The sequence below is a fragment of the Anolis carolinensis genome, chromosome 4 (genome assembly GCF_035594765.1).
Source record: "Anolis carolinensis isolate JA03-04 chromosome 4, rAnoCar3.1.pri, whole genome shotgun sequence".
NCBI lineage: Eukaryota > Metazoa > Chordata > Lepidosauria > Squamata > Dactyloidae > Anolis > Anolis carolinensis.
This window is the reverse complement of record NC_085844.1, coordinates 178,342,459-178,414,547: the sequence shown is the minus strand read 5'-3', so window position 1 is coordinate 178,414,547 and position 72,089 is coordinate 178,342,459.

The following is a 72,089-nucleotide window of genomic DNA, read 5'->3' as shown; positions in this document are numbered from 1 at the left end:
CTTCTAATAACTGTTGACACCTTGAAGTTGCAAGTCCAATTTTGCACAAATCTGTTCTCTTTTGTCCCCGTCCCCCCCCCCCCCACTTAGTAATGACACACAACAGGGTATCCTGTCCTGTCCTTATGATACACAGCATCTTCCATATCACATGAATGCAGCAACCATGTGACACGCACAGCTTTGTCCTCCAAAGCTACAATGCCACTCACACAAACCATGGACACTGTATAATTAAAGCAGTCTGACATCACTTTAAGTGCCATGGCTCCATCCTATGGAATCTTGGGATTCGTAGTTTGCCATGGCACCACAGCTCTCTGACAGAGAAGGTTACATATCTCACAAAACTACACAACTCAGAATTCCATAGCATTGAGTTGTGGCAGTTAAAGTGGTATCAAACTGCTGTAAATCTGAAATGTTTCAGGCAGGTTTTCTCCTGGTCTTATCTAGGGCCTTTTTACATCACATAATGATATCACCATAATTCCACATTAACTATCATGACTACATCCTATGGATTCCTGGGAGTTATATTTTGGAGAGTCTAATTTTAAATACCGTAAATTGCAAATGCTAGAGTTTGGGAATCATAGCACTGCAATTGTGTAGTGTGAAAGGACCCTTGGAGATCACTCATGATCTACTTTCCAAGCATTAAGTAACTGTCAGCTTAGTGACTAAAATCCAGCAAGATCAAAAGTATTCAAAGTGGCTCTACAAGGGCATCCTGGTCCTGTTTGTTTTTCTCTCTAACATATTTTTCCTTGATCCTTTGGCTAAGCTTTTATCACTGAAGATAACACACAGTCCTATTTATTTTCTGTTCAGTATTCTAAAGAGAATTAAACCTCTTGGTGACCCTTAGGGAAACTGCATGATAAACATTATACCTGGGCTGAGGTGAAGGGGGTAAAAAAATATCCTCATTAGCAAATTAAATACTGATCTCTTCAGTATTTCTTTGCTCAATCCCACAAGATGAAATTTCTTTCGATTACTAGTAAGTATTTCAGAAGCTGCAGGCTTTATTTTAGAGGTAGGAACTGGCAAAACCACCTCTGAGTATTTCTTGTGTAAAAAAAACCTAATGAAATTCATGAGGTTGCCAAAAGTTGACAGCCAACTTGACGGCACACATCTAAAAATAGCCACAGCCCTTTGATTCATTTTTAAAAATCTTGTCCTCAGACTTCCATTTTCAGATTCCTTGGTCTTCCCACATGTGGAAAGTTTAGTTAATGTCTATATTGCACATTGAATTTGAAACCGAAAACCTTTTACAAAATCCTGGTATTATATATCAAGATGGTTCAGAGATGCAAAGTGAAAGCCAATAGCTGTCTTTGTTGTTGTTGTTGTTGTTGTTGTTTTAAAATGTTATTTTACTTCAGGAATTAAATGTGAGTTGAGGAAAGTTGGGCTGTAGAAACAAGGCTGTAACGTGAAAGCGAGACTTTTATTGTTTCTCATTCAGGCTCATGACTTTGGTGCTAATAGTATACACTGCTTCCATCTGCAATAGTCAACTATGTTGCTGATTCAGAACTTCTGACATGCAAAAGTGTTAAATCCACACTCAAAACAGAATGCAGATCAGAAGATAAGCCATGATGGCTAGTGGAGTCCAAACCATCAATTCCTGTACATTGATCCACTATATTGGGGCGGAGAACTTTCTAATGTTGAACAGCCACTGCTCACCAACTCAGCAATACTTTCCCATCAATAAAACTCAGTAACCACTGCCATCACCAACACTCCCTTGCCGCATAATACCACATCCTTTGTACCACATAATAGGATGCCAAAGCATCCATCCTTTGCAGAAGAACCAATGTGGGATTGGACTAGGATTTTGGGATTCCAGAGTTTGAATCCCTACTCAGCCTTTGAAACCCACTGGATGGAATTGAAGAAGCCCCCCCCCCCCCTTTCTCTTTCTCTTTCTCTTTCTCTCTCAGCAGGAGACAAGGGAAAACCTCCTCTGAATAAATCTTGTCAGGAAAAACCTAAGATAAGATAGTTCAGTTGGTCAGGAGGAAATCACAATGGAAGCAGAGGTCTCTCCCTTTCTTTTGGCCATGTGGGCATTCAGACAAAGAACATTAAAATTTAAACTCCATTAGCAGCACTCAAACGAACTGAAAAAAGCAGATACAACATCTGATACAAAATGTAGATCCATGGCTCCAACGCCTTTTCTTTTCTTTTCCTTTCCTTTCCTTTTCATTTCTTTCTTTCTTTCTTTCTTTCTTTCTTTCTTTCTTTCTTTCTTTCTTTCTTTCTTTCTTTCTTTCTATTTCACCAGTAACCTTTGCCTGATGAAAACAACAGTGGTGCTTTGAAAACTTGCATTATGTGTTTTATGTATTGGCTGGCTAAAAAAAGTATCATTTTTTTGGATTGTGGTTTTTTGTCTTATTTTGCTACTAGCTTGAGTACCCGACAATGCCCGGGTTATTAAAAGAAGTTATTTTTTTATTTTACAAGATACATAAGGTTGTGGGTGTACTACAACTCACATCATGCCAGATTAACCCCCTGAAACTCTAGTAATACTTAAAGATAGTCATGTTGGGCAAATGTACTCTAGAGTCATCATCGGTGGGGTTCAGTATGCTCTCCAGCTGTAAGATGAATTACAACTTCCGCCATGGTGGGTCAGCCCCATCAAATCCCTCCAGTACATTCAGTTGGTTGTGGGGTTCAGTCTGCCAAGTTAGGTCCAGGTCTATCTTCGGTGGGGTTTGGAGTGTTCTTTGATTGCAGGTGAACTATAATCACAGTACCTACAACTCCCAAACGTCAAGGCCAATTCCCTCCAAAACCCACCAGTATTCAAAATTGGGCATATCAGGTATGTGTGCTAAATTTGGTCCAGATCCATCGTTGTTTGGGTTCACAATGCTCTCTGGATGTAGGCGAACTACAATTCCTATAAATCAAAGTGTATTCTCCCCAACGCCCTCCAGTATGTTTTGTTGGTCATGAGGGTTCTGTGTGCCATGTTAGGTCCAGGTCCATCATTGGTGGGGATCAGAGTGCTCTTTGATTGCAGGTGAACTATAAATCCTAGTACCTACAACTCCCAAATGTCAAGGGCAATTTCTCTCAAATGCCTCCAGTATGTTCTGTTGGTCATGGGGGTTCTGTGTGACAAATGTGGTCCAGGTCCATTGTCAGTGGGGGTCACAGTGCTGTGTCTTGATGCAGGGTGTGGTGGAGGCTCCTTCTTCAGAATCTTTTAAATAGAGGCTGGATGGCCATCTGTTGGCAGTGCTTTGGATGGCCCACGAGGTCTCTTCCAATTCTATGTTTCTATTATTCTAGGGTGATCTACAACTTCCATACTGTTGAGTATGTCCCCCAACCCCCTCCAGTATGTTTGGTTGCTGATTAATTTCCTCTGTTTGCTGTGCGCCATAGGAAAGGGTAGGAAAAGGTTAAAGGAGCAGCAGTGGGCAGGGTTATGCAAATTCTACACCAATGGAGAGAGCAAGGAACACTGGGAGGTGTCTTTGGTAGAGGGAAAACAGAAAATCTAGGATGAAATTGTCCTCTATGAAAGCCTTCACTTGGATGGTGAGCAGTATGATGTTTGTGGAAGACATTGGCAGGGCTCTTGGACATGTTCACGGCGCTCAGTATAACCTGCAATGTTATTGAAGGGAGGGCCATTGGTGGATCCTGCATAGTGGGAGCTGTCGCTATTTGTGGAGGTGGGAGCCTATCTATGAAAATTGGCATCCCAGCCACATATACACATACAGATTTTCACCTTTTTTGTGTATAGATATTGCCAACATTGCCCTGCGTATTTGCCCTGGGTCCTTTGTTCCTCTACCCACCTCTCTCTGCCCCAGCAAAAACTGCTGGAGACATCCATGTTCTCTCATTTCAGCAGTTTTTTTTTAAAAAAAGAGGCAGTATAACCCTTCACAACATTACAAGAGGATTGTAGGAGATATTAAAATAGCCTTTAAAAATCAATGTGATGTTTGGTAGCTAAAACAGTGAGGTTTTGAAGTGGTGGAGTGTGGAATTGTGGTACAGTGGCAACATCATGCAAAGGCCTCCATCAGCTTCTGAACGCATGAGTTCAGATTTAAAACCCGATATGGTATTGATGAAAGCAGGCATGATGAGTAATATTTACTATGAAATTCACACCTATGAATTGGCCTGCATATGGAAAATGCTCAGACTCTTTTGGCGATCTTTATGAAAGAAGCTCAGTCTGGTTCTAAAAAAGACATTAATGATACAGACGAATGCATTATACCAACACTAATATAAATCTCAATGTCAGAAAAACACACACATACAAACCTATCCTTTGGAGAGTAAAAGCAGCCACTCAGAGGGAAATAAAAGTTCTTCGCAACAACAAATGAAGTAACATTCCCCCCCCCTGCCCCCCCCTGCCCCCGGCTTTCACTTGTTTTCAGCAAATGAAAACATAATATGCTATTTGTATTTTAAAAGCAAATGAAGATCTTTGTGTATATGGTTGCTGTGGGAGATCTATTTATGGATTTCATTCTTGCATCTTTTGATCTTCACCCTAGTTATAATAAAGAATAATATATTCATTTGTTTAATATAAACAACTCTCTAGCTTTTACCACATTAAGTACCCTGATTAATCTATAAAGGATGGTCTTATTTCCATATTAATAGACCAATTACATCTGATAATGGGGAAATAAATTGTAACCACTTTGACTGTTCCATCTAGAGATATTCCATTCTTATGCAGAAAAGGGACATAGAGGTTTTGCCATGGCTGTGTGTCCTATGTTGCTTTATGCCCAAGTAGATAGCATCTTCATGGCTCAACTTGCAAAAGTAGCATATTAAAGTTGCCCAATAACTTTGAGAATGCTGAATCCAGTAGCACTGCATCTCCATAAAGAGAAGGGATGGATATGAATCAAACTTCATTGGCTACATGATTTACGGTGGTAGATCTGGGAACAAATTGCTTTGGATCTAAAGTGTGGAGTACTATCCCAACTATGGGAGCACAGACTGCTCAAAGAGAACTCAAAAATTATAGTGTATCACAGATGCATGAGCACCAGGAAATTCAACTGTCTTAACAAACAACAATTACAAATTAAGAGTGAGGAGACATGCTAAGTAAGCCATATTGAACTTGTATTCAGGTAGAATGTATGCAGAAAGTGAGCAGATTCTGAGAGATTCTTTCATTTCTTGTGTTGCCACACAAGATTGCCATTTTAAGTTATTTAACTGGGTTTATTTCAACTTATATTTAACAATAAAGGTGCAGGGTTGGTGTAGAGTAAATAAAAAACATTGCTGGGTTCAGTGTTCTCAAATACAGGTGAACTATAACTCTCTGACGCCAAGGTCAATCACCCACAAAGCCTGCCAGTATTCAGAGTTGGCCATGTTGGGTCTATGTGCCAAGCTTGGTCAAGATCTGTCACTTTTCTTCTTATCCCAGATTATATGCCAATATGGACTCATATAATCCAGTTTAAATCAAATAATCTGGAATGAGATCCTGGGATATATGGCAGTGTAGATTCACCATGAGGCCCCTTCCATACTGACCCTATATCCCAGGATGTGATTCCCTACACTGCCAGATAATCTGTGATAAAAAGATAATCTGTGATCAGATCCTGGGATATAGGGCAGTGTAGATTAAGACTGGTTCCTCTTCTACACTGCTCCTGTATCCCAGGATCTGATCCCAGATTATCTGCTTTGAACTGGATCATATGAGTCCACACTGCCAGATAATCTAGGATAAGAAAATAATCTGGGATCAGATCCTGGAAATTAGGGCAGTGTAGATCCAGCCTGTGTTCCCGTCCACACTGCTGCTATATCCCAATGGGTTTAACATGGGGGGGGGGGGGGACAACCCTCAATTAAGGTATCAGTTTTTAAGTGTGTATAACTTTTTGGGACACCCTGTTTAAAGCAAGTTCAGATGGAAAGTGGGGCTCTTAATATAGGGGTATTAAAGGCATAATAATCTTTCCACACTGACATTTCTATGCAGTTTCAAACCAGTATTGTAGGAGGGAAAATGCAGAAAATCCTGGAGCAAATTGGAAACCTGGAAGAGGAGGGAATTGCACCAATTGCGGAACCTTGTTCTGTGTTAAGGAGTTTGCTGGAGTTCTCAGGCATTTGTAGGAAGCTGCATGTAAAGGATCAGCTTAGATTGGGAGGAAGGGAGAGGACTTGATCTCTCCTCCATGCAATCGGGATAGAGGGGTCCCCGTTTGCATTGATCAACTAACCTGGATTCCTGGCTGTATGGCCATGTTCCAGAGGCATTCTCTCCTGACATTTCACCCACACCTATGGCAGGCATCCTCACAGATTGAGATCTGTTGGATACTGGAGAAGAACCTAAAGCCCGAAAAACCTACATCAATCCAAAAACTACACTGCTTTCTCAAAATGTTAATTGCCCCCCCCCCCCTCCCATTAGTGTTTCTTTTTATTGACTCTTATTTTCCAAAGTTTTAATTTGTATTTACAGTAGAGTCTCACTTATCCAACATAAAAGGGCCGGCAGAATGTTGGATAAGCGAATATGTTGGATAATAAGGAGAGATTAAGAAAAAGCCTATTAAACATCAAAATAGGTTATGATTTTACAAATTAAGCACCAAAACATCATGTTATACAACAAATTTGACAGAAAAAGTAGTTCAATACGCAGTAATGTTATGTTGTAATTACTGTATTTACGAATTTAGCACCAAAATATCATGATATATTGAAAACATTGACTACAAAAATGTGTTGGATAATCCAGAACGTTGGATAAGCGAGTGTTGGATAAGTGAGACTCTACTGTATTTTACTCTTGGTAACTGAGGGTTGATATACACATCTTAGGACCTGATTGGTTTTTTTTTTGGGGGGGGGGGAATACTGTTTGCTTAACTCAACCCAGCCACCACCACTACCACCCCCACCCTCCAGCTACAGGCCATAACTTCTTCATACAAGGATAACATGTCAAGCAGATGTTTCATTTGTGTTAATCATACATGTACTGTCCTCAAGTTTGAGGACACTGTTCTATTATTAGAACCTAGTATTTTACACTAGAATTGTCTCAGTAGTTGCTATCTTGAAACTAAAATTCCAAAGTACACCTTTCCATTTATCTGCTGTTGTGACTGTTCCTATCGATTACTCTGTGCTGCCCATTGATATATGAAAACCAAATTACATGATCTACCATTCCACATATGTGTTGGTCTTGCCAGGACTGATGCGTCCACATCAAAGTCCTGCATCCCAGCTGTAAATGGACTTCTCCTAAGATAAAAACAATAGCATTCATTATGGTCATTCCAATGAATTTAGCTGGCCACTATTTCTTTATGTTGTGGCCTTTGGATCTGTTTTGAAAGTAGACTTAACACTTGGTCATATCCATTATGGCATTGTTATAGTAATCCAATCAATCCTGTGATTTATTGTTCAGCCAAGTTACCATCAATTCATTTCTTGGAACATCCCTCTTAAAGTATTTTTCCCTCTTGCTCTAATTTTATATTTCTCTATAATTGTGTCATTTTAATAGCAATTGTCATTAAGTGATTTTTCCATTATACATCAATCGAAAATTACTGATTTCCTGCTCCAAACAGCAATTAACATCAATTATTCTATGCAGTACCATGCAGTGCTGCAGATTTTCAATTTTCCTCTTAACTTCCATATATATATATATATATATATATATATATATATATATATAGTCACATTTGACATTTTTCAAGTCTTTAAAAGAAGTTACAGTGTAGACTGGGGTGGTAAAATCTCTGAGCAATGAAATTTGTGAAGGTAATCCAGTTAGAAGAAAACATATGTTGAAAAAGAGCAATCAGAACTTAAAGGAGAATTATAGGATCACTGAGCTGGAAAGGACTGAAAAACCATCTAGTACCACCCCAACCATGTAAGAAATACAACTAAAGCACTCCTAAGACATGACCAACCAATCTCCATTTCAGTACCTTCAAAGAAGTGGGTCCACCACATTCTAAGACAATCTATTCCATTGCTAAACAGTTCTTACAATAAATAAATATTCCTAATGTTTATGTTTTCATTTTTATTTATTTAATTCAATTTCTACACTGCTTTATCTTGCCATGGGATCCAAGGCTGTGTCTACACTGGCTGGTAAATCCAGGGCCAGTCCAGAGCAGAAATCCTCCAAACTAGTCCTGGTGGTGGCCATATGTACTTTCTCAAACCCAGTGCCATGACGTCTATACTATTCAACTGAGCCAAGATTATATCAGCCCCTCTGGATTGTCGCCTCACATTCTGTGACGCTGTCAGCTATCCCAGCTGGGTGGACAGCTCTGTGTGAGCTCCTGGCCATTGCAGACATCCTGTTGCTGATATCTGACACATGACCACGAAGAAGGAGGTGGTCGATCTCCCCACGTTTTTCCTGGTCACACAGGTGCTTCTGCTGATGTCTGCATTAGATCACCTCAATGGCCAGGAGTTCACACGAAGCTCTGCAGCCAGCAAGGGGCAACAATGACAGTGACATGGGAACACTCAATCCACTTTTTCCTTCAAAGATGGGAGGACGGAGGACTGGTCCAAATAAAATCCAATCCTACTGTCAATCCTTCAGAGCATTCCTTGATCTTTACTAGAGTGGGGCAAAACTTTAACCCATGTGAGTGAAGCAACATCGTGAAGGCAGCCAGGAGCCAACTTGGGGTGAGTTCAGGTTTTATTGCCTTTGTAGACAAGCCCCAAAATGGTTTACAATAATTTAACTAAAGATATAATTTAACTAAAATGTTATATTACAAAAGTTAACAACAATACAATACTATTAAAAACAAATACTTAAAAACAGTTTTTAAAACATTGAAACATTCTTCCAAGGTGGATTTTCTTTCCTTCCATTTTAAATCCATTGGTTCTGGAGCAGTAAAAAAACAAACTTAAGCTATAGCAAAGACTTACAATGATTACCATTGGGGGGGGGGGGGATAAATTGAAACTGAAAAGTTCATACTTTAACATTTAAAAAAAACCCAAATTTGATTTACATAAACCACTGAGCTGCAGAACTTGCTGACCGAAAGTTTGACAGTTCGAATCCAGGGACCAGATTAGGCCCAGCTTCTGCCAACCTAGCAGTTTGAAACATGCAAATGTGAGTAGATCAATAGGTACCGCTTCAGCAGGAAGGTAACAACGCTCCATGTTCTGGATTTTATTCTGAATGTCAAAGGCTCTATTCAAGATGCTGAAAACTAGTTCCAAACACAACCAGCACCTAGCTCCTTAAAAGTTCAGATTCACTGTTGCCCTGAGACCCATATTTAGTAAAAAAAAAAAAAAAAAAAAAAGTATCTCCAGAGCATTGAAAAGATACCCTGTTGAATCATCCAGAGAATGAGACTGTAAGAATAGGTTCCAAATCTCATCACCTAAAGTACCAGCAATCACAAAAAAGCTTTCAAGTCAATATATATCATGTTTGTGCATACTTTTCTTACTAAACCCCATTCCTATTAACATTATTAAGAGAATTAGTTTATCCATTTCTCCCTCTTAATCAAGCAAAGCCCTTCTAATCAACAAAAACAGAAGTCTGTAGTAACAGTAGATGGCTGCAGTAGAATTCAGTCCAACATTACTTTTAAAAAATAACATGGTCATATTTATCCCTTTAGGGTTCATTGGTTTCATATAGATACTATCCTTTACCTAAAGAAAGGTACTGTGTTAAATCTTTTATAATTTTTTTTGTACTGTGTTAAATCTTTTATATATTGTATTTTACTATGTTATTTAACCTATTTTAACTGTTTTATTCTTATTTTATTGTATTATGATGTACTGGTAGTGATCCTGCCAGTTGTGTAAGCTACCCTGAGTCCCCTCGGGGAGAAGGGCAGGGTAGAAATATCAGAAAGAAATAAGTAAGAAAGAAAGAAAGAAAGAAAGAAAGAAAGAAAGAAAGAAAGAAAGAAAGAAAGAAAGAAAGAAAGAAAGAAAGAAAGAAAATGTAAATAAATGAAAAGTATATCTCATAATTGTAGCCTAGCTTTACAGAGACTCACTAATCTGCTTATGTTTCATGCTGTACTCTTCCTTTCCCTTCCACTTAAAGCACTATTCTTTCAAAGATGAAGGCTCCCAGTTAATCTCAGATTTGGAAAATTACAGTATGGACTACAACACCCAGAGTTCCCAACCAACATGGATAATGGCTATATTGACTAGTAGAGTCTGGGAGCTGTAGTAACTTTTCAAGGCTTTGCTATTGACTATATCATACTCGTTCAGTTTCAGTAGAACTGCTGTAACTTGTGCTTCTAGGCCAATTGTTTAACTGCAGCAAAGATATACTTACTACTGGTGTCTTGTATTTTGGCATAGGAGTCTCAGGGTTCACCCTGAGTTGATTCTTGGCTGACTTCATGATACCCCTGTACTTCTAGTGAGTATCACATGTTACCCTGTGATACACACTTTACCCCATTTTAGGCAAAGTCAGGGGATGCTCTGGAGTTTGTGGCTTTGGGGCAGTATGGACAGTTAGATCAGGTCCGATTTGGACCAGTCCATTGTCCACATGGAACACTGCTATCCTTTCCATGTCCTCATCAACACAACAAAAAGGGAACCGACCATGCCCTCACAGTCTCTGCTCCCAGCCATGTCCAGAGATCCACCTAAGCTCCTGGTCAGTGCAGGTATCCCATTTTCAGTAGAAGTACAGTAGAGTCTCACTTATCCAAGCCTCGCTTATCCAAGCCATTTTTGTAGCCAATGTTTTCAATATATCATGATATTTTGGTACTAAATTTGTAAATACAGTAATTACAATATAACATTGCTGCGTATTGAACTACGTTTTCTGTCAAATGTGTTGTATAACATGATGTTTTGGTGTTTAATTTGTAAAATAAAAACCTAATTTGATGTTTAATAGGCTTTTCCTTAATCCCTCCTTATTATCCAAGATATTCGCTTATCCAAGCTTCTGCTGGCCCGTTTAGCTTGGATAAGTGAGACTCTACTGTACTTGTATGGCCAAGAAGAAGAAAGAGAGATCTGCTAATGTCAAAACAGAATGCCCATGATGGCCAGAGGCTCACATGGAGCTTTGTGGCAAACTGGGAGCAGCAATGGTGACACAGAAAGTGAAGAGATGGTCCACCAGAGCTGATGAAATCTTAGCCTGACTGAAGAGTGTGGACACCACCGCACCACCACACCACCTCACCAGGTTCAAGAGACTGCATGTGGCCACCTCCAGGACCAGTCTGGAACATTTCTGTTCTGGACTAGACACTAAAGTACTGACCACTGTAGACTCATGCTTGGATTCTGCTGCCATAGTGGATACCAACAAAGGCAGAGAATTATAAACAAATCCCCCTCCCTCAACAGTTCCTCTGTCATTCTGTAGAAGTTGCTTCAGTCTCATTGCTTTTCACTTGCAATCTATGGACTCAGTTCTACTGGATAAATGTCACTACTACTGAGTTAAACAGTGTAAACATCTTACTGGAAACATTCTTACTGAACTGACAAAGCCTCAGAATCATTCTCTCATGGCTAAAATCCAAGACCATAATCCATGAATGGTATTGAAACTTAGTCTTTACTTTTTGTGATAAAGCTTTCTGAGCTGCTATACAAATAAACACATACAGCTTTAAATGAATAAATCATGCAAATTCATGCTAATGTATACATAAATTAACAGAACATAATAAGGAGAATGAAGAAAGCAGATTACAATTTTTTCTGCACTTCCAAAATATGTGAGCGATATTTGCTTTCGAAAGAACAAACTCATTTAGACGGCAAGTTTATACAGAGCCAAACAAACACGAATCAGCAGTGAAAGCTAATTTTATGTTCAGCAAAGAAGGAAGATGTGCTTCCTGCCTCAATAGGCAAAAACCAATTAAATTAGGCAAACTTGAAAACATAGAAACAAAAAAAATCTGTTCTAGAACATAAAAGAAGTTTAGGGAGCACTAAACTTGAGCATGGTGTGCTAGAAAGGCTCTTCTGAGAATGAATTAGGTAATATCATCAGGGAACTAAAAGAATAGCAGAGTGTAATGTGTTGTACCCTTCCAGAAGTAAAATTAAGGCTGCCATCTGATACACACATACCTAGGAATAGGTCCCATTGAATTAAATAGAGCTTAGTTGTCAGCCGTTTTGCATAGGATTGCTCTGCATGAGGTTTATGTCTTTTGGAGTCATTTAACACCAACTGTGATGGAAAACTAAAGATATTCTCTTGGCAGATCTGGAACACAGCTGTTGAAACTTCAAATAACTTGGTTGTGGTAGTGGGTGGGAACAGACTACTGAATGTATTCACAATTGCCTGAACTAGTAGAGATGACTTCAGAGGAAGGGGTGATATGCTAGTGTTGACTCCACTTACCTGCTGCATATCCCAGCCAATATCACCACATAGTATCAGAAATCAATATAGCCATGATACACATTGGAAGGTATCTCGAGTCCTGTTTTAAAGAATTATTACACTCAGAATACTTTCAAAATTAAATAGAAATAAATTTTGCTTTAAAATTGCATACATCACAATTTAATTTTTGCGGTATTATGGAAAATCCAAAATATTCGGATAATCAGAACGTAATATACTCGAGTTTCCAAACTGTGACATCTCATATTTTTCTGATACACAAAACACTGTACCTATGAAACCCTATCATGATGCAAATTTCACAAACATTTGGTTAACCCCAGTTTTTGAAAGACCATGTTCTAGAACTGTGAGAGTCACTGAAACAACAAGCTATTAGGAAATAATCACTTTTTGGCTGGCATAAAAAATGACCTATAATATCATTTTTCTCCCCCAAACCATCCAGTCATGAACCATGACTCCTGCATAACTTTATTTTTCTTCAGACCTATTAAAATATGTATATAATTCAAACGACTGAGATCCTTTTGACAAATTCAAAAGATGAACTGTCATCAAATACATCACTATGACAATGTTACAAACCTAACAGTCCATTTTGTGATCTCTGGAGATGTCAGCAGTTATTATAAATGACTTTCCAGTTAATTACCTGTTTGGGAAATTGAGGAGAGTGGGGGACCACAGCTGCTCCAGTAAGAAGCTTCAGTTCCCGCCTCATTCCACTGAGTATGATAAATAATATATTGTCTACCACCCAGGTTGCCAGACAGTAGCTCAGCCAAACCCCTTGGAGATCCTGCTGTATTTGCCATGTGTTATCGACAATACTGAGAACAGAAATAGAAATTGGATGGTATTTATCTTGATTGCTTTAGTCCCACATGGAGGACAACCATGGTTTGCTGAAGAGCTTCCTAAGTGCTTGCCAAAAATAACAGCCTTAGAAAGTGCAAAATATTGGGGGTAGTTCAGTCTAAACCTTTCTAATAATTTAATGACAAGAAAAAGTATACTTTAAAAATTCCTCAAAAGTATGTAGTTGTGATCATTGGGGATAAGGTGAAGTGTTCAACTGTCTATGCTTCTTAAAACAGTGTTATACACCAATTGAACAGGTGTGCCATTTAACATCTAGTCCGCAATACTTTTTCCTAGCAAATAAGTTTTATTTTGTTTGCAAAAAAAGAGGAATCAGATTACTCAAATACACAGTAAAAAGGGGGAAAAGAAGGGAAAGATGAGGAACATGAAAGGCTATAGTATGTAAGTTACAGAGCTGTGTTAGTTAAATAGTTTTACACTTGAGTCTATTGTGTCGTCGAAGAGCGGGTGGGAATATCATTATACATATTATTTAGTATAGGAAGAATGTGAAGTAAAAGAAAAAAGCCCCCGCCCCCCAAAAAAAGCCCCAAAGCTCCCCAACTAGCAAAGGGGAGTAGGGGTACTCCTCTTTGTACACACACACCCTTTTTTGCAAAATCTAAGTGGGAAACAAAACAGGTGTAACTGGCTCTGGTTGTTCCCTATGTTCCCCTTGTGATGACCACATTCTCTGCCCTATAATCCATGTGTGCATTATCCTCCACTGTAGTTCTTTGCATATTTACTCAGAAATCATTTTGGCAAGCTCAAATTGTCAGTGACATTCTGGCTTCCTTCTCACTGGACAGAGAAATAATCCTTCTACAAATTGTGGGTTATTTTTCTAGCTTGTCAGGGAAGAGACAAGCCAGAATGTCAGGCCATACTTGGTTTTGACATTACAGTAAACAAACCACAGACAGAAACTCTTTGATTGATTAAGTCACTCCTTCCATTCATAAACACTTTGCCATTTTTACAACATACCAGCAATTTTCAACATATCAACTGGATTCAACAGGGTTTGCTTACTTGTATCTATGTATTATTCTGTAGCAAGTGTCAAGCTGCGAACAAGATATCACATCCTATTGAAGAAGTGACCCCTGTATTTCATTCCTTTCTAACTGAAACTTTAAGAAGATTCTGAAGTTAAAATACATTCTGTTTTGATATTATTCTAGGGCAGAGCTATGCTAGTCTAAGAGAGGAAAGGGACACAAAATAATCAGATACAGCCTTCCCCATACAGTTCCTGTCACAGAAGTCTCAAGAGGAGAGAATGAGGACCACAAGAGAAGTGGTGCTGGGTCCTCCTGGAGCCCTTGAATGCTGCAGAGAGAGAAGGAAGGATGGATATCATATAGTCTTGGCAGAGACACTATAGAAAGGAGGACTGAGGAAACCGATGGCATTAAAAAGAACAGGTTCTGTGTTCTCCTCACTTCCTTGTCTCCACAATGCAAGCCGTTCCTCTAGAATTGCCAGCATTCTATGGCTGGAAGGGTAAATGAGGACTCGTGATGAGGTAGGTGAATAGGTTGCCAGTGGGTACACCATCACTGAACAGTGAATCCAATGGCACCTCTTTTAAAAAGTGTGGCCTTCTTGGGAAAACAGCAGCAAGGTACATTGGGGCCCCCATTTCCATCGTTTGCCCCTGATCATTTAGCTCCTGAACTGGTGCTATTTGAGCAGATGCTTAATTTGCAATCATAATTCCCTTGCTATTATGAAGTCTTTATCTGAGCTTCCACAATGACTGATAGCAGAAAGATACCCACTAACACAACAATAACTCAGAAGTACTATGCTAAGCTGAACTGATAATTATACATATACCAGTAGATGGGCAGTGCTTTGTCAAGCTTAGCAGAACTGTGCTGTGCATTCAGATAGGGAGTCTTGGGTCTAAGCCTGTTTTCCCAGAATGGATTTCTTCCCTATCTTCCCTGTTATTCTAATTATGCCTGGCATCACAATAAAATACTGACTTCAGTGAAGAGAGGGAGGCCAAGATCCTGCATTGACAGGCATAACTACAAAGCTCTGCCATCATCACCATTGTTGACAATAATGACAAAGAGATCCAACAGTTAATTGATAACAAAAGGAAAGCCTTCCAAACATGGCAGAGAGACACCAACTGTGCTGCTAAGAAAAAGATCTATGCTAATGCAAAAGCTGAGGTCCAAAGAAGGATCAGAGAACTCAAGAACATCTGGTGGACAAAGAAGGCTGAAAAAATCCAACACTTTGCAGATACCCATGATGCTCAGAGATTCTTCAAAGCCACAAAGATCATTTACGGACCAAGAAACCATGGCATACAGCCTCTATGCTTATCAGATGGAACCAAATTTCTGAAGGACAAAACATCAATTGCATTATGTTGGAAAGAGCACTACCAGAACCTTCTGAATCGCAGCTCCAATGTGGCCGAAGAGACCCTCTCACAAATCCCGCAACAACAAACCAGGGATGAGCTTGCAGCACTGCCTAGTTTGTAAGAAATCAGCAATGCCGTCAGCCAACAAAAAAACAACAAAGCCAGCGGACCTGATGGGATCCCTGCTGAAATCTTCAAAGAGGGTGGACCTGAGCTAATACAAAAACTCCACCAGCTCATTGAAAAAGTGTGGGTGACCGAGAAAATCCCAGCAGACTTCAAGGATGCCACCATCATCACCCTTTTCAAGAAAAGGGATAGAACAGACTGCGGAAACTATCATGGTATCTCCCTTCTAACCTCCACTGGGAAAATTCTCGCAAGAATCCTTGCAAACCACCTTCTTCCTGTCTCAGAAGACACCCTCCCAGAATTCCAGAATGGCTTCCACCCCTCCAGAGGAACAGTGGACATGATCTTCACTGCACGACAGCTCCAAGAAAAATAAGGGAACAAAATCAACCTCTGTACATGGCATTCATTGGCCTTGCAAAGGCATTCGACACAGTAAATCGCAGTGCTCTCTGGACCAGCCTCCAAAACATTAGGTGCCCTGACACATTTGTGAACATGTCACAGCTCCTCCATGATGACATGATGGCAACAGTCTTGGACAGTCATGGAGTTCGAAGAGGCACGAATGGAGGGCTTAAGGGAGAAACGTGCCAAGAGGAAGGCCCGTCAAGCCAACCCTGACCTGGACTGCCTTCCACCTGGAAATCGATGTCCTCACTGCAAGAGAACATGCAGATCAAGAATAGGTCTCTTCAGCCACCTACAGACACACCTCCAAGACACCAGAAACAGAGGACCATCATACTCGGCCTACAAGGGATCGCCTAAGTAAGTAAAGTAAATAAGTATTTCTGTTATTGCGTACCTTCAATTCATTCCATAGATTGCTGTGAAATTGGGGTGGGGGAAGATGTTATATTTTAGATATTAATAGTCTAGCATATAAAGTACCATATTTCACCACATAATAGTCACACTTCCTCCAAAAAAGGGATATGATTATTATGTGCTGGTGACTATTATACCATGAAAAATGCGGTAAAATGTGGCTTCCATTGGCTACCAGTTAGTGAGACTTCATCTGTCCACATGCCTCTCCCCTCTGAGCTATGGGACTTCCCGCAGCTACCAGCTGGTAGCCATGGGAAGCCCTGTGGCTGCATTTTTCACCATGTAATAGTCACCACATAATAGTCACATGCCCCTTTGCAGCTCAAGGGGAACAATGTGGGTGAATAAATTAAGGGTATGGCTATTATGTTGGGAAGAGAAAAATACCAATTTTGTCTTTCCCAAAATGAGGGTGCGACTTGTATGTGGTGGCGACTAATATGTGATGAAAAATGGTATGTTGAGTTGTAACTGAAAAGAGCTAAAAGCAAAAATACTGGATCAGCCGAGCAGAGAGTTTCTCAGACTGAGATACCTGAGCCCTGTGAAAATGCAGGAAGGTACATGACAACGAGATCATTTCAAGATCTCGTTATGATAAGAGCAATGCTGGCAAGACAAGGGGATGTTTTTCTTTCTTTCAAATAGCTGTAGAAAGTGAATTCTAAAAATACTAATTCCAAAATACAACACAAATCTTTTATTTGATAAAAAAAAAAGCTTTGAGTTAAGTTGCTTTGCTTAAACACAATCAGTGTGTAAATCTGTTTGGAAAGTTTATGATGTATTTTATTTGGAGCCAAGACTATAGGGTTGTAAGTGTATGAATTATGCTCTGCCTGCTACTGTGAAATTTGCAGATAAATTCTTATTAGTTGACTCATCTCTGCTCCTTTTGGGTACAGAAGCCAAAAATAGCTTATTTATGTATTTCACTTTAATGGCAAATGTAGGATTTTTAGCTAGGTTGACAACACTGCCCTCCATGTTCATAAATATTTGTCTGTTCAACAGCATCATTTATCTCACAAAGGCACACAGACCAGTTTTGCTTCTGACAAGTTTCTTGTTTATTTACTACCATAATAACAAATAGACTGTCAAGTTTTCAGGGACTCAAAGATGAGCTAAATCTGCTGACACAACTGATTGGGGGAGGCTGCAAATTTTATTTTAAAACTGTGCAATATACCTAGATGGGAGGAAATGTGGAAATCATAATTCTGCTACCAAGCCTCGTATTCCAAAGCAACCATGCATAAAAGATCTGCAAATGCTTCCCTTCACACAGGAGAACACCCAGGTGCAATCTGACAATCCTAATCCATCTCAGTTTTTATGGGAAACTCAGTGGATGGGTTTGAACTAAATGTATATTTGCTGTGTGTCCATGTTCCATTCTCCTTTCAGTTCACTAGTAAACTAGTTGTGTGTATTACTAAGGTTTTCATATGATCGGCTTAAATAGACTGGTTAATTCATAAGATTTGTTAAGAAAAGGAAAAATGCAGAGAGAGAAAAAATGTCCAGGCTAAGTATTGTTCTGTTAAAACCATTTTAGAAGACGGAAAAACTGTGTTTGATAGCCTAAAATATATTGTAGTCCAAACTAAACCATGGAATCAGATAGATTTATATATAAATTGACTCACTATTCAACAATTGAATCAATGGATCTACTCTAATTAGGATTAACCAACAGGATTCCACTCTATGGGCTTCTCTACACAGACCGAATAGCCCACACTTACCACGAAGCCTCTCCTAGCTGTCTTTGTGATGTCCAGGAACTCCTACTCCTTATCACAGTATAAACTGAATTAAACTGGTTTAGCTCCATTATAATGAATACTCCAGCATTTGATGAAACTTTAAAGCAACACCGTAGTTAGGGCAGAGTGTAGATAAGCAGGCCCAGGCCCAATGTGGACTGCTCCATTGTCTTTTCTCTGTGCTGTTCAGTGCATGGCAAAGGGGGGCATTGCTAACATCAGCAGAGGTGCCCGTGCAACCAGGGAAAAGGAGGGAGTATTGTATGTTGATCAAGAATCTTCAATATCTTAAAAATATTGCCAACTCAGAAACCTCTGCATTAGCACATGTGCATTTGACTACACAGTGTGGCAGCCAATGGCTCCCATGGGAGTGAGGTGGTAAATCAGCTCTAAATCTGAACTTGAAATCCTATTTTAGCATTAAAGATTCAGCATCTTCCTTTAAAGTTTGATCAAACCACATAGTGAATTTGCCCAACATGAAAACTTCCAGCTATCTATATTTATCAGCAGGGTATGTATGCATTCCAAATACATGTGAAATGTTACATGTGAATCACCATGACAGTATACAGACCAACAATTTTAGTATGTATGTATTGTATATATGTCTGCAGAATATATCCATGTTAAATGTGATATGTGAACATCCCTATCTAGAGTTTGTAATGGCTGATAAATTGGTCTTACTTAGAAATAGGAAGAATCCTGCATTAATCTTGAATTTGTACTATTCCATATTTTGCTATGTGTACTTTTCCCCTTCAATGGATTGTCACTTTGTTGTGGTAAGGGGGCTTGTGTATTACAGTGAACCTGCGGGTGAAGGCATCAGAGTCATGAGCTCCCAAGCGGGTCTCCCAGGTCAGCAAGGTCACACAAGGGGTGGAACCAAACCAAGCACAATCTGAAGACCTCAACGGCGAAGCAGGCAGATGATAACATGGTACATGTTACAACAGCTGTGAAGGTGGAAGAAGGCTGCAACAGATGAGAGGCCACCAGACATTGGATTAACCATGCCACTGGATTTAAACCTCTTTCTGTGAAGACTGTGTATTGATTGAGTGTGCATTAATCTCCACACATAAAAGAAATTCACACACAGGCGTCTTCCAAGAAAAAGAAACGAAAACCAACAAAAATCTCAACAGGGGCAAGACTGTGAAATCTGGAAGTCCCTAACCACAGACTGGCACATGGGCGGTGGATATGGATTCAGTTGTTCTACCTCAAGGTCTAAGGCAGTTGAGCAGTCCAGCAGCTATATCTATGCATGAGCAGCCCTATTTAGGATCCACTCTGCTCACCCCATAGGTAAAGGTAAAGGTTTCCCCTGAAATTAAGTCCAGTTGTGTCCTACTCTGGGGGTTGATGCTCATCTCCATTTCTAAGCCAAAGAGCCGGCGTTGTCCGTAGATGATTCTATGACACCTCCAAGGTCATGTGGCCGGCATGACTGCATGGAGCACCGTTACCTTCCTGCCAGAGCGGTACCTATTTTTTTTTCAATATATTTTATTGATATTATCTCATATTTCATGTTGTGAGTATATTGCACATTTAATACAAACATTCATACTTACACATCATTTATCTCTTATCACATTTCTCAATCATCTTCCCATCTATATTGTCTACTCACATATCTAATATATCATCATTCTATTCATTCTTTTTTCCCCTCCCCTCCCCCTCCCCTCTCCCACCCCACTCCCTTCCCCCCACCCCTACCCCATACCACAATTCCATTAGAAATTTAACCATGAGCACAACTTTTCCCATTTCTGTACAATATTTACATTGGCTTCGCCTCTTTTTATCCAATCTGAATATATTGTCCATTTCTCTTTAACTTTCCTCATTTTATCTTCCTTCTTATCCTCAGAGGTTACATTTGCAATAATTTCTGATTGAACCTGGTCAAACAAATAATTATTCCAATTCACCATATTCCACTTTTTTTCATCTCTCCAGCCCCATGCTATTACTGCCTTCCCTGCAAGAATCATAGCTTTGAATAGATCTTGGTGTTTTACATTAATCTTATTGTTCCCTAATATCCCCATCAACATTAATTCCATGTTTACTTGGAGTGATATTCTGAATAATTCTTCTATTTTCCCCGTTATTTTTTCCCAAAATGATTTTACCCTTGGACATTCCCACCACATGTGGGCATACCATCCCTTGCTTACTCCACAATGCCAACATGTTGAATTTTTGTCCCTGATCATATTTGCTAATTGTGCTGGGGTGCGGTACCATTTCCATATGAATTTCCTTTCCATTTCTTTGTACTTCTTGATTTTAATTTTTGTGGCCTCTCTTTTTAAGTTCTCTATTGTTTGTCTTGTAAGTACCTCCTCTTTTTGCCATCGGTCTTGTAATGTTCTTATGATATATTCCTCATCTTTGGTCATCGCTTTGTATATTACTCCCACCAGCCCTTTCTCTGAAGTCTGTGCTTTCTTAATTATGTGTTCCATCATACTCTCCTTAACTATACATTCTCCATATTTCCCTTGTTTCAGTTTATTATATAGTCCCAATATCTTAATCCAATTTTTATCTCCCATCTTATCTATTATTCTGTTTATGGGGATAAGATGGCCGTTCATATCGTATAAATCTTTAATCCTATAGTATCCTTTGGCCTTCATTTCTCTCCACCAGCCGGAATCAAACTCCTTCTCGTAAAGGCTTTCAATTGGGGTCCATTTTGATATTCCTGGCATCCATTTAAATTTCCATTTTTTCCAAATTTTTAATGACAATTTTCTGGGGCCTCTTGTTCTTTTAATACTTGTTTCCAAGTTCCTTGTAAAAATTCCAAAACTTGCCTCTCTCTTATTAACTCCTTCCTCTATCTTAAACCATTTATCTCTTTTCTCTCTCATATTTTCGAATAATGGTTTTATTTGGAACGCTTCATAATATAGTTCTAAATTTGGGATGCCCCACCCCAGATCTTCCTGGTGTGTAAAGTATATTTTATTTGGTAGTCTTGATTTCTTTTCTCCTAAGATCCATTTCTTGATAGTCCTATTCCAAATATTTAATTGTCCTTGTTTAATTTCCAATGGAAGAAATTGGAATAAGTATAATAATTTAGGTATCAGAAACATTTTAGTTGCTTTTATTTTCCCTAAGGTGCTCAGATTTTTGTTTTTCCAATTTTCCATATTGTTAGAAATTTTCTTCCATGCCTGTTTATAATTAATCTCCACCATCTTTCCCATATTCTTATGTATAATCACTCCCAAATATTTTATTTTCTTCTTACCCATACCCATTTCTGTTATATTATCTATTTCTCTTTTTTCTTTTTTGTTTACATCAAAATACATATTTTCTGATTTCTTTATGTTTACCCCCAATCCTGTATTTTTTTCAAAATCTGTTAATATAATTTTTAATTCTCTAATTCCTATTAAAGGATAGGATAATATTATCATAATGTCATCAGCATAAGTATTCAGCCTAATTTCCCCGCCATCAAATTTAAAGCCTTCTATCCTTACGCTGTTCCTTATTCTGTCTGCCAAGATCTCAATACCCATTATAAATAGATGTGGCGATAGCGGGCAGCCTTGCCTGACTCCTCTTTGAATGGGGAACTCATTTGACAAGCCCTCATTGATTCTAACCACAGCCTCACTTTCCCTATATAGTTCTCTGATTGCATTTATAAATGCATTTCCTATTCCAAATTTAATCATTGTCTCCCATAGAAATTCATGATTTATTGTATCAAATGCTTTGTATATGTCCAATTTTAAAAATGCTAATTTCTTTCCTTGTCTGTGCTCCATTATGTTTATTATATTTCTGATTGGGTGTCCAATTTGCCTCCCTTTCACAACTCCATATTGATCCTCTTTTATCATTTTAGGTAATACTTTTTCCAATCTATTTGCTAAAATTTTTGCGAATATTTTATAGTCTTGGTTTAATAAACTAATTGGTCTATATGAGCCCGTATCTTTTGGGTCTCTCTGTGGTTTCAATATGACTCTTATTTCTGCTTTCCTCCAAGTATTAGGGGCCTTTTCTCCCCTCATTATGTTGTTAAATAATCTTTGTATTTCTGGGCCTAATATTTCTATAAATTCCTTATAAAATTCGGCTGTGAAACCGTCCAGTCCTGGGGATTTAGAATTTTTCAATTTCTTAACCACTTCCTTTATTTCCTGTTCTGTGATTTCCGAATTTAATCTTTGTGTTTCCTCCTCTCCTAACCTTATATTTAAATTTTCCTCCATATGTCCTTTATTATCTTCCTTATATAATCCTTGATAAAATGAGGCAAATGCTTCTCTTATTTTAGCAGAGTTACGAGTAATTTTGTTCTCCTGAGTCTTAATAGCCTTAATCTTCTGTTTTTCCTTTCTATTTTTCAGATATTTTGCCAATCTCTTCATAGAATTAATATTAGATCTATGAATTTCATTTTTAACTAAGTTTTGTCTTTCCCAAATTGAAAAAAAGTCCAATTCATCTAGTTCCTTTCTTAGCATTTCAATCTGGCTCTGTGTTTGAGCCTTAAACTTAATCTGTTGTTGTCCTTGGAGGTTTTTTATCTTCTGAATTTTGTTTTGTCTATCTGCATACCATTTCTTTTTTATTAATCTCTCTTTGAGGATGCAATGTCCTCTGATCACAGCTTTTGCTGCATCCCATATTATGCTTTCTGAGGAAGAACCCCTATTTTCTTGAAAATAATACCCAATTTGCTTGATCATATACTCTCTATCTTCCTTTCTCCCTGTAATTATATTATTATATTTCCATATCTTATTTCTATGTTCTATATTAAACTCTAATTCCATTATTATTGGAGCATGATCTGAGAGCCAAATTCCTTGTGTGTATATATTTCTTATTTCCATCTCATTAGATTCTCTGACCATTATATAATCTATGCGAGTATATTTTTTATACCTATTGGAATAGAATGTAGGATTAGCTTTCTTGTTGGCTATCTCAAATGCGTCTTTTAGTCCCCAGTTTCCTAATTTGTAAAAGTTCTGTTGGCTTATATCTAAATTGAAATCCCCTGTTAGAATAATTTCTCCCTCATAGAAATTCTGAAGTTTCTTCAGGATTTTTCTCAAAAAACGTTGCTGACCTTTATTGGGGGAGTATATATTAGCTATGGTAAATTTTTTATTGTCTATTTTAAATTTCAGCATTACATATCTTCCATCTGTATCTATCAGTTGATCCAATATCTCAAAATTAATATTGTTATTCATAAGAATTGCTGTTCCTCTAGCTCTTTTGGTACCTCTAGCTTCAATAACTGTTTGCCAAGTACTAGAATTCAATAATGGGCATTGATCCCGTTTATCTTTGTGCGATTCTTGCAAACAAATTATGCTAGCTCCTTCTGCCTTGGCTAATTTAATTAATCTATACTTTTTTAGATTTGACGACAAGCCATTCACATTCAAAGATATCAACTTGATAATCTTACCCATCACCTTTTACAACGAATTTATTTGTATGCTCATGTGGATTATACTTTATTATGTCTATGTGGTTCCCTCCCCTCCTAGAAAGCGACCTTGTTTTAGGGAGGAATTTCCCTCCCTGTCCCTTCCCATACATTTGACTTGCTGCGTTCCTCTTTCCCCCCTCCCCTCCTTAACATGATTTGTTCTCATTTACAGATTCATTGTAGCCCAACATTTGTACATCTTTTTAACATCTACCATTTACTTTTTACACCCCATCTTTTTCAACTTTTGATAGTCTTAAATTTAAAGGCTCTCCCCTGATCGGTCCATGCGAGGCTTTTTTCTCTGAAGTGCAGTTCCTTCTTCAGGGCTAGATAAGACTTCCTCTGGATCGTGGCTGCTTTGAGTTTCTCCCTCTCGATCTCCCTGCAGCGTGGTGAGTCCAAGGTCATCCAGCATTCTGTCAGCCTCCTCTGCATTCCTTGCCATGAATCTCTTTCCATCCCGAAAGACGATAATGGTAGCTGGATATGCCCACAAAAATCTAATTCCATTCTCAAACAATGTTTTAGCCAATGGATTCATTTCTTTCCTCTGCTGAAGGGTTCCTGCTGAGAAGTCCTGCTTAACCCAGATCTTGCTGCCCCTGAATTGCAAGCCAGAGCGATACCTATTGATCTACTCACATTTGCATGTTTTCGAACTGCTAGGTTGGCAGAAGCTGGGGCTAACAGTGGGCGCTCATTCCGCTCCCTGGATTTGAAGCTGTGGGCTTTTGGTCTGCAAGTTCAGCAGCTCAGCGCTTTAACACACTATGCCACCCCATATAGGAAGGAAATTAGAAAAGGTGCCCTAAACATAGTCTACGTCTCGTATTCCTGACTGGACTGCCATGTCCAAAGGGTTCACCATCTTGCAGTCAAAAAAGACAAATGAAATTTGAAACGTGAAACATACAGACACGGCTGGATAACACAGATAATGAATGCCCTGAATGGAAGACAGCTATAATTGCAAGGGAGCTGAGGCACTTTAACATCAACATAGGAGCTCCGCAAAAGACCCAGAGAGCAGGAAAGGGACAGCTGAAGGAAGAAAAAAGAGCTACACCTTCTTCTGGAAGGGACTGCCTGAACAAGCACAAAGCATACACAGAGTCCGTTTTACTATCAGAAACAACCTGGTGAAGCTTCTATCTGAAGCACCCATCAGCATTAACAAACGACTCTCAACCCTCTGAAAAACCAGCAGGCAACTATCATAAGTGCCTATACACCAACCCTAGATCTCGATGAAGACATCAAAGAAACATTTTACTGTTAGCTGGACACCATTCTATCAGTGATACCAAATGAGGATAAAATCATCCTCCTGAGCAATTTTAATGCAAGAGTTGGACAAGATTTCGACCTATGTCCAGGGACTACAGGGAAAGACAGGATTGGAAACAGCAACGAAAACTGTATCCTACTTCTCACCAAATGTGCAGAACACAACCCTGTCATCACCAACATGCCCTTCCACCAGAAAAACAATCATGGAAGCACCCCTGATCAAAGCATTTGCACCTCTTCGACTATTATAGAATCATAGAATCATAGAATAGTAGAGTTGGAAGAGACCACATGGGCCATCCAGTCCAACCCCCTGCTAAGAAGCAGGAAATCGAATTCAAAGCACCCCCGACAGATGGCCATCCAGCCTCTGCTTAAAAGCCTCCAAAGAAGGAGCCTCCACCACGGCCCCGGGGAGAGAGTTCCACTGTCGAACAGCTCTCACAGTGAGGAAGTTCTTCCTGATGTTCAGGTGGAATCTCCTTTCCTGTAGTTTGAAGCCATTGTTCCGTGTCCTAGTCTGCAGGGCAGCAGAAAACAAGCTTGCTCCCTCCTCCCTATGACTTCCCTTCACGTATTTGTACATGGCTATCATGTCTCCTCTCAGCCTTCTCTTCTGCAGGCTAAACATGCCCAGCTCTTTAAGCCGCTCCTCATAGGGCTTGTTCTCCAGACCCTTAATCATTTTAGTCGCCCTCCTCTGGACGCTTTTCAGCTTGTCAACATCTCCCTTCAACTGTGGTGCCCAAAATTGTACACAGTATTCCAGGTGTGGTCTGACCAAGGCAGAATAGAGGGGTACCATGACTTCCCTGGATCTAGATGCTATTCCCCTATTGATGCAGGCCAGAATCCCATTGGCTTTTTTAGCAGCCGCATCACATTGTTGGCTCATGTTTAACTTGTTGTCCACAAGGACTCTAAGGTCTTTTTCGCACACACTGCTGTCAAGCCAGGCGTCCCCCATTCTGTATCTTTGATTTCCATTTTTTCTGCCGAAGTGGAGTATCTTGCATTTGTCCCTGTTGAACTTCATTTTGTTAGTTTCGGCCCATCTCTCTAGTCTGTCAAGATCGTTTTGAATTCTGCTCCTGTCTTCTGGAGTGTTAGCTATCCCTCCCAGTTTTGTGCCGTCTGCAAACTTGATGATCGTGCCTTCTAACCCTTCGTCTAAGTCGTTAATAAAGATGTTGAACAGAACCGGGCCCAGGACAGAGCCTTGCGGCACTCCACTTGTCACTTCTTTCCATGATGAAGACGACGCATTGGTGAGCACCCTTTGGGTTTGTTCGCTTAGCCAATTGCAGATCCACCTAACCGTAGTTTTGTCTAGCCCACATTTTACTAGTTTGTTTGCCAGAAGGTCATGGGGGACTTTGTCGAAGGCCTTACTGAAATCCAGGTACGCTACATCCACAGCATTCCCTGTATCGACCCAACTCGTAACTCTATCAAAAAAAGAGATCAGATTAGTCTGGCATGACTTGTTTTTGGTAAATCCGTGTTGACTATTAGCAATGACCGCATTTGTTTCTAAGTGTTTGCAGACCACTTCCTTAATGATCTTTTCCAGAATTTTGCCTGGTATTGATGTGAGGCTGACCGGACGGTAATTGTTTGGGTCGTTCTTTTTTCCCTTCTTGAAGATAGGGACCACATTCTCCCTCCTCCAATCTGCTGAGACTTCTCTCGTTCTCCAAGAACTCTTGAAGATAATTGCCAGTGGTTCTGAAATAACTTCCCCTAGTTCCTTCAGTACTCTTGGATGTAGCTGATCTGGCCCTGGGGACTTGAATTCGTTTAGAGTGGCCAGGTGTTCCTGGACAACTTGTTTCCCTATTTGGGGTTGGATTTCCCCCAATCCTTCGTCCATTCCATGTTGCTGAGGTTGAAGATGGCTTTCTTTTTGTGAGAAGACCGAGGCAAAGAAGGCATTAAGTAGTTCTGCCTTTTCCCTGTCCCCTGTCGCCATCACCCCATCTTCTCCTTGCAATGGCCCTATCGCCTCCTTTTTCTTCCTTTTTCTACCAACGTAAGCAGAAAAGCCTTTTTTGTTGTTTTTTATGTCCCTGGCAAGCCTGAGCTCATTTTGCGCTTTAGCCTTGCGAACCTTTTCCCTACAGGTGTTGGCTATACGTTTGAATTCTTCTTTGGTGATTTCTCCCATTTTCCACTTCTTGTGCATGTCACTTTTGAGCTTTAGCTCAGTTAGAAGTTCTTTGGACATCCATTCTGGCTTCTTTGCACTTGTCTTATTTTTCTTCTTTGTTGGCACTGTTTGCATTTGCGCCTTGAGTATTTCACTTTTGAAAAACTCCCATCCATCCCTTGTTTTTTAATATCGGCGTCCATGGAATGCCGCTCAGTAATTCCTTCATTTTTTGGAAGTCAGCTCTCTTAAAGTCCAGAATGCGTGTTTGACTTGTCTTAGTTTCAGCATTCCTTTGTATTGCAAACTGCAGGAGCACATGGTCACTTGCCCCTAAGGATCCAACCACTTCAACTGTATTGATCAGGTCTTCCACATTTGTTAAGATTAGATCAAGAGTTGCTGATCCCCTTGTTGCCTCTTCTACCTTCTGGACCATAAAATTATCTGCAAGGCAAGTGAGGAATTTGTTGGACTTTGTACTCTTGGCCGAGTTTGTTTTCCAGCAGATATCGGGATAATTGAAATCGCCCATGACTACTATATCTCTTCTTTGTGCCTGTTTGGTCAGCTGTTGAAAGAAGGCTTCATCAAGTCCTTCATCCTGACTCGGAGGTCTGTAGTAGACACCCACGACAAGATCTTTTTGAGTCCCGGTTCCCTTGATTCTTATCCAGATGCTTTCAAGCTGGTTTCCCGGATTACAGTCTTGCATTTCTTCTGCAACGTAACTGTTTTTGACATATAAAGCTACTCCCCCTCCTCTCCCCTTTGTTCTATTTCTGTGAAAGAGGTTATAGCCCTCAATGGTTAAATTCCAGTGATGGGAGTCATCCCACCAGGTTTCAGTGATGCCTATGACATCGTATGTGTGGTGCTGTGCTAGGAGTTGGAGTTCGTCTTGCTTATTTCCCATGCTCTGAGCATTAGTGTAAAGAAATGTAAGCCCCTGTGACCTCCCCTTGAGCTGTTTATTTGGTATGTGATATGTGCCAGCTTGCCCCCAAACACAGACACAAAGGAAGAAAGATAAGACATAAAATGGACATCCAAGTCCTTCAAAAGCCCTCTAAATGAGCCCTTCTCTAAACAACACTCAAAGATCATCTACCTATAGAACACCCTGAAATGTTGAGGAACATTGGAATAAACTAAAGACCTCCCTCCATCATCAATCATCACAGACTGTGAAGAAATCATTGGATAACAAACTAAGAAACATCAAGACTGGTTTGATGAAATGATATCGAGATCCAACAGTTAATTGATAAGAAAAGTCTTCCAAATTTGGCAGGGAGACACCAATTGTGCTGCTAAAAAAAATCTACGTCAGTGCAAAAGCTGATGTCCAAAGAAGGACCAGAGAACTCAAGAACATCTGATGGACAAAAAAGGCTCAAGAAATCCAACACTTTGCAGATGCCCATGATGCACTGTGATTATTTAATGCAACAAAGGTCATCTACGGACCAACAAGTCATGGCATACACTCTCTACATTCATCAGATGGAACCAAACTTCTGAAGGATAAAAAAATCAATTGCTCTACTTTGAAAAGTGCTATCTCCACGAAAACTCAACATTGCCACTGAACTATATCTGAGCTCTGTGAGGACAGCATTTTCCCAAATAAATCAGAGCGTTTAAGGATTGAGACACTCATAGTGATTCCAAGATGCTTGTTTATAAAGCCATTGTCCTCCCAACTCTGTTATATGCCTGCAAAACATGAACTGTCTACAGATGTCACTCTCAACTTCTGGAATGATTCCATCGTTGTTGCCTCTGAAAAATCCTGCAATTCTCTTGAGAAGACAGGCAGACAAATGTCAGTGTTCTAGAAAAAGCAAAGACCACAACATTGAAGTGATGATCCTCTGCCATCAACTTTGCTGGATTGGTTATGTTGTCCAAATGCCTGCTCACCTTATCCCAAAACAGTTACTTTGTTTATATTGTTTATATTGGGCTTGGTCCCCATGTAAGCCACCCCAAGGCCCTTGAGGGAGATGGAGGCGGGATATAACAAGTTGTTGTTGTTGTTGTTGTTGTCGTTGTTGTCGTTGTTGTTACTCTACTTTCAACTCAAGAATAGAAAATGTAATGTTGGTGGATAGCAAAAGAGATTTTAAAATGGGCTTAAAACTAACCTTTAAAACTGTGGTGAAGATACCAAGAACTGGGAAGCCCTGGCCCTAGAGCGTTCTAATTGAAAGTCAGCTGTTACCAAAAGTACTGTGGAATTCGAAGAGGCATTAATTGGGGGCAAAAGGGGAAAAGATGTCAAGAAGAAGGCGTGTCAAGCCAACCCTTGTCAGGACCACCTTCCATCTGGAAATGTATGCCCCCACTGCGATAGAGTATGTGAATCCAGAACAGTTCTCTACAGTCACCTATGGACCCACCATCAAGACTCTACACTTGGAAGGTGATCATACCCAGCTACATGTGATAGCCTATGATGATATGTTGTGTATTTTTGAACAGTTGATTTTTAAACACCTGACATGTTGATTTTACACAAGGTGTTTATCTATCTGTCTTTGAATGTATGAGATAAAATTCAATAATGTTACACACACACACAGCCAGCTGTGGCATAGATCAGTGAATGGGATTTCTTCTAATTCTGTGTCATTTCTTTAGGAGTTGTGAAACACATGGATTTTATGTTTTTATTGGACACTCTCAGAACTCTTTCTTGTCCCCAGCTGCTGCCAGAAAATTCATAATGTCAAAACTGGTAAAATCAGCATTTTGTTGTTCTTTGTGTCAATCTTCAGAAAGCTTACATGACATAAAATTCATTGTCACAATGGTGAGAAAATCCCTCTGGGTACTTTTTCTTCTTCTGGAAAATTTCAGAAATGTTTATTCTCTTTTTAAAAAAATATTCTATTGTTATGTGCCTTATTCGTATCTAAATTAAAGTGCTGTTTCATTTAAAGCTTCTTTAGATTCCTCCTTTTAAAATAAGATGTACAGCACCCATTTACAGAACATATTCACCTGAAAAAGTTAAGATTTCATTACCACTCGGGGGCAGAGGTCCAATGGAACTTGCTCTCATGCTTTAGCCAAACAGACCAGTGTCTTACAGGGTTGTTTTTTTCCCATCAAGCCAAGAGCAAATGCTAGTCTTAGCATCAGCTCAGGAACAGGAAACAGAGAAGGATGCTTAATAACATGAATGGAGGCTTTTAAACAGAGGCTGAATGGCCATCTGTCGGGGGTGCTTTGAATGCGATTTCCTGCTTCTTGGCAGGGGGTTGGACTGGATGGCCCATGAGATCTCTTCCAACTCTACTATTCTATGATTCTATGATTCTATGATTCTAAATTGATTTAATTCAGTTCTTCTTATTCTTGAACCTGGCATTCCCAATGCCAAAATCTAAAATGGGTTGTAAACCTGCACAAACTCCACTCCAGAACTATCTAGAAAGTACACTGCAGCAGAGATGTCACAAGATCACAGTAACAGGCTACCTAACTATTGGTTTAAGTCAAACCTTGGGGTTGTGTTTGTGTTTTGATTTGGAATAGTTCCAGAAGAAATGTAATTCCTCTTCTGGTAAATTTCTCTGTCTCCTTCATTTTTAAAAAAAAACCAAACCATACTAATTCAGTAACTGAGTGCTCCTTATCGTATTGTTGACAGCTGTTTCCAAATTATATCATGCAAAGTTGCAGCCCTCTTATCTGATGTGCTGAAGTGTTTTAGGGGGCCGGGCTGTGGCGCAGCTGTTGAGCAGCTGCCTTAAATCACTCTGACCATGAGGTCATGAGTTCGAGGCCAGCCCGTGGCGGGGTGAGCACCCGTCAATTAAAAATAAAAAATAGCCCCTGCTCGTTGCTGACCTAGCAACCCGAAAGATAGTTGCATCTATCAAGTAGGAGATAAGGTACCACTTATAAAGTGGGGAGGCAAGATTAACTAATTTACGACCTGGAATGAGGAAGTGCCGTCAGTGTGGATGATGAAGCAGCTGCTCCCCCCTGTGGCCAGAATCAAACATCCCCTCAGAAGAAGGTTAACTTGCCTCTGCGTGTCTCTCTCTGTCTCTGTTTGATGTGTTTATGGGCATTGAATGTTTGCCCTATGTGTGTTATAATGTGATCCGCCCTGAGTCCCCTTCGGGGTGAGAAGGGCGGAATATAAATACTGTAAATAAATAAATAAATAAATAATTAGAGACTTTTAGCATTAATGGAGACAAGAGACCTTTAGCATTAATGGAGCTGAACTATCACAATCTTCCTTCACCTCTGTACATAGAGGATAAGCAATGGAACTAATACTTGCACATTCCTTGTCTATGTCATATTTAGATAGAGGATATCTTGAAGTGCATGCAACATTTTTGGGTTATATGTTGATGTACTTATACACAACTATTATAGTATACTAATATACTAAATATTCTAAGTAATAGAAAGAAAGGAGGCTTCATTCCTCTTCTCTGCTTGCATGAGTAACCATGCTAGGACCACAGTCTTCCCTCCTTTTTTGGCCAACATTGGTTCTTGTGGTTCTTGTGGTTCTAATCATTGTCAGGTGCAAAGCATTCCATACGTCCCTGTGTACAGGATAATAAAGAGATAAAGTTGCTCTCACCAATTCAGCCAAAGATATTTCATGGTGTATTTGCCATCTGAAGAATTTTTCATCATATAATAATTCTTTAAAGAAACAGACTCAGACCATGAAGAGAGAAATCACAGCTGTTTCTAACAACTTATGCCAGAATAAATTCATATGTGCTTATATCTAATAGTGATGGATTATGTCTATCAGCCAAACAGGAAACGAGGTGATCTTTGGCCCATGGCACCTACATTGCAATTTCTGCTCCGGAATTTCTCAGTTCTCCAGAACAATTTGTGGTTCCAGAGAGCTATAAGGAGGAGTCACTGAAAATTGCTCCATTCAAATTCCATGACAGACATCTACCAGCAAAGTGACTGTATTAAATACAACTTTAAGTGCCACAAGAGTCTTATATACCACAACTATCTTTAAGACATCAGGAGGGGGAATGACCAATTTCTATTATTTGCTTTATTCAAGATCAGTCACCGATTGGACCAAAATGCTTGCCACTATCTCAACTAAGCTCAATGTTCTGCTGGAGAAGAGAGCAGGACTTTCTCCCTCCTCCTACCATGCAATCCTCTGTGGATGAACAAAGGTTAACCCTGACCATGCCTATTCTTGTGCCTGTCTTTGGCCATTCAGTGGCTATGGGATAACAGAAGGAGGTCAGACTATGCTTTATTCCCATATTCCCATAATGCCCCAGGGATATCAAGGAGGCCTTCTGGGTTGTCTCTACAACTGACCACAGAAACACAGCCACCTGCTCTCAGGCCATCCCTGGTTATTCCCTTGCCACAAAATGACCACAGGGAAGTTCCTTGGCACCAAAAGAGAAAATGTACCAGGAGGTCAGAGTGGACAGTGAAATTTAATTCCACCATCTTCACAAGACATTAAAAAACATAGACTAGACATATGTTGGGTTCAGCCCTGTTTGTGTTACCAATAGGATGATGGACCTGAAAACAATCTCCAGAGAATTTTCCAGATGTCTAGAGCAATACCCAGGGTTTGGGAAGCTGAAATAGGGAAAGGGTTCACTCCCTTCCAGTTACACTAGTTCCTACTATTTGCTAGCAGAATATTGCTGTTGTATACTTCCTCATTGATGGCTGGCAGTTGTATTAAGTGACCAGCAGGCTGCATCTTTTCCTCAAAAAGAAAGCAATTGTAACAGGGATACAACAAAAATAATTCACAACTCACACACAGTTTCTCAGCAGTCATTTCTTCTTACCTGCTGGAGACCAGCTCAGAATTGAGACCATAAGCACTGGGTGGGGTTTACTAGTTCTAATTATTTGTTGTTGTGCACCTGTTGTGCACATGATTTCTGACTTATGTGTGACTTGCCCAACATCACCCAGTAGGTTTTCATGGCTGAGCAGGGATCCACATCCAGTTCTCCAGAGTCATAGTCCAATGTTCAAACTATTACACTATGCTGGCTTCTTGGTTCTAGTCATTTGTACCCATTTGGCCATTAATTTGAAGCCGTTTAAAATAAACACTTTGATAATAGCATGTGAAGAAATGCAAGGGGTTTTTTTAGCTTATAAAAACTGTTCTAACCACTTTATATCACAATTTATTCTGAAATATGATTACGTGTTGGCACCATCTCTGATTAGGAATTTAAACAGGATCTAGCAGCAGTTATGTTGAATGTGGTTTTCACTGGATGAAGCACAATACAATTGATTGGATGGCGATTATATTCAGCATTAACTCCAGCTCTTTCAAAATATCACAAAGGAAGTGGGTCTGGTGGCATCAGATATTTTTTTAATTGCATGGATGAACAGCACATGTTGTGACTTTTGATTTTAACAAACTGAACAGACAAAAGATGCCGTAGGTTGGAGCAAAATGATTAATTTCAGTGGTTATTAAACATTTTTCTAAATGATAGCAATGACCTGTTTTTGACCTTGCATTGTTCAGCAGGATTTAAAAAACAGAAAGCTAAGTCAAATATTTGTGATGACCAATGAATTTCAGAGGTCCATTCAATTCATTTCAGAGGCACACTTGCTCCTTTTTCACAGAGGTGTTTGTGACTCCTTAATTCAGCCTTGAGTAAACTTCACATCCACAATATGATTAGTAGGTTGTCATTTGACATTCATAATTGTAGGATTATGCATCTTGTTTGTATAACATATTGTTGGTTGGCTGTAGGCGTCCACTAATGATGCATACATGATACACAAAGCATTCATAAGGGTTTTCATAGCACATAAACAGTTTTGAACAGGATCCAGTGCCAACCTGGCTGGTTATCTGTTATTCTTACTGAGGCCTTTTCCTATTTATACAGCTTTGGCCTCTCCTACCTGCTATTCATTATGCCTCTCTTTAGTTCATGTTTGTAGATGTACTTCTGTGATGGGTATTTATATTTGGTTGCATGAGGACCCAAATATTAATAATACAGGGTCAAGGTCTAACATAGCTCCCTTCAAAGCCTGACTGTCAAGGACAGAACGCCACAAGATTCAAAGTAACAGAGTTTATTAGATTACAGAACTCAAAAATGCCCGTAAAACACAAGGGCCAGGCAGTTTTTGCCTTTAGGAGCAAAAAGGGGCAAAAGTAAATGTTCAAAAGATAAACCGGATTAAACCGGAGTTTAATCCGGGTAAAAACAAACTGCTTGCTTCAGCCTGGGTATAAACGAAACGAAAGCCAAGGAACAAAAGATACAAAGAATGCAACTAATTGGCAGCAGATTCCTCTCTGCTGCCAACACTGTGCTTAGAGTAACTTGCGTCGCTCCCCCACACACACAGCAGACAGGATCTCCAACACGAGTAAATCAGCCAAGGATTGTAGCAGTTGAGTAGACCAGTTCCGTTCCGTAGATCAAAGCCAGAAGCAGACGTTTGTAGTTTTTCCAAGTCCAAGAAGGGGGGAAGACAAGCCGTGGTCAGTTCAGTCCGAGTTCTCAAAGCAGGAGATGGCGTCCGTCAAGAAGACGACGGAGGGTCAAGCTAATAAGAGTAAGCACAGGTTTGCACAAACAAATGCCCACACAATCCCTCCCGCCGTCTGACCCTGGATTCCAATCAACTTACGTCACAGCACAGGAAAGCACACAAGTCTTCAGGGAAGCGTCCCACACACACACGGATCCCAAGCGTTTGCCCAGATTACCTTGCCCAACGCAATTTGCAATTGCTCTCAAGCCCCATTTTATGCCAGTTACAAATCTTCATCACTGTCAGCTGTCCTCCTTAACCCGGGCGTTTCCTCATCACTTTCCTCGTCAGAGCTGGAACACCTCTGACTACGCCCAACAGCATCTCCAGCTGTGGATCCCGTCCCATCCCTCCAGCTAAACCATGGGTCTAATCCTGAAGGTCCCCATTCATCTTCTGTCCCATCATGGCCAGTGGCACCCACTTCCTCCCTTACCCGAGTCCAATCCATCTCATCCTCCTCTGAGCTAACCAGCCCCTCCTCCATTCTCTCCGTAAACCCTTCGAAAGACTCCTCGTCAGATGGTGCTGCAAATATGTCTCGCAGTCTTTTTCTCTCTCGCTCCTCGAGAGTATCTGACTCTCGAGGAGTCTTACGCCCACGTCTGTCAGTAACAGAGCCATGAGGCTCAATCATAACACTGACCATCACTATACGCATGCAATATGATATCACTTTATAACACTGCCACTTGTTCCAGTAATTGGTTTTATCAAGCCTTGTGCCAGTGTGCTCACTATTCACCTGCATATTCTCCTCTCCATTTGAGCCTTGAGTGCTCAGATGTTCTCATTCTTTGCCTGCTTGCCGGCTTCTTTGCATCTAGTGATGATCACAGCTAGAGATTTTGAATAGTCTTGAGCAAACAAGATCAGAACATTCTGAATTTGGAGCAAATAGCTTTGTTGTCTTGAAGATTTGCTAATAATTAAAACTAAGCAGCACCTCTAGATACCCTTAGTCATTATAGTTACATTAGGTAAGCATATGCAAGAATCTTGCAAGGACATGGCAGCAATGTAGTACACTATCTCAAAAGCATTGTGTCCTTGTCATATGCATCATTGTTCTATTAGACTTTCATTATACATTGAAGTTTCTTCCATTGTTCATCCTCCAAAGCCTCCGTCTTGCTTGAAAGCCTGCTTCTCATCCCTCTGAATGTGAATTTGAGACCATATGTGGGGTTCCCTGAGAACAGTTACTGGAAATCTTTTAATACCTACTAAACAAATCTGTTGTTTGCAACTTTAGGCACTCAGGTGACCAAAAGGGTGAAATGTAAGGAACTATGATTAGACACACGAACAAGCATAAGGCAAAAGAAGCCTTGATTCTTCTACAAAGAGATAGAGGCAGGGTAATCAAGTCTGTTTTAATAAAAGCCAATAAAACGTATCAGTAGCAATAACAATTGGTCACTGCGGAAAAGACTCAATTAAAATATATCTTCAAAAATGTTAGGAATCACATGATTGATGATAGTTGGGGTATGGCTAAAGGAAGAGCATTTGTGATAACATTTTCGCAATAATTTGAATAGGAAATGTAGTGCTTATGAATATTTAACAGGAGGCCTAACTGATTTTGCCCTGGCATACACTTCATTCAACAGTTGCCTTGGTTTCAGGATTATAATTTTGTTCATTTAAAAAATATAGACTACTCTTGTTCCTCTGTATTTGAGTAACTACTGGAATTCCTGCTGGAAGTGAAGAAATACTGTACTTTGTGTGCTGTGCAATCTAGTTTCTCAGCAGCAACTTAGTGAATTCACAAATAACAGGGTAGCAGAACTGTTCCCAGGTGTGATTAAAAATGCCAATTCTAAGGGACTGTCTAAATTGCTGTTATAGCTTACTTTTGAACAGAGTTCATGCATTAAATTTTAAATATTTACTCTAAGGTTAATAAAGGATAAAATACACTTCAATACATAAGAGACTTAATTCCACACTGCATGTTGCTGCCCAGCCTTGCAAAATACTGTGCTGCTGGAATGCAACATTGAAAGGAGAATATTTCTTTATGTGGCACACATTTAAACTAGGAAATTGACTACTATAAGAAATAATGGCCAAAAATTGCTTTAAAGGGGACTATTTAGGTTCATGGAAAATAATGTTATAGAATCACAGAGTTAGAAGAGACCAAAGGCCATCCAGTTCCAACCACAGTCCATCATACAGGAATATAAAATTAAACTATTCTCAACAGATGAGTATCCAAAACCAAAATTCAGCTACCATGTTTCCCCGAAAATAAGACAGTGTCTTACATTAATTTTTGCTCCCAAAGATGAACTAGGTCTTATTTTCAGGGGATGTCTTATTTTTCCATGAAGAAGAATTCATATTTATGGTTGAACAAAAAAATCAATTTATTATATACTGTACAGTAGTACAGCATAACCAGACAAACTGTGGATCCTATCAAGAATTTCTTGTTACTACCATTATTTCCATGTACAACAATCTATGGTACGTACATTTACCAAACCTGCATGCTCTGGTGTTCTGTTTGGCGGGCATGCTTCCAAACACAAACTTTGCTAGGTCTTACTTTCAGGGGAGGCCTTATATTTAGCAATTCAGCAAAACCTCTACTAGGTCTTATTTTCAGGGGATGTCTTATTTTCGGGGAAACAGGGTAGCTATTTAAAGAGCTGTATAGATCCGCTGTCAAAGGGGGGGGGAGAGAAATCAGAGTGCATAGGTTGCTGTGTGTTTTCCAGGCTATATGGCCATGTTCCAGAAGCATTCTCTACTGACGTTTCACCCACATCCTCAGAGGTTGTGAGGTCTGTTGGAAACTAGGTAAGTGGGGTTTATATATCTGCAAAGTCCATGTTGGGAGAAATAATTCTCTGTTTGAGGCAAGTGTGAATGTTGCAATTAATCGCCTTGATTAGCACTTAAAAGCCTTGCAGCTTCAAACCCTAGCTGCTTCCTGCCTGGGGAAATCCTTTGTTGGGACGTGTTAACTGGCCCTGATTGCTTCTTGTCTGGAATTCCTCTGTTTTCTGAGTGTTGTTCTTTATTTACTGTCGTGATTTTAGAGGTTTTTAATACCGGTAGCCAGATTTTGGTTTCCTCCTATCTGTTGAAATTGTCCATATGCTTGTGAATTTCAATCTGTGAAGTCTGACATGGTGGCTGTTAGAGTGGTCCAGCATTTCTGTGTTCTCAAATAATATGTTGTGTCCAGGTTGGTTCATCAAGTGCTTTGCTATGGCTGACTTCTTTGGTCGAATTAGTCTGCAGAAGGCATAGTTAGGGTGAAACTCTTTGGGTGAGGGGGTTTAGTATTAACCTATTGTCTAGGAACATTTCCTTTCCACCTCCCCAGGGCTTTTGGGTTTGGTAAATGATTCATTTAATCCTCCCAGGAATATCTGGGCTCCAGACAGTTGCAGACATGAACCATTTCGAAAGACAGACCCAGAAAGCTTTCACAACTGCTGAACTTCTATTAATTTTTTTTAAAAAAAAATAGGAATTATATGCTTAATTCATTATTTTAGGGAGTCAATTTTTTGACAACACATCCAGTCTCTGATTAGAAACCTCTAAAGAAGGAGACTCCACCATTTTCCGAGACAGTGAATTCTACACTGACCACCAGGTAGTTCTTCCTAATGTTTTAAAGGGAATCTCTTTTCCTACACTTTGAATCTACTGCTCTGTGTCACAGGACCTCATCACACTAGAGTTTGGATCCACTTTAAATCCACTTTAGAGAGGGGCCTTTAAACAGTTCAGCCAGATAGGTCTTGGGCCTCACCAAACTACAAACCCCTGAGTTCTGCAGAAGGCAGAAACCAGATTTAAAGTGGATACATGCTCTGGTATGATGAGGCAGTTAATCTTTAGTATAACAGAAAAAACCTTGCTCTGTCTTCAGTATGAAATCTTTTCAAATATTTAAACATAGCATTCCTTTATAAGTATTTAAAGACTGTCTATGTAATAATCACTTCTAAAATATTTCTTGATATTGATGCTAGGTGACATACGACCTCATGAGATGGGCTGCCGGAATCGCCATGTATCATCACCCCATGCCCCGTATCGTCCAACTCACTTGTTGCCCCATCCCATGGGGGGAGCATTGGCTGCCCACCTAACGCTCTGTTGCCATTGAACACGGGGGTCCTCCCATGTTGCAGCAGTATGTGCTGCTTCCTCTACAGTTTTATGATGGAACCCCGCCAAAAGTAGTACAACATCATAGGATAGGAGTCAGCTGGCTCCATTGTAAAATTGTAGAGGAAGGAGCACATGCCATCAAAAGTCACACCGTCTGATGAGGTCATGGGTGATCATTATTTGGGTCTTTTTTCCCCTTTTGAAAAGGGAGCTACTACTACTCTATAACTCCTTCAGGCCTAGCCTCCATTGCCAATTCTGAAGGATGGAAGTAGTTGCAGTCCCACATGATCTGCTTGACCACATTGCCAGTCTCTGGGATAAGCTTCTCATCTGAATCAATATATATCTCTTCTTGGCATTGGTCAAGAAGTCTTCACATAGAAGCTGTCCAGTATCAGGCTAGACCATTGGTTCATTTTCCCAGTACAGTCTATTTTGAATGGCAGAAGCTCAAAATATTCAGAGGGGATTTTCCTAGTTTTACCTTATGATAATAAAGACTGATTCTGAGATGCTTGGCATGCAAAGGATATATTCTATCAGCATATCACACTAAAAGCATTGGTGAAACTAATCACCAGAAATCATCATTTGTTCTGTAGTTGTGAACATTTTACCTTGTTGCACACAGAAGAGGCTTTCATCTCATTGTTTACCTGTAGATTTAAACATGAAATGCTAGGAACTAAATCTGAGAAACCTCTGCACAGAAGGCATGTGTTTTCCCATTGAAAACTAATCCCTCCTGGCTTCTTTAATACATTAACAATATTCTGGGGCTGTGATAGAATTGCTTACTATATTAGGCAATTAAGATGTGTTGCTGAGCATTAGGGTGCATCTACACTGTAGAATTAATGCAGTTTGACACCACTGAGCCTTGGCTCAGTGCTATGATATCCCAGGAGTTATAGTTTTACAGGTCCTTTAGCCTTCTCTGACAAAGAGTGCTGGTGCCTCACCAAACTACAAATCCCAAGATTCCATAACATTGAGCCATAGTAGTTAAAGTTGTTTCAAACTGCATTCATTCTGCAGTCTAGGCGCACCCATAATTTCTGGAGCAGGTTTTCAACTACAGCATACAGAAATATTGACCTATCAGAAACAATGCTTCATAAGCATAAAGGTCATTGCGGAACTGGTCATTTAAAAGCATATATAATAAACTCATAGGAATGTTTGAAAGCTGCCAAGGAAAGTGGTGTGATTTTGGAATTAATTACCTAACCTTTGCTTTGAATTTGTCGTGTCAGTAATTTTGGCTTTTATTAAAAGACTGTATAATCAGAAACATAATCACAAGTGCTGTGTAAAAGAAAAATGTAATATGAACCTTTGTACTCAGGTCACACATAATGTAATACAGTTTTACTTCGAGCTTAATGTATTATATGTACAGGGCTATGCAGCAACACATAAAGGCAGAGCTGGAAATGAGAGTGTCAGTGCCAAAGGTTCAATAATTAATCCTTGGAGCAGCACTGAATTTTTGTAGTTCTGAACTTTCATATCAAAATATAATTTTATGATTTTTTTAAAAAATCTAATGACTAACCACTATGCAAAATGCACTTTTCTAAAAAATATTTTATGCTCTCCCACACATTTGTGATTTCATCATAAGCAACATGTAAAGATAAGAAAAGGTGGTTTTCCCTTCACAGCAACACCATGAAGAAAACAGGAACGCATTAAGGGACCAATCCTTTTCATCATGGGGCAAGGAGGGTGGAAAGGCAAACTGAAGTACAGTAGAGTCTCACTTATCCAACACTCACTTATCCAACGTTCTAGATTATCCAACGCATTTTTGTAGTCAATGTTTCCAATACATCGTGATATTCTGGTGCTAAATTTGTAAATACAGTAATTACTACATAGCATTATTGCATATTGAACTACTTTTTCTGTCAAATTTGTTGTATAACATGATATTTTGGTGCTTAATTTGTAAAATCATAACCTAATTTGATGTTTAATAGGCTTTTCCTTAATCCCTCCTTATTATCCAACATATTCGCTTATCCAACGTTCTGCCGGCCTGTTTATGTTGGATAAGTGAGACTCTACTGTATTTACAGTCAGTTCCTTACATTTGCTAGGGTTAGGGGCACAGGACCCCCACAAAAGTTTAAAAAAATGAATATTTGCCCCCTAAGATAATACTTCTCTAGGAATCTCTGGGTCGGTGGTTCTCAGCCTGAGAGCCCCAGATGTTTTTGGCCTATAACTCCCAGCCAGTTTATCAGCTGTTAGGATTTTTGGGAGTTGAAGGCCAAAACATCTGGGGACCCCAGGTTGAGAACCACTGCTCTAGGTCCTCCAGTATGATTCTATGATCAACATTTACTGAAAGCTGGTCATAGAATCACACTGGAAGACCTAGAGATTCCCAGGGAGAATATTTTAATCAAATCCACTGAAATCAAACTACAAATTTGGAGGGCTTTCATTAGTGCAGAACCACTGTTTTTATTCCAGATTACCAAGCATGTATATGCAGAGCAACCTACCATATATACTCATGTATATGTCAATCTCATGTTGAAGTCAAGACCAGGTTTGGGGGCCAAAATTGTGGATTTTGATAGGACTCATGGATAGGTTGAGGGTTATTCCACAGAAAGAAGAAAGCACCAATGCTGCCTCAAGAGCCAGCCACTCCTGGCCACTGCCACCTCCATTTTCCTGCCTAGACATTCAAAAAGGTCAGAAGAAGCATCATGGTAGAGAAAGTAGAGGGTGTCAGTGTTACTTTTAGGTTCTCATGAGATGGAGGAAGATTTTCCCTTTCACCACTCTACTCAGAGAAGAGAAGGGTTCACTTTTGGTAAGAGTTAAGGTTCAGGATTTACACTGACCTGTGAATAAACAGTTCTGATTTACCGGGTTGATTTTTTTAGACTAAAATATTTAGACTTATACATGCATACATAGGACCATAGCTAAGAAATCCTCAGCAGCAAGGTCTTTTTATTAGGTAATTTTCCAAACCACCACTCCCACCCTATAATTTTGGGGTTCTGAAAAACAGGTAACTCTAGATAAAGCCGGATTATAGCAGGGGAGATCATTGGGATGTCTTTTTCCCCAGAATTGTCCAATCCTCTAGGTCTCAAATAATCACGGGCTGAGCTCTATATTCCATGAATTGCAAAGCCTCCAGTCTAATGTGGAATCCCAGAACCGACATGCATACATATATACATGTAACCTCGAAGTCTTCAAAATGGCTACTTTCAATACCTAAAATGTCGAATTATATATGAATAAAACCAGTAAACAAGAAAAAAATATAAATGAGGATTAAATCAAAGGTGCTTACCTTGCGTCATGCCAGATATTGTTAGACTGCAATACTGATATTCTTTTATTGTTGGCCAGACTACTGTGGCTAGAAAATCTGTAATCAGACAGTATCTAGAAAATCACAGATTCTCACCCCTGGTTAGGAGCTAATGTTGACTTGAGTTTTGCACACACAGAGAAAGAGGGAGGTGACAGTGGGTTGCTGTGAGTTTTCTGGGCTGTATGGCCATGTTTCAGAAGCATTCTCTCCTGAAATTTTGCCCACATCTATAGCAGGCATCCTCAGAGGTTGTGAGGTCTGTTGGAAACTAAGCAAGTGAGGTTTATATATGTATGGAATGTCCAGGGTGGGAGAAAGAACTCTTGTCTGTTGGAGGCAAGTGTGACTGTTGCAATTGGCCAGCTTGGTTAGCATTGAATAGGAAGGGGACACTTATTTTCTTTTCAAAGTAAAAGCATGTTCACATTCCTCCAGGATCATATTATCCATACATGAATAAGGCTGATCCAAGATATTCATGGATAAGGCTGCCCCCTATCCCCATTCTATGTACAGAGAGCTGAAATGCACTTCATCATTGGTTATTATGGTTCAATGTCTTCACCAAACTTGAGGGAAGCAGACTGCGGCAAGCCATGTGATATACTTTCAGTACCTCATTGCCTCTCTTCTCTCCAGGATCCATAGATCAAGAAGCCTCACTCTGGATAACTGGAGTCCTCTCAGCCTCATAATCAGGTTCAAAAATATATTCAGAAGGAGCAATTTTGGCCATGCAGCAAAACCACTCTATATGCCACTCTTCTCCCCCAGGGGGACCCAGAGCGGTCTTACACAATGGCAGAATTAAATGCCACATATAATACAACATGTAGTAAAAACCAAACATAAAACACAAATAAAAGCCGGTATCCAAATCAAATTAAAATAATTAATGTGACCATCACAACAGAGGAAGTTTTGAGCCAAAGTCAGAGCCAGTCCATGTTTGACTTAATATTAATTCACAAAACCCATCAGGTCATATCAACTCATATCTTAGGATGGGCCAAAAGCTTGGTCCTACAGCCAGGTCTTCAGCTGCTTCCTAAAAGGCCACCCAAAAGTCGTAAAATTAATTACTCAAGGTTTAGCTACCTAATAAAGCCAATGTGTATATTGGATTTTCTTGTAGATTCAGATTGTGTACGTATGCACGTCCATGTGAGTTTATATATGTAAAGAAGGCATATATGTTGTAGCTCATTCACATAACCACTTAAAGCAGCCTCTTGAGAATATAAATTGAATGGAGAAGTACCATACATGACAAAGCAGACAGGAATTTCAAAGTATACCCAGTTTGTAATTCAAACTCTATCTTACTTCATCTCACAAAGCTTCCTGGATTCACTCAACCCATATGCTGTCAACTTGCCAATTTGGCTGTGCGTAAATTGGTCCTCTGCATTGAAACACTTGCATTTGGGTACACATCTCTCCTCTTAAATGGTAGCTAGCCACCTAGCCTCACACATGGTAGGTTATAAAGCATTTTTGCTATCAGTCATTTTTAGCAAGGTAAGAAAGAGGTTTAGTGTCCAGAAAATAAATGAAGCCTTGATTCCTTGTGAGTGAAGCTCTCTGGAGCGAAAATGCTTGGTTTAAGTCTTTAATGTTTCAAAAACATGCTGAAAAACAGCAACAACATTGCCTCCTGCAGAAGCAAGGCAGAAATAAATCAGAAGAGTAATTTACTTCAAAGGCCTCTGTGTTTGCCTCTCTCCCATCTCCTAACTGGGAGAACAAAAATGAAAATGAACACCTAAAATTGTCAGGTAATACAAAGCTGTCACAGCTAGAGTGATTCTGAATGCACCAAACATCAGACTCACTTATTTTGAGCACTTTGTGCCTTTTTAGGGCAGTAAATGCAGCTGGAGTCCATAGTCCATTTAGGAGCTGAGATAGTATGGCACAGCCTTTATGTGAGTTATCCTTGAATGCATAGTTGAATGATGGGTTATGATCATTGCAAGCACACACACTCGGATACATATGCAAATAAAAACTGGTGTTCGGGAGTTAGAAGCTGCTTACGCATATTGTTCATAGCCTTACTACAATAGCATAACTAGCTCCACTGAGGATTTGTTGTCAGTTGTTATTTGGTGATTTTTGAATCTTGCCACCAGGAGTTACTTTGTATTTTGCTTGAGACATGTTATTTATTTCTTATTGTTATGCTGCTATTTACAAAATATTGATTGCAATCCATTAAGTGCACAGTCAGAATAGAAGACTCCATGGAGTTACACATGTTATTGTCCCAGGATAGAGGCTTCTTCGTATTGGGGCCGGGCTGTGGCGCAGCTGGCTAGTAACCAGCTGCTATAAATCACTACTGACCGAGAGGTCATGAGTTCGAAGCCCCGGTTGGGTTAAGCCTCCGACCATAAAAAAAATAGCCCCGGCTTGCTGTTGACCTAGCAGCCCCGAAAGACAGTTGCATCTGTCAAGTAGGGAAAATTTAGGTACGCTTTATGCGGGAGGCTAATGTAACTAATCTACAACACCATAAAACTGCTCACGAGGAAAAGAAGAGGAAGAACAGCCACCAATGGATGGTGAAGCAACAGCTCCCCCTGTGGCCGGAATCGTGAAGCTGGAAAGATGTTAAAAATGCCTCTGTGTCTGTCTAAAACTGAATGTTGTTTGTCTGTTGGCATTGAATGTTTGCCATATATGTGTTCATTGTAATCCGCCCTGAGTCCCCTTTGGGGTGAGAAGGGCGGAATATAAATACTGTAAATAAATAAATAAATGCATATTTCTTTTGCTTCATTATAGCAGACCTCTGAACAGATCTCTGAGGATTCCTGTCACAGATGCAGGCAAAACATCAGGAGAGAATGCTACCTGGCCATACAGTCTGAAAAGCTCACAGCAACCAAGTGACTCCGGCCATGAAAGCCTTTGATAACACATTGAACGTCTCTATGGGGAGAAAGTGTTCCAAGGCAAATCGAGACTGGAAAAACTACGGACCAGGAAATCACATCTACTGTGCTCTCTAATCTTTCTTCTATGTTGCAGAGACACAGATACTATGCTATCTTTTCTCGCAGCCAAAGGGACTTTCAAAACACCACAGGCTCGCTGCATTTGTGGGCACCTGGAACATAACCCTATTACACAAGAGAATGCACACCACTCACAAAGAACTTGCAAACACAGGCAAGGAACTGTTATACCTCCATATCAACACCAGCCAAAAGATGAATACCCAAGAGTGGGACAAAATAGACAAACCCTTCAGTGACTATTGCAGTAAATGTTTCACAGGGAGGTAATGAATACCTTCTTCCATTTTACCTACCACCCCCTGCCCCCACCCCAGTACATATGTTGACATAATCCAGGAAATAGCTTGTTTATTGTTATTTTTGTAAATTTTGTTGTTGTTTATTCATTCAGTCACTTCCGACTCTTCGTGACCTCATGGACCAGCCCACACCAGAGCTTCCTATTGGCCGTCACCACCCCCAGCTCTTTCAAGGTCAAGCTAGTCACTTCAAGGATACCATCCATCCATCTTGCCCTTGGCTGACCCCTCTTCCTTTTTGCTTCCATCTTCCCCAGCATCATTCTCTTCTCTAAGCTTTCCTGACTTCTCATTATGTGGACAAAGTACTTCATCTTTAGCCTCCAATATCCTTCCCTCCAGTGAGCAATTGGGTTTTATTTCCTGGAGCATGGACTGGTTGGGTCTTCTTGTGGTCCAAGGCACTCTCAGAATTTTCCTCCAACACCACAGTTCAAAAGTGTCTATCTTCCTTCACTCAGTATTCCTTATGATCCAGCTCTAGCATCCATATGTTACTATGGGGAATACCATTGCTTTAACTATGCGGACCTTTGTTGCCAGTGTGATGTCTCTACTCTTCACTATTTTATCAAGGTTGGCCATTGCTCTCCTCCCAAGAAGTAAATGTCTTCTGATTTCCTGGCTGCAGTCTGCGTCTGCAGTAATCTTTGCGCCTAGAAGTACAAAGTCTGTCACTGCCTCCATGTTTTCTCCCTCTATTTGCCAGTTATCAGTCCGTCTGGTTGCCATAATCTTGGTTTTCTTGATGATTAACTGCAACCCAGCTTTTGCACTTTCTTCTTTCACCTTGGTGATAAGGCTCCTCAGCTGCTACTCGCTTTCAGCCATCAAAGTCGTATCATCTGCATATCTAAGGTTGGTAATGTCCCTTCCAGCAATTTTAACTCCAGCCTTGGAATCATTAAGCCCCGCACGTCGCATGATGTGTTCTGCATACAAGTTGAATAGGTAGGGTGAGAGCATACAGCCCTGCTGTACTCCTTTCCCAATCTTGAACCAGTTTGTTGTTCCGTGGTCTGTTCTGAGTGTTGCTACTTGGTTGTTATACAGATTTCTCAGGAGACAGATAAGGTGATTTGGTATCCCCATACCACCAAGAACTTTCCATACTTTATTATGATCCACATAGTCAAAGGCTTTAGAATAGTCAATAAAACAGAAATAGATGGGGTTTTTTGAATTTCCCTGCCTTCCTCCATTATCCAGCAGATTTCATCTCTCATTCTTCTGCCTTTTCTAAACCTAGCTTGTACATCTGGCAACTCTCACTCCATGTATTGCTGGAGTCTACCTTGCAATTTACCTGTGCTTAGATCTCCACACTGAATAACAGTGACAATGTCAATCTTAACGGCTGATCCCAGGCTTTGGAACACTCTTCCCAAGGTAGCTAGCATGATGCCTTCCCTTCACTCCTTCTATTAGCATATACAAGCTTATTTTTATACAGGCTTTTGGTTATTAATTGTCTTTTAATGGTAAGGGGAAAGGTCGGACAATACATAAGAGTTGAGCAACATATGGTTCTCCAAATATTGTTAGGCAGAAACTTCCATTATCTCTCACAATCAGTAGATAATCTATGGCTATTAGCAGCTGCAGTCCAATATCATTTAGGCATAAATTATATACTCTATTTTAGACCAAGTTTCAAGGGTGTGTTCTTAATTACTAAAATCTAAACTAATTTGGGACCAGGATAGCTAAAGGATAACCTCCTCCTGTCTCCCTTTTCACTCTAACGTTTAGATCTTCTTTGCAAAGTTGTGCTCACACTCATCCACCCACCCCATAATGCTTCTTTTCAGGATTTGGTCTTAAAGGGTCAGGAATTTATTTCTGTACAGCAGTCTTTTCTCTTGCAAATTGGCCAGCTTTTTGGATATTAATGAAACTGTCATTTTCCGGTCCAACTTGGACAGCATTTAAGCATTGGACTACAACACTGGAAACCAAATCCTTGTTCAACCATGAAAATCCAAGTCAAACAATCTTATCTTCAGAGAAAGTTAAAGGCAAATCTTCTATGAACAAATCTTACCAAGAAAACCCCTTAAGATGTCCTTCCCCCTCCCCCCGTGCACCTTAGGGTCACTACAAGTCAGAAACAACTTGAAAGCACAAACCAGCAGCAGAAGCAATAACAACAACAATTTAATAGGCTCACAATTGCCGTTACTGTGGAACATCATGGATATATTATAACTTTATGGGTTTGCTTAGTAATTTTAATGTGTTCTTAAATGGATTGCATGGGCTTTTAGCATGATTGTTTTTCATCTTGAGAACCTTTGTGCTGTCTAGGAGACTAAACATTTAAAAACTTAAATGACATCACTATTTATCCCATGTTTACAGCCCCTTTTTGCTTCAATTTATGCTCAATTTTGCTGCCCTCTCCCCATAAACAGATCAAACGGCATAGTAGCCAAGGATAACCAGATATTTAGCTGATTGCATGAGCCAGGTGAAGTGTCCCACTTCGTTGAAGAAAAGGGGGGCAGAGGGGCAAACCCGTCACCCTGTACACTGCTCTCTCACGGTGTGGAAAGCGTTGCTCAAGCAATGAGAATCTGTGGTGGCTCCATTGGTGCCAACACACCGTGGGCAGGCTCCCGTGTTGGGAGGGAAGCATTGTATGAAACTTCCACTCCAATTGTGGATGGGGCCTCCGCTGGAAGTCCAGCAACGTCATGGGATGGGGAGCGTGCCCATCCATTGCTGGACTAGTCGGGAAGCATCCTAATTGTAGTCATTGATGTTATACTTTTAGACCTAACTTCCCAACCTGGCAGCAGCTAGAAATGTGTATACCTTTAATAAGGAATGAAAAACATAAAGAATAACCATCTGGATCAATTTTCATTCATTCTACAATAAGAGCAACGAATTAAGAATACATACAAATGAGCATGTTATTCATTATCAGCCCATAGCCATCTTTCTCGGGTTTGGGAATAGATTTACCCCCTTTTGATAGTGTTAAAAATAGATTTAGCAACATTCCTAGCCATCTATTTTTGAATGGTATTTTCCATGACTAGATAAACCCTCTGGATTCAACAGTTTTACTTTAACTGGGCTAGATAGTAGGATTCATGCCAAAGCATGTCTGCTAGTTTTCACTCTAAAATGTAGCAGATTTTTTATTTTTTATTTATACCCCGCTTTATCTCCCCAAAGGGAACCCAAAGCAACTTGACATAAAAGCATTAGGATACAATTTAAAATATTCAAAAATGCAAACATTAAAATAGAATTAAACACAAACAGTACTAAAAAAAAATCACAGTTAAAATCCATCAAAACAGTTAAAAAGCACAGCACCCCCTGACTAGAACTTAAACACCTTCATCTTTAATGGTACTCTTTAAAAATAGTTGATAATGTAGTTCCAATGTAAAAAAAAATAGTTGCTGTGATAATTGGAATATCTTAAAAGTAACCCTTCAATTCCCCATTGCTCAAAAGTAATTAAATAACACAATGAAACACAAAGCAGAGTAGAAGCCCGCGCTTGAATCATGTGCTAGTCCCCTTCCACCAGCCTGTAAGGTTATATCATATAAATCCAAAAGTGACTATCATATCACAAAAGGGGTAAGTTTACCCCTTTGTCTGCTTACAATCAAACTGTAACTTAGCTCTGTCTTCAGTATTGGGCAAAGGGACAAATGTAAAGTTATTTTGCACAGCTGTCACAGAAAAAAAGTGTTATATAAATGATCATGACCTCCTTTCATTCTCTTCCTTCACAATGTCTTGACACTCTTCCTTACAGAAAAGGCACTATGAGTTTTTCCATGTATTGTTTTCTTTACTGACATTGCTTTGTTTGTGTTCTGCCTGTAAAATGAACCTGTCAAGGTGGGAGGGGCTTTGCTGCAGTGAGTGAAGACTCACTTGTGTGGTCATGTGGCAGAGGAGCCCATTGGTGTGGAGGGCACTCCAGAGAGAGCAAAGCAATGAGACCAAAAGCGATGCCATTTGAGAGGCTGAACAGCACCTGTCTCCACTCCAGCTGGACTGGAGCGAAGGAGAGCCCTTCAGCAAACCAAATTGCTAGCCCTTCACTATTCAAGGAGAGAGAAAATCTTCACAAAATCGTGTGGAATGCACATTGTGTAGATTTCAAAAGCACTAATTCAGCAGCATTGATTTAAACCAATAGAGCCCATGTTTCTTAAAAATACTTACTCAGATGCTTTTTGAATAGTGAACTATTCTCTTCTCTTTTTTCTTTTACACTGGATGTACTTTGTAAGACAAATCCTTATAATTCTCTGGCTCATTTCTAGCATGATCCATCCTCTGGGCAGCACTTAAATGAGGGGAAAGGATCATTGAGACCACTCTGAGGCTCCAGAAATCATCGTAAACCAGTAAGTCAGCTTGTGCATGTATTCTGAATGCAATACGCAGGAGTGTTATTTGTAATTCTGTTTACAAGGGCATAGGATGGATCTCTTTTTTAAAAACTGAATTGGCATATACATCAGGGCATATACATACCCTGAGTGGTACCTAACATGGTTGCTATAGTTTTCCCCAAACAAGGCTGCCTTTAACAACTGCATAATAGACAGCCATTTGAGAGATATAGTTTTTCCTACAAACTATTTCTACCTGTGCAGCTGTTGATACAACAGCATCTACAGTAGAGTCTCACTTATCCAACATAAACAGGCCGGCAGAATGTTGGATAAGTGAATATGTTGAATAATAAGGAGGGATTAAGAAAAAGCCTATTAAACATCAAATTAGGTTATGATTTTAAAAATTAAGCACCAAAACATCATGTTATACAACAAATTTGACAGAAAAAGTAGTTCAATACGCAGTAATGCTATGTAGTAATTACTGTATTTATGAATTTAGCACCAAAATATCACGATGTATTGAAAACATTGACTACAAAAATGCGTTGGATAATCCAGAACATTGGATAAGCAAGTGTTGGATAAGTGAGACTCTACTGTATTTGGAACAAAAGATGGCAGTGCTAATTGGAAATTAGAAATTCTTCCACTCTTTGGGAAAAGGTGTCTCTATTATTCTTCACATCCTTTACTAAATTCATGTATGTTTGCTCCTCTCTGCTGCTCTGTCTCAGCAGCAAAATGTCTTTACTGGAGCAAAGGCCTTATCTATACTTATCTATACTTATAGATTGGGCAAAAGATTTATGTACCACCACAGATCGTTCTGTACCTAAAAGCCTCCCTCTCATTTTATCCTATCCCAGATTATATCCAATGGCTATAATTTGCAGGGGTCATGAAGTTACCAACAACCTCATCACACTTATAAAAATAAGCATCTTAGGACGCTTTGAGCCTTCTTTGGGAACAGAGCTGCACACCAGCCACCCAAAAACGTTGTGTGGCTTGCAGTGGGGGCCCTGTCCGCAGCCAGAGTGGAAGTGTCCTTGGACGCTTCGCCCCAAACACACAGACCTTCCTGTGTTGTGCTGGCTACAATGGAGCCAGCATGCTTCTGTCCAATCTGGGTGACGCCTCCACTGTATGATGGGGAAAGGGTCACCATGCCGGAGCGCCAAGCAGGGTAACAGGGTCGTCTCACATGCTTGCCATTTTTCCACACTTGCTGGCAAAATGGCACCGGGGTGAGGGGGCTCCCCCATATGGTAAGGTGGCAAGATGAGATGGCTACCATAGACTAAGTGTGGTATAATTGTGCTAGACTAAAACTTGAGAAATCCATTAAATTCCTGCTGAATTATAAAACTCCCTAGGTGACTCAGGCCCCTTCCACACTGCCCTATATCCCAGGATCTGATCCCAGATTATCTATTTATTCATATAAGGTAAAGGTAAAGGTTTCCCCTGATGTTAAATCCAGTCGTGATCGACTCTGGGGGTTGGTGCTCATCTCCATTTCTAAGCCGAAGAGCCGGCGTTGTCCGTAGACACCTCCAAGGTCATGTGGCTGGCATGACTGCATGAAGGGCTGCTACCTTCCCACCAGAGCGGTACCTATTGATCTACTCATATTGGCATGTTTTCAAACTGCTAGGTTGGCAGGAGCTGGGGCTAACAGCGTGCGCTCATTCCGCTCCCGGGATTTGAACCTGGGACCTTTCAGTCTGCAAGTTCAGCAGCTCAGCGCTTTAACACACTGTGCTACCAGGGGCCCCATATTTATTCATATAATCTAGTTTAAATCACATAATCTGAAATTAGATCCTGAGATACAGGGCAATGTAAAAGGGGCCTCACTGTCCCTTATCCTAAGCTATCTAACAAGGTTGTTGAAAGAGAATGAATGCCACCTTTATAGGAGAAAAAGAAGGATTCACTCATGTTAACTTTGGAGTTGTTGCTGATAACTAGTTTGCCAACCCTCCGGCTAATGTAGAAATAGAGATAGAAAGATTCTTCAAAAATGCTCGATAATAATGAAAAAAACCCAAGTGTTGAGAAAGCTTTATGGGGAGAATAGTAGACTGACCAGAGTGTTCCCAGTTTGGGACTTATTATATGGCAAATTAACAGACAATGGTTGTTGTTTGATAATGATAACAACATTTGTATTACAGAAATAGCATTACTGGTAGGGAAATATTGTTTTCTATTCCAAAAAGCTGTTTCCTAAGCAGAAAATGCTGTTTTCTACCCCAAAACATGGTGTATTACTTTTGCACAGACTAATTCGAAGCCCCAGTGGTGCAACTGATTAAACCACTGAGCTGCTGCATGAAAGGTCAGTGGTTCGGAACTGGGGAACGGAGTGAGCTCACGCTGTTAGCCCCATCTTCTGCCAACCTAGCAGTTCGAAAACATGCAAATGTAAGTAAATCAGTAGGTACCTCTCCGGCGGGAAGGTAACAGTGCTTCATGCAGTCATGCCAGCCACATGACCTTGGAGGTGTCTACAGACAACGCCGGCTCTTCGGCTTAGAAATGGAGATGACCACCAACCCCCAGAGTCGGACACAACTAGACTTAACATCAGGGGAAATATTTACCTTTTTATTATTGAATTATTACTTTCTCAAAGCAGGGGAAACATGCCAGAATTACTTGTTGTTTCCTTTGAGAATGAATTCCATGAATAATTATATTTTTACCTAGAAAGCAAATTACACTGCTGGGTAGATGGTGAAAATAAACAATAAACTATAACAACAGCTTGCACCTGACATATGTTTAAAAATACCTCCTTATCTAATTCCATCTTTTGAATGAGCTAAAAGCGTCTTCTTAATGCTACTCTGTGTATCAAGGCAAAAAAATAAATGGCAGCTTAAAGTTGTTCTTGATGGCTACTGCCCTCCTTCTCGCTAGATGACTTTGTGCTGCAAATTTCAGGGAAGCGTCAATGCTCAGAGATATCTATCTCCACCCGTTCTTCCTGGGATGAGCTGATATGTTCAAAGAGTCAGCAGATTTCATGCTCCTTGCTTTTTACTTGACCCGTTTCCAAATCTGAAGTCGGCATCCATGAAGGCTTTCTGTCTTCCGACTAACGTTTGAAGAATTCTGAATCAATAATATCGGATTAAAACACATACAGAAGCAAAAGCAATGCTGCAGTTTTAAGAGCTGTACACAAATGCTCCTCTCTAACCAATTCAATATGATGTTCTGAATTGCACACAGCAGGAATTCATTTGCTACAAATAGCTCTTATACCACCAGCATCTTCAATAATTTTGTTATGCTGTGTTCCCTGGAAAGGATTATAATTCATTTAATACATTGAAAATTAAAACAGATAATAAACAGATTCGAGGGACACCCAAGTCTACAATTCACTGCTGTTGCTTTTAAGGATCTTTTGTTTCCTATCTTTCCTTAAAGATTTCTGTTGCAACTCCTAAGGTCACCTTCTTGACAATTTCCAACAGGGGTTTATCTTGTACCATTTACTCTGACATGCAGCCCAATGATTTATTATTGCTTAGTTCTTGATACTCTTGACTGCACAATCCAATCTAAAAGACACACATATTTCTCAATTCGGGGACTTTTTTATTTTATGAAAAATCAGCTTGGTGCTTTGTGGTAAATGCTAGACTTGCCACTTGATCCTAATTTCTTTCTTAAGTATGTTTTCCACATACTGTGTTCCATTTCCTGCGCTACTCCTTACCAAATGGGATCCCTCCCCTTTACTTGCAATAACAATTTCATTGTGCTTACGTCCAGAAGGAAGATGAGTTGACTGCAATACTGCCAGGTTTCTCTGTGTACTGAAAAATCTATATTGTCCTGAGTGTTCATAACTCATATGGGGGCTTTATTCTTTTCTCTCCTTTTTTAACTTAAGGGTTTATATTTAGACCAAAGGCTTTACATCACTGGATGCTAATTATATTGCCAGAAGCATCAAAGAAAGACATTCTTTATATCATTAACTCCTTGCCTGCTTTGTAGTCCAGTGAGCAACCCCAAAGTGGAGAAATTGTGTGCTTTACATAAGATCTCAATTGTGACATTAATAAATATATGGCCAACAGAAATTCAAAGTATTCTTGGTACCTTTTCTCAGCAGAAAATGCAGTATGTGAGGAAAGCTTCCCTTGTTGAAATCTTGCCAGTCACATAACTACATGTGAGATGTTGTGATACAATGCACAAAATATTTGGAAGAAAAGGGATGGTGTTCCAGCTCTTCTCAATCCATATTGTAGATAATTGAAGAGAAGCAAAAATTGATTGTTGGGCTTCTGGTAACAAAGCTTTCTTAAATTAACAGCATCCAAAAGGAGAATGACAGCAAAGGCATTCTCTTCTAGTGCATCTCAGTTTTAGAAAAAGGATTAATCTGTCATGCAGACATCTAAAACATAGTCATGATAATGGTGGCAACTTAAAACCCCATTTAACTCTTCTGTACTGTCCACCAATTGACCCCCCTCTCAGTTGTCCTAAAACAACATGTGTACCTGTTCATAATTCCAAAGACATAACAAAGAGTTAGGTGTTATTTATATACATTGTTATATGATGTTTGCAATGTTCAAGAGCAAAATATATGCATGCTTCATCAAATATGAAAAGCAAGCTTCTCATATAGAAATAGGCATATTGGATCTCAGAAAAGTAAAGGGGGGAGAATAGCAGCAGTGTTTTATTTCCACATGCTTTCTGTAATGCATCCCTCAGTGGAAATACAGAAGTCAGCCTTTCCATTTAGTCAAACCATTGATCCACCTAGCTCAGTGTTGTCTATATTTCTGATTGACAGCTGTTTTTCAGCCTACTCTTGAAATGTCAGCAGTTGAACCTACAACCTTTTTCATGGAAAATGTGTGCTCTATCACTGGTCTATAACCCTTGGCCCCTTGCTCAGCTTCTACATATCTCTTTTCTTCATTCTTTGTATGTCATTAATTTACTTTGTAATAATCAAATATTGTTTCACTGAAACCAACTAAATTTCCAAGTCAAAATGCTTCAAGATGGAGAAGTGCATGTTTCACCCTTCACAGAAGCAGCTATCGTATATATGTCAGTTTTGACCTGTGTCAAGATGCTTCCTAAAATCTCAGCCACTATTGAAGCTTTTGGAAATGTTCCTAGGGGCTGTTGGAACCATTTGGTGTCATTACCCCTCCATGTACCTAGATCCCAGGATGCAGCTGCTGCCTTTAAACTCTACCAGTCATTAGCTGGTACGTTAAGTAGCTAATGATGCTCTTAAAGGATCGGCTGCATCACACAGGTGCCAGGGAGTAAACATTTTTAAAAGGCATTTTTCTGGCATGTCAATTAAGAACCCAATTTTGCAAATGCTCTCCAGAGTAAATTTAGTCACTGGTTCAAGCCTGCCCTTCCTTCTCTCTCTTTGAATGTTTCTTTGCAGAATTAGGTCCTTAATGCGTGCAAATCAATATCGGACATTGAGCTAAAAGCTCTGGCACAGTGTCTTATAAAATCTAGCAAAGTAGAAGCATATGGTCCAGCAGGTGCTCACTATTCTGCATTTCCTCTGTCTGAAATGTTTATAAAAATGTCAGTGCTTGTTGTTGTTGTTTTTGAAGAACCTGATTTTACTCTCTATATTATGACCTCATTGTCTCTCTGCACTTTGATCAATATTTTTTTAAAGGAAGGCAAAGCACTATGCATATTCTTGTGCTAATTAGCTTCATGTATGGAAGATTAATTGGACACATGTAAATTATTGAAGCCTTAAGCAGCTTCTGGATCCTCCCCTATTCTCCTGGGTCAAGAGGAAAACCCAGAGGGAAGAGATGCATAGCAAGGTTAAGTAAGCAGTCCTCATCTCTCTGCCCGCATCTGTCAGACACCTTTGCGGTCCTGCTGGCGCCAGGAAATCAGATGCCAGGCTCCAAGCATGGAACCAGAGAGGCACAGGAGGCTGCCAATGTAAAATTTGATACCACAGCAGGAGGTGCCATTTGCTATCCCATAGGAAAAACAATTCCACTCCTTTGCCTTTCATGCTCATATAAACAAATCGAAGATGATGTAATTCTAAAAGCTGTTGTTTTTGGTTTTCTTTGAAGTATGAATTTTCCCATTTGATTCTCTTCTGATTTCAATTCTACTGGTTTCGCCTATTGGTAAATGTCCAAGAACTCTGTGGACTCTATTGTAACTCTGCTTAAACCTGCAGCCATATTATTTGATCCTATATCCATTTACCAGGAATTAACAACTTCTGTTTTAAAGAGAAACATGGTATAATGGTTTGAGCATCGAACTATGAATCTGGAAACCAGGATTTGAATCCTTGCTCAGACATGGAAACTCACTGGGCCCCTATCTGCACTGACCATTTAATGCAATTGGGAGATCACTTAAAAGTACAACAGCAAGACAACAAACTTCCACAAAAACACACAAAAGAAAATTGTTAATGTGCATCATCTGGGCCTCAAACTGGCTCTAGGACTTCCTATGTAATCATCTGTACCACAAATCATCTTCTACACCAATTTGAAACACACTTCTATGGTTGGTGCAAAGGTGCTCTAATGACCTCATCAGATGGCTGCCACAGGTGCTCCTCTTTGTAGAGGGGAGTGGGAAACCTTGTGCCTCATGCCCATATCGCCCAGCGCCAGCCACAAGCAGTCAGATGGGGGGGAAGCATGAGTGTATGTAATGTGCACAGCTGCCCCCATGGATTACAATGGCGACAAGGGAGCGCTCCCATATTGCCCTGGAGGTGGCATGTGCCAACTCCGCTCTCCTTCATGCACAGAGCCACACCAACATCATGTGATGGGAAACGGCTGGCTCAGTGGGTGACCAGGACTAAATCAGCACATGCCGCCTAATTTAGCCCCACGTGAAAACGTCATAAGTCACCCTGATCAAGTCACTCTCAGCCTCAGAGGGCGGTAAAGGCAATTTCCTTCTGAACAATCTTGCCATGAAAACCTTGTGATAAGAGTCACCTTAGGGTTGCCATAAGTTGGAAATGACTTTGAAGGCACGCAACAAGAACAATATATAGAATTGTGGCCCTTGTGATAGATATGTATTTAAATCTAGAGACTCAGAGCTAACTAATAAACCAAGGATTGCAGAGAACAACAGAGAACATAAAGAGCACAAGGGAGAAGACAAGACATTAGAGGTGGAATCCAGAGACTTATTGGTACACAAAAACCATGGCCATCTTCCTTTATAGTGCTAATGGTGGGTATGATCTTCTAGAAGTCAGTGAAATTAGTTTTGAATGTATCAGTGGAACAATAATTTTTTTTCAAGTAAAATTTATTTATTTATTTATTATTCAAACTTATATGCCGCCTCTCCCCGAGGGCTTGGGGTGGCTTACAAGAACAAGCTCTACAAATAAGCTCTACAAAATGGGAGAGAGTATATAAAGGCAAAAGAAGGGAGAGATATTTGTGCGGTAATATACTACAGAGCAGCCCAAAGGTATGATGGAACAGATGTCAGACCCTTCACAAAGGAAACCAATAAGAGGAGTAGTAAATTTCAAGATTATGTTACCTGCTTGATAGTCCAGTTGTGTTAAGAATATAACATCTGAGAAGTTCTTGACTTGTCTTGCTAAAAACCTCACCTTTCAGAAGGTGGTAGAAGGAACAGGGAGATTTGCTATGCTTGACATAATGCTGACTGATGGGGAGGAAATTGTAGATAGAGTGAAAGTGGCAGGAACCTAAGGAGCATGTTGCCTTGTTATCTTGGATTGTGAAAAATGGGGTGTGTAGCTCAGCCTTTGCTAAAGTTAGTTTCAGCTGTCTTTAGTAAAACTTCAGTGGGAAAATGAAGAATGAAGTCACAGTGTGTGGATGTTCCTGCAAACTGAAATGCCAAGGCACAATGAGACACTGAAGGCCGCAGTTAATTTTCTGATGAGCTGAGATTCAAAAGAGTTATCCATAGAAGATAGGAGAGGAAACATAGCCAGGGAAGAATGCAACCTAGTTGCCTGAACCTCTAAAAAAAAACAAAGGCCTGGCATGACTAGAAACTTGCAAATCAACAAAAAAAATTATTTGATATAACTGGGTTGTTGTTATTTTGTTCATGTATATCCTGGATTTGTCCCAATACTGGAACCCAACACCGTTGTTTGTTGTTGGTGACTCCAGCTAAGTCAGCTTTGACTTTTCACAACTCTATGAATAAGATACCTCCAAGTCACCCTATCCTCAACAGTCCTTCCTCTGTTTACCTTCCTCTAAGGCTGAGAGTGTGATTTGCCCATGGGGGTTCCCATGGCTGGGTGGGGAGTCAAAGCCTGGTCTCCAGGGCTGTAGTCCAATGGTCAAACCAATGCCACCACTTCCCAGAAATGCTTTGTTGTTCTTAACTGCCAACTGAGTCAGCTTCAACTTATGGTGACTCTAAGAATGAGAGATTTCCACATAACCCTGTCATCGACAGCCCTGTTCAGCAAGACCATAGTTTCCTTGATTTAATCACTCCATTTGTAATGTTGTCTTTCTGCTTTTCCTTCTACCTTCTACATCAACAAGCAATACTGTATGTTCTACTGTGTCATGTCTGCTCTATTTCTGATGCCTTTTACTTTTGCTTCTCATCTGTCCTTAACTGCTTGAAGAGTTTCATCTCTCATCCATGAAGGCTTCTCATTCTTTTTGGTTTCAGGGTTTGGGTGGGGGAGTTGTTTTTGCATTTTTCCTCACAATGTCCCTGGTGCCACAAACTGCTCATCTTGCTTTTGAAGAGAGAATAACACTTCTACATTTTCTGTTTCTAATTGATTTGATTTCTATACTGGCCATCAGGTGATGTGATGTATACAGTTGCCTCAAGAAGTCCTAAATTAATGTTTACATAAGATCTGTGACAGTGATTGTCTACCTTCTGTCTTGTTAACAGAAGGAAAAATCAGGGAAGACTGCCAGATGTTCCCTTAAAATATGTAAACATGAACCACAAAGGCTGAACAGAAGTAACCCTGTGAGTTACTGTTTGGTGAAGACCAGAAATGGGAACCTCAGTGTTCGGGCAACCAAGGTGGGGGTGAACAGAAATGGCTTTGGAGCTGTGCAGGTTGGGGTTGGAATACTCAAGGCAGATTTCCTATAGGGTCTCCCTGGGAACAACTCAAGTTAAGCAGATTTGTGGTCAGGGGACTCAGGTGTCTCACCCAAGTTAGCTGAGGAGTAGGTCGGAAAGTGCACACAGAATTTATTGCAGCTCATGAAGAAATTTTAAATAGGTAACAGTTAATAAAGTTGTCCATAGTTATTCCCATATGGTTGCCTGCCTCATTATTTCAGCAATTCATTATGATAAGGCTAGGATAGATATGCATGCATGTTGTTAATATAGTTAAAATGTGTTCCAATAATTTCTAAAGGAAGGCAATATTTTGCCATAGATAATGGATTATGTGTTAAAATGAAATGCCCTGATGAAAATCTTGATGGCTATATGACCTAATATAAGGTGACTTGCATATAATGCTGTGGAATGCAACAAAATTGAAGTATCTAGACATTGCTATGTCTGAGTTACTCCCCGAAAGAAATGTATATGTATACGTATGTATAATAAATATCCAAAAGTATAACAAGAATCTATACATTTACAAGTAGATATTGTGGAATTCCAAATATTTAATTGGGGTGTTGATGTTAACATAGCCTGTCCACAAGCATGTAGCCGGGAAGGGGGGGGCTTGAGGGGCTTCAGCCCTCCCCCCAAATTCTCAGGGTGGTCCACGAGAAGACCTTACATTTATTATTTAAACTGTTATGTCTATTCATGATCTGATCACCACGCTCAATATATCCTATATGCATGGGGGTATTGGGATAACAATACAAAAGGTTTGTTAGGGTAGATCCTCTCTCACTCAGACTCAGCCCCTCCCCCCCTCCCCCCGAATCAAAATCCTGGCTACAGGCCTGCCTATCCATGTTAACATAGCCTGTCCACTATCATAAATTGGGTGACCACAACTTGATAAAGGTGACATAAGACAGAATCGAAATTTAGCTGGCAAGTGGTAAAGACCCCCAATCTATCAATATAAGAGATGGGGTGAAGAATCACACCTGTTTCAATATGTTGAATATAGCAGATAAGAAGGCTAAGAAAAACTGTCAGGGGTCCTCAAACTTTTTAAGCAGAGGGCTGGTTCATGGTCCCTCAGACCAGGGATAGGGAGAGGTAGGCTATAGTTAAAAAAAATAAAATGAACGAATTCCTATTCACACTGCACAAATCTTATTTATAGTGCAAAAAATATGAAAGAACAATAAAATATTTAAAATAAAGAACAATTTTAACCAACATAAGCTTACCAATATTTCAGTGGGAAGTGTAGGCCTGCTTTTGGCTGATGAAATAGTCACGTTAATTAGAATTGTTGTTGTTGTGTACCTTCAAGTCATTTCAGACTTAGTCTAAAGTGTAGGGCGAGGGCCGGGAAAATTACCATGGAGGACCACATTTGGCCTATGGGCCTTAGTTTGAGGACCCCTGATCTATTGGTATATCTAATAAAGCATACAAAATTCCTCTCAAATGTAGGAATACTCAACAACATGAGAGCAATCAATGTGTCTGGGCTTTTGTTTAATTTCTGTTGTTGTTTGGAAACATGTGCCATCATTGATATAGCCTTTCACCCTCAAATGCCAAGTGTAGGATCAGTGTTTGGAAAAGTTAATGTGAATGGGGCAATAACTCCCAGAATCTCCCAACTAGCATGGCCCTAGCCACAGTAGTCCAAATAGTAACTTTTTCTATTTCTGCATATGACCTTGCTTTACATTAGAGATTGCCATTCATACTACAATAAGCTAGACAAATTCTTAATGCTGACTGCATATTTTCTAGTGCTTTGACAGAACAGTTCTGTAATATCTACAATTACTTTGCATTTCTTTAACCTACAATTTGCTGAAAGAATAAGATCCATCTCTTTGTTCTTCTACTTAATAAAAATGGCATACTAACATGTCTTTTTTCCCTGGTTTTTTTTTGCCATACTGAGATACAGATTTTTTTCAAGCACTATATGCCAATGTCCTGATGCTGACTTCTTCTAAAAGCTGTTTTTATTAACCATCAAACCAATCTTATGCCTTTATAACTGTTTTTTATAATAAATTGTGCCCACACTGCATGTTCATGTACAAATACTTCATTTTTTAATAGCTACATCTTTCCAGAGCTCCATCCTGAGGAAGTGAGCTTCCAGTTGTCATGTGGTAATGCTTCATTTTTGGCTGACATCATATTTCTCAGCAATTCATGGATTTACCTTTAAATTTCCACTTTCAGCTCCATTGTGTCCCCAAACAAATAATAAAATGTCAAATGAGTAAATGAGTATGCATATGTATTTATATGTGTGTGTACATGTATGTATGTATGTATGTATGTATGTATGTGAGAGTGTGTGTGTCTAACTGTCCCAGCTTTTTTCCTTTTTTAAAAAAATTTGGGACACTTCACAACATTCTTTTAGGGAAATTGCATTTACCAATTTAATTTTTAAAGAAGTTGCTATCCCTTATGAATCCCCTCCTCACTCACCCCGCCCCACCCCCCACCCCCAGCACACAAAAAATCCATCCACCCTTTTTGACCAAATACTTGATAAATATTTGTGTTACTGTCCTGGATTTTTAAAAAGTTTTGTAAGTATTTGAAAGGCACAATATATGACTAGTGCATTCTATTCAGCTGCATAGCAGTGTGTACTTGGGAAATTGCAAAAAGTGGCAGAGGGCAGGAGGGGAACTAAAGCTCTCAAAGTGTAAACTATCTGTACTCAGATGATTAGCATCCTACACAGCTTCTAACTTCTTTCTATATGGAGAAAAAGCATAAGTGACTGTACATCAAACACTTGAGAGAAAAAACACTTCTGCATCTCCATGGTGGCTATTTGCAGATATTGACATCAGAGCAAAACTTAGAAATGCAAATAATATTGCCTTTGTCCTGTAGTTGGTTGGTCTTATTAATATTTAAAAGATGATAATGCAATTATTTTTGGTAAATATTTACGAGTGGAAAAGTAAAATATGATGGAAGATATGCAAAGTGGCTACACATTATGCATGGTTTAGAACATCTAAAGCATATACCACATACATATATACATTAAGCTAGCAGAAAAAGGAAGCTACTCCATAACTGATAATGGATGCAGCAAGAATCCAAAGATTCACACTACAGATGCAGCCTATTCAAATAAGTGTGATGGTGCCCTAATGATACTACTGTCTCTAGCAAAGCCCTGGAGCAAAACAAACTGTATCAGCACCACGGACAGCAGCTAATGTTTTGACAAACTGCCTAAGGTCAGACCGAGTCTTTTCATAGACAGGCCAGATGTTCACTCTTTCTTAGGCCAGCTTAAGGCTAAAGCAAACCTTTTCGACCAGACTTTATCAGAGTTTCTAAATTACATACTGGGAAGAAATTTAATTGGTTTAATTAAGAAAGTTTATTTCATGGTAATTCAGTTTTGTTATGCTGCTAGATTTAATGTGTCCTCTGGTAGAAGGGATTTGTTATAAATATTCATAAGCATCTTTTTTTTTTACTTTCCAATTTAGCCAAAAAGGAATTGTATGGAAAAAATGTGCATGGTCGTAAACAAAAATGGAGAATAACACTTTTAAAAGTCAGAAGGATGTCTTGTCTATAATCCTCCCTCATATTGCTCTGTTTATTTGTTTGTGTCAGTATAATTAAATGTTATCTGTCTCTATCTCTGCACTTACTGCATTGATTTGCTGTACATTCTTCAGAAATGTCATCAAGGTGAACAGACAGGAAGGTTAGAAGCTGATATCCTTCAATCTTTCCAAATTTAGTCATTACTTTGTTTCTTGTTCAGTTGTTATCAAAAGGCTTGGCTGAGCCAAAATTAGGAAACTTTTCTCATTTATCTCAATAGAAAACCTAAGGACATCCTAACCTTCATATAGCTGGATTGTGTCATGGCCACATCATTCATACATGATGAATATGATATACAGATCACCGTCAAAGTTGAAGCTGCATATACATGATCATGCCCTGCATACTCAAAGCTAAAATTAACAGTATTCATGTGGCCTTAGATACAGCAAAATAGATGTGGGTGCATTCAGAAAATGTAATAATGGATGTGGTGGTAAACCCATGCTTCAAAATGGAATTCATATATGTATAGAAACTATTATGTCTTAAGTGGATCTCACAAAGTGTATTTCAATTGTGCATAATTTTAAGACCCTGGTGGGCGGAAAAGTGATTGTTTTATTCACAACAACAGCAACAACAATAGTAATGTATGTGAAACATTTTAACATGATTTAAATTTCACAGAGTAGGACTAATCTGATCTCTTTTTTCGACAGAGTTACGAGTTGGGTCGATACAGGGAATGCCGTAGATGTAGCATACCTGGATTTCAGTAAGGCCTTCGACAAAGTCCCACACAACCTTCTGGCAAACAAACTAGTAAAATGTGGGCTAGACAAAACTACGGTTAGGTGGATCTGTAATTGGCTAAGCGAACGAACCCAAAGGGTGCTCACCAATGCGTCGTCTTCATCTTGGAAAGAAGTCACGAGTGGAGTGCCGCAGGGTTCTGTCCTGGGCCCGGTTCTGTTCAACATCTTTATTAATGACTTAGACGAAGGGTTAGAAGGCACGATCATCAAGTTTGCAGATGACACCAAACTGGGAGGGATAGCCAACACTCCAGAAGAAAGGAGCAGAATTCAAAACGATCTTGACAGACTAGAGAGATGGGCCGAAAATAACAAAATGAAGTTCAACAGGGACAAATGCAAGATACTTCACTTCGGCAGAAAAAATGGAAATCAAAGATACAGAATGGGGGACACCTGGCTAGACAGCAGTACATGTGAAAAAGATCTTGGAGTCCTTGTGGACAACAAGTTAAACATGAGCCAGCAATGTGATGCGGCTGCTAAGAAAGCCAACGGGATTCTGGCCTGCATCAATAGGGGAATAGCGTCTAGATCCAGGGAAGTCATGCTCCCCCTCTACTCTGCCTTGGTCAGACCACACCTGGAATACTGTGTCCAATTTTGGGCACCGCAGATGAAGGGAGATGTTGACAAGCTGGAGAGCGTCCAGAGGAGGGCAACTAAAATGATCAAAGGTCTGGAGAACAAGCCCTATGAGGAGAGGCTTAAAGAACTGGGCATGTTTAGCCTGCAGAAGAGAAGGCTGAGAGGAGACATGATAGCCATGTACAAATATGTGAGGGGAAGCCATAGGGAGGAGGGAGCAAGCTTGTTTTCTGCTGCCCTGCAGACTAGGACACGGAACAATGGCTTCAAACTACAGGAAGGGAGATTCCACCTGAACATCAGGAAGAACTTCCTCACTGTGAGGGCTGTTCGGCAGTGGAACTCTCTCCCCCGGACTGTGGTGGAGGCTCCTTCTTTGGAGGCTTTTAAACAGAGGCTGGATGGCCATCTGTCGGGGGTGCTTTGAATGTGATTTCCTGCTTCTTGGCAGGGGGTTGGACTAGATGGCCCATGAGGTCTCTTCCAACTCTACTATTCTATGATTCTATGATTCTATGATTCTATGATAAGTGTACCCTACCTTTATTCCTTTTTTAAACAAGAACTCAAAATCTGCAAAAATGTAATCCTAATTCTAAAAGCTAGATTGCATGTTTTATATGTCTTATACAAACTATACCAAATTACATATACCTGTTTTACAAAGTTCTTCATCTTCTAACTATGGGGAAGAGCAATGCCAGTGTTGACCACAAAATGTCAAATACTAGAATTCTTCTGTAGTTTAATAAACATTGGCCAATATATATCAGATACTTTTTAAGTAATCCCTCCTGACCAACCCCCACTCTGTTGTAACAGATAGAAAATGTCATTCACTTATGATCTGATCCCTAACAGAATTGAACTGCTTTCCCATGCAGCAAGTCTCTGGTAAAGTAAGGGGATATGATATGATTTTGGCAATAGTGTCACAACCATGACTAAGAAGTGATTGTCAATAGAGACCAGTTATGAATGAGTAAACAAACTATCATACTACCAAATGCTATTACTTATTGTTGTCATTTTCTGCATGTTGACTTTGATCACCCAAGAATTCCAGTAATCAAGAACCCTGCTCAGATCTTGAAGACCTTCAGGCAAGTCTTCCTTAATTGAATCAATCCACCTGTAAAATGGTCTTCCTTTTTTCCTACTGCCTTCCACTATCTTCTTTTCCAAATGGTCATCATGTCATTTTATGATGTGTCCAAAATATGACAATCTTGGTCTAGTGAAAGTTCAGGCTTGCTCTAGTATCCATTCATATGTCTTTTTGGTAGTCCATGATGTCTGCAGAAATATTCTTCAGTTACACATTTCAAAGGAGTTTTATTTTCTTGGTAGCTTTCTTCACTATCCAGCTGTCACAGCCATACACTGAAACTGGAAAAGCCATGGCATGGATGATGAGACATTGTATGAAAAATCATATCAATTCATAGAATCATAGAATCATAGAGTTGGAAGAGACCTCATGGGCCATCTAGTCCAACCTTCTGCCAAGAAGCAGGAAAATCGCATTCAAGGCACCCCCGACAAATGGCCATCCAGCCTCTGCTTAAATTCCTGCAAGAATATCATCCCAGAGAGACATTATGATTGCTGAGTATGCTGCATAGTCAGTTATAAATTGCTCTACAGTAAAGAACAGATACATTGCAAAACCACAACAGGTTGATCATCCCTTATTCAGAATTCCAAAATCCAAGAGTATCCACATGAGTGGCTGTGATAGTGAAACTCTTGTTTTCTAACAGTTCAATGTACACAAATTTTGTTTCATGCACAAAATGGTTGTCTACAACTACATTTAAGTTATGTATATAAAGTGTACATGAAACATAAATGAATGCAATGTTTATACTTGGGTCCAAGATACCTCATTAGGTAGGTACATGTAAATACAGGTATTCCAAAATTAGACATCCAAAAACACTTTTTATTGTTCCAATTTTATACTTGTTAAAGCCGCAAGGGGCATTAACAGCGAGATCACAGCTGTGGAAATGTTCTCCGCGTACTACAACAGGGCCCTCCCAACAACCTCTCCATCACCAACTTATGGCAGGTTTTTTCAAGTATTTTTTATTTTAGTTTGACTGGGAACCTTCATTTTTGCTCTACAGAAAGTGATTGCTATGGTTACATATGACAAAAGGAAGAATAACCCTATTCTCCCCATGTTGTTGTAGCTCAGCTGTCAGGATCTGCCCGTCCGCAGGAGATGGAGCCTAATTCGGATTTTGGGCCCCTCCAGGACTTGGACCAAAGCCCAATGGCTTTGCAGGTGCCTGAAGTTGTGCTTACAGAGGATCCGTTAATTGGAGAACATTCCGATGTTCAGTCAAGGTTGGTTTTGCCAGATGATATTGTTGCAGAGGAGGATCGACCATGGTATCCTTCTGGGACGGCTCTCCAGGATGGGCCTTGGGGGTACTGCTCTGCAGTGGCTCCAGTCCTTCCTGGAGGGCCATTCCCAGTTGGTGAAGCTGGAGGACACCTGCTCGGACCCCTGGCCATTGACCTGTGGGGTCCCACAAGGTTCTATTCCGTCCCCCATGCTTTTTAACATCTACATGAAACTGCTGGGCAAGGTCATCCGGAGTTTTGGAATGCGGTGCCATCTCTACGCAGATGACACCCAACTCTACTATTCCTGTCCACCAAACTCCAAGGAAGCCCCCCAGATACTGGACCAGTGCTTGGCAGCTGTGATGGGCTGGATGAGGGTGAATAAGCTAAAGCTTAATCCTGACAAGACAGAGGTCCTCCAGGTCAGTCGTATGTCTGATCGGGGTATTGGATGGCAACCTGTGCTTGACGGGGTCACACTCCCTCTGAAGGCACAGGTCTGCAGCTTGGGGGTCCTCCTGGACTCATCGCTGACACTTGATGCTCAGGTGTCGGCGGTGGCCGGGAGGGCCTTTGCACAACTAAAACTTGTGCACCAGCTGTGACCATACCTCGTGAAGTCTGATTTGGCCATGGTGGTCCACGCCTTAGTTACCTCTAGATTGGATTATTGTAATGCGCTCTACGTGAGGCTGCCTTTGAAGATGGCCCGGAAACTTCAATTAGTTCAACGTTCGGCAGCTTTGGTTCTGACGGGAGCCCAATAGAGGGAGCGGTCAACCCTCCTGTTTAAGGAGCTCCACTGGCTACCTTCATTTTCCGGACCCAATTCAAAGTGCTGGTGATTACCTATAAAGCTCGGAACGGTTTGGGGCCCATCTACCTTCAGAATTGTCTCTCCCCCTATGAACTTGTAAGGTCTCTTCGGTCATCAGGGGAGGCCCTCCTCTCATTTCCGCCAGCATTACAAGTGCGGTTGGTGGGGACGAGAGAGAGGGCCTTCTCTGTAGTGCCCCCCCGGTTATGGAATTCGCTGCCTGGGGAGATCAGGCAAGCCCGCACCTTGATGGCATTTCGGAAGAGCCTGAAAACTTGGCTTTTCACCCAGGCCTTTGGTTAAGATCGCCTTTCTCCATCACAATTATTATGCTCATCGACCTTTTGTACTGGTCGCTCTTCCCCTGATTCCTGATTGCTTGATATTATTCAGGACTCCTCCCTACCTAATGTGACCTTAAATGATTCTAATACACTTTATCTATTTACAAATTTTTACTCATAATGTGCACCTTGCTTATCCACTATTGCAACCTCATTGTTTTTAATTTGATGTTTAATTCTGTGTTGTGTTTTTTCGCCTATTGTGTATATTTTATTATTGGTTTTTGTTGTTGTCCTTTGATGTTTCATATTTTATCATCGCCTATATTTTGATTTTGCTGTAAGCAGCCCCGGGTCCCCTTCGGGGAGATGGAGGCGGGATATAAATAAACTATTATTATTATTATTATTATTATTATTATTATTATTATTATTATTATTATTATGTGGCTTTTGATCGTAGAGAATCTTTTGCGAAGGAAAGGAGTCGAAGGGAGGGTGTGAGACGAAGTCGGCGCTTGGCTCTCAGGTGCACTAATGAATAACTTTCCCATGTGAAGTTCTGCGTGTCCGAACTCTCACTGCCTTGTAGCCTGGAGAACTCCTTAAAGGTGCCTCGTTTCCTGTTCTCATTGCGGTTTCAACTTTGCCATCCTTGGAAGAAGAATCTATGTTCCTTGTCTTGTTCCCGTGCCTTGCTTCAAGTTTTTCCAGGCTGAGATCGTACCTTGTGACTCTTGAATTGTGCCTTGTTAACCTCGATTCCACGATTCCCTGGTGATTGCTTTCCATGTGGATTACAGCTTGTGGATTTACAGCATCTTGTTCCTGTTCCTTGCAACTTCTGGCTGACCCTGTTTTGGACGGCATTTACAGACTATCTCTGACTTCTTGGTGGAACTAACGAGTTCCATTTGTGGATTACAATATTGAAAGACTTATTTGGACTTGCTTTTGAACAGTTAAGGACATTATATTGTGGACTTTTCACTCTATTGACTTTAATTCGCTTGCATATATATATATCCTCAATAAACTGCTTTGCTTATGATCCTGGCTCCAGTGTGGTTTTCTGGGTGCCCTCGCAACCTTGGGGTGTGACACCTATGTTGCACCTTAGTTGAGCTAGAATAAGACTGGGAGGGGAGCTTTCACTCATACCAGTAGAACCTTCTCTCCAAAAAATGTATTGCTATGCATGGATGGGAGGAAATGAAGATGGCAAGATGTAAAAGGTAGAAGAGAAAGAGTGACTGAATGGGGTGAGAAAGATGGACATGTCTACAGTTGGTTGGATGGGAAGGAGGGAGGGAGAGGGGGAGGAAGTCTATGTGTAGTGAGTGAAAGAAAGGCAAAATGTTGTATACAAAAAGAGAGCATCACACACACATACATGGGCGGATTACATGCAGATCCAAACCTGCATTTGGTCAAGGGAGGATAGCCCTCTCCCCATTTGGGAAAACCCAAATGAGAAGATGAGACCTCAAATACATTCATTTTGAAGGTGAGCTTTTAACTCTGATCTGTGGCGAGATGTCCTAGTTTAGATTGATGTAAATGACTATATATGATGGTGCATGTGATAAATTTCCTCCTAATGTTATTACTCTGGAACTGTGCACTTTACCAGCCAAATTTTCTCCAGGGAAGATGCAGTGCTGTTTGTAATTCATGCCAAACAAGGCTCACTCTTGTGCTGGCAGGACATCTTTTTTCTCAATTGGTTAAATTAAGAAGAACGATGATCTCTCCCTAGATTACTAAAATCCATAAATAAGCTGTCTTGACAAAGTATCTCTGCCAATTCATAGCAGCCAATTTGTAAGACAGGAGATTGGATTGATGCAAAATATATTTTCTTTAAATCTTTGATGCATTTATATGGGCATTTTAGGCAACATGAAGTTAGACTGAAAATATATGTTCCTGATACTAGGTTCGTACATCTTACAAAAGGCAGCTCCAGCCAGCCAATCTTACCAGAAAATATGTGCCTGATTGACAATAGCCAATAGAGCTCCCTTATTATCAGCATTCAAAAGTCAACAGAGAAAAGATAACAGAGTGAGAAAAGAACAAACCTCTTCACTCTGGGGACAATGCTGAGCGGGTGAGGCAGGGAAATGTGAAGCAAACTGCACAGTGTGGAAAACTTCAACATAACTTTTTAATAACTTCAGTCAGTAGTGGATTAGAGGGTAAAAGGTCCTCTGTGAACTCAAATCCAAGGGCCCAGTGACAAATCCCTGTTACAATAGATGACTCTAAGAGTACATGACTTTTACCTATACTCATACTTCAAAGTAAGTGTACTAGATCTATTCAGAGATGCACACTTAAATACCATCCATCTCAAACAGGATTCTAACAAGATAAAGTAATGTTAGCTAATATTTCTCAGGAGAAATGTACATACTATCAGTATAAAAATAGTGAAGACTGTACGCAGAAAAACAGGAGGCCCTGGCATCTCCAGGAAAAAAGACAGATTCAAGGACACTAGAAAAGTCATCTCTTTTGAAAAACAGTTTTTGTGAATTAAAGATGTTTCCATGGGAGTGCATTAATATTGTCAGAACACAATATGGGCCCTGGCCTTGGCTACATGAAGACCCTACAACCAGCTATCTGATTTTTGTTTTCATGTCAGGAACGACTTGAGAAACTGCAAGTTGCTTCTGGTGTGAAAGAACTGGCCGTCTGCAAGGGCGTTGCCTAAACAATGCCCAGATGTTTTGATGTTTTTACCATCCTTGTGGGAGACTTCTCTCATGTCCCCACATGGAGCTGGAGCTGATAGAGAGAGCTCATCCGCACTCTTCCTGGGTTGGATTTGAACCGGCAACCTTCAGGTCAGCAACCCAACCTTCAAGTCATCAGTCCTGCCAGCACAAGAGTTTAACCCACTGCTCCACTGGGGGCTTCTAGCTGTCAGATAGATGTTAGGGTCATCAGCTCCTCAAGGTGTCCAACCTCCACTAATACACCTCCAAGGTAATGATAAAAGTTGAGGTTAAGAATAGAAGAAGGGGCAGACCTTCTTCCAAAAACGAAAGGATACTGCTCACCTTAGTGGTCTCCGAGTCTAATCTATTATCTTTCACCTCACTGCTATTTCATGTCTGAGTGCCTGTCTGTGCATGTGAATAAATGAGCATCTTATATCTCTGAAAACTGAAAAAGTGGATGGTTCCTAGTTGCTGCTGTCATTGGTGGGGGTTAGGGGTGTATTTTTCACTGTGATGTCTTCTGTGTGTGAGAGAGATGAACATTCTCTGATACAACATAAATTAACAAGAAACTTGAAACTAGAAAATACTAGACTTTTCAGAATGGAATTCAAGTGCATAGCACTGATGGAGCTCCACTTTAAGTATATTCAAATATGTCCAGTTAGAGAGCCAACATTGTGTAATGGTTTCAGCATTAGACTATGGCCCTAGAGACCAGAGTTTGAATCCCCACTCAGATTAAACCAACTGGGTGACCTTGAGCAAGTCACATTCTCTCAGTCTCACAGGAAAGCAAACCCTGTGATAGGTTTGCCTTTGTGTCACCATAAGTCAGAAACACTAGAAGGCTCACAACAGCAAAACAGTTAAGAATAGCTGCAGCTGACTTGACTTATTATACCTCTCTACAGTTTGTAGTTTTTCATACATACTCTTTTTGTAATGGATTATTGATTGCTTATTGAGAAAATGAACTTTAATGGCTATTCGTTAGCTGCGGTCTTTTGCTATATTCCTCTTCTATAAAGCGAAGCCAGAATTGCTTTGTGGCTTTTAAACAAGTGTTCAAGAGCTCCAGAGTTAGCCATACAAGTTCCACAGTGAACCCTAGTCAGGGCTATCAAAAGGTCACCAGCCGTACAGGAAACAAGACTTCAGTTCCCAGCATTTTATAATCTGTTATACCGAGTTGCAAAGTAAGATGGGAGAAATAATCTATTCCTAGCACTAACAGATCATCTGATGAATTTCATTTCCTAATATTAAGACCAAACTAGACAAGAATTTGGAAATATGTTATTTGTCTCATGTTTCTTTTATTGTTTTTTTAAGCAGCCATGAGAAGGGGGCTAAATTGGCTTGATATCCCAGCATGGGCAGGGTAGTGGTGATATTAACCCTTTCCTATGCTCTTTTATTGAATCTTCACTTAACGATAAAGCATACAGACTATGCTAAGCTGAATCACCAGCCAAAAATAAAAGTTGCCCTACTAGGGGTAAGAGGAATACAAGTTGTATTTGGGTTTCTGGTTTACAGGAAGGCTTTCAGCACATTTTAGGG